At 37.4% G+C, this 70,853-nt stretch overlaps 23 non-coding genes and 1 pseudogene across 23 annotated transcripts; 1 reads left to right on the top strand and 23 right to left on the bottom strand.

Moving 5' to 3' along the window:
- Positions 1-8,329: 8,329 nt before the first annotated feature.
- TRNAN-AUU (transfer RNA asparagine (anticodon AUU)) lies at positions 8,330-8,403 on the bottom strand. The gene has a single exon. It is a non-coding gene; the product is annotated as a tRNA-Asn (tRNA).
- Positions 8,404-24,640: 16,237 nt separating this feature from the next.
- TRNAN-AUU (transfer RNA asparagine (anticodon AUU)) lies at positions 24,641-24,714 on the bottom strand. Its single transcript has one exon. It is a non-coding gene; the product is annotated as a tRNA-Asn (tRNA).
- Positions 24,715-34,434: 9,720 nt separating this feature from the next.
- On the bottom strand, positions 34,435-34,597 carry LOC134982087 (U1 spliceosomal RNA). Its single transcript, XR_010190918.1, has one exon. It is a non-coding gene; the product is annotated as a U1 spliceosomal RNA (small nuclear RNA).
- Positions 34,598-34,749: 152 nt separating this feature from the next.
- Positions 34,750-34,913, bottom strand: LOC134982108 (U1 spliceosomal RNA). The gene has a single exon (XR_010190933.1). It is a non-coding gene; the product is annotated as a U1 spliceosomal RNA (small nuclear RNA).
- A 671-nt stretch (positions 34,914-35,584) lies between these two features.
- LOC134982064 (U1 spliceosomal RNA) lies at positions 35,585-35,747 on the bottom strand. Its single transcript, XR_010190898.1, has one exon. It is a non-coding gene; the product is annotated as a U1 spliceosomal RNA (small nuclear RNA).
- A 152-nt stretch (positions 35,748-35,899) lies between these two features.
- LOC134982107 (U1 spliceosomal RNA) lies at positions 35,900-36,063 on the bottom strand. Its single transcript, XR_010190932.1, has one exon. It is a non-coding gene; the product is annotated as a U1 spliceosomal RNA (small nuclear RNA).
- A 671-nt stretch (positions 36,064-36,734) lies between these two features.
- Positions 36,735-36,897, bottom strand: LOC134982079 (U1 spliceosomal RNA). Its single transcript, XR_010190911.1, has one exon. It is a non-coding gene; the product is annotated as a U1 spliceosomal RNA (small nuclear RNA).
- A 152-nt stretch (positions 36,898-37,049) lies between these two features.
- On the bottom strand, positions 37,050-37,213 carry LOC134982120 (U1 spliceosomal RNA). Its single transcript, XR_010190944.1, has one exon. It is a non-coding gene; the product is annotated as a U1 spliceosomal RNA (small nuclear RNA).
- A 671-nt stretch (positions 37,214-37,884) lies between these two features.
- LOC134982091 (U1 spliceosomal RNA) lies at positions 37,885-38,047 on the bottom strand. Its single transcript, XR_010190922.1, has one exon. It is a non-coding gene; the product is annotated as a U1 spliceosomal RNA (small nuclear RNA).
- Positions 38,048-38,199: 152 nt separating this feature from the next.
- On the bottom strand, positions 38,200-38,363 carry LOC134982105 (U1 spliceosomal RNA). The gene has a single exon (XR_010190931.1). It is a non-coding gene; the product is annotated as a U1 spliceosomal RNA (small nuclear RNA).
- A 673-nt stretch (positions 38,364-39,036) lies between these two features.
- On the bottom strand, positions 39,037-39,199 carry LOC134982083 (U1 spliceosomal RNA). Its single transcript, XR_010190915.1, has one exon. It is a non-coding gene; the product is annotated as a U1 spliceosomal RNA (small nuclear RNA).
- Positions 39,200-39,351: 152 nt separating this feature from the next.
- LOC134982116 (U1 spliceosomal RNA) lies at positions 39,352-39,515 on the bottom strand. Its single transcript, XR_010190941.1, has one exon. It is a non-coding gene; the product is annotated as a U1 spliceosomal RNA (small nuclear RNA).
- A 692-nt stretch (positions 39,516-40,207) lies between these two features.
- Positions 40,208-40,349, bottom strand: LOC134982100 (U1 spliceosomal RNA; annotated as a pseudogene).
- Positions 40,350-40,501: 152 nt separating this feature from the next.
- Positions 40,502-40,665, bottom strand: LOC134982054 (U1 spliceosomal RNA). The gene has a single exon (XR_010190889.1). It is a non-coding gene; the product is annotated as a U1 spliceosomal RNA (small nuclear RNA).
- A 671-nt stretch (positions 40,666-41,336) lies between these two features.
- Positions 41,337-41,499, bottom strand: LOC134982069 (U1 spliceosomal RNA). Its single transcript, XR_010190903.1, has one exon. It is a non-coding gene; the product is annotated as a U1 spliceosomal RNA (small nuclear RNA).
- A 152-nt stretch (positions 41,500-41,651) lies between these two features.
- Positions 41,652-41,815, bottom strand: LOC134982056 (U1 spliceosomal RNA). Its single transcript, XR_010190891.1, has one exon. It is a non-coding gene; the product is annotated as a U1 spliceosomal RNA (small nuclear RNA).
- A 671-nt stretch (positions 41,816-42,486) lies between these two features.
- Positions 42,487-42,649, bottom strand: LOC134982074 (U1 spliceosomal RNA). The gene has a single exon (XR_010190907.1). It is a non-coding gene; the product is annotated as a U1 spliceosomal RNA (small nuclear RNA).
- A 152-nt stretch (positions 42,650-42,801) lies between these two features.
- On the bottom strand, positions 42,802-42,965 carry LOC134982104 (U1 spliceosomal RNA). The gene has a single exon (XR_010190930.1). It is a non-coding gene; the product is annotated as a U1 spliceosomal RNA (small nuclear RNA).
- A 671-nt stretch (positions 42,966-43,636) lies between these two features.
- On the bottom strand, positions 43,637-43,799 carry LOC134982093 (U1 spliceosomal RNA). The gene has a single exon (XR_010190924.1). It is a non-coding gene; the product is annotated as a U1 spliceosomal RNA (small nuclear RNA).
- Positions 43,800-43,951: 152 nt separating this feature from the next.
- On the bottom strand, positions 43,952-44,115 carry LOC134982125 (U1 spliceosomal RNA). Its single transcript, XR_010190949.1, has one exon. It is a non-coding gene; the product is annotated as a U1 spliceosomal RNA (small nuclear RNA).
- Positions 44,116-44,761: 646 nt separating this feature from the next.
- LOC134982090 (U1 spliceosomal RNA) lies at positions 44,762-44,924 on the bottom strand. The gene has a single exon (XR_010190921.1). It is a non-coding gene; the product is annotated as a U1 spliceosomal RNA (small nuclear RNA).
- Positions 44,925-45,076: 152 nt separating this feature from the next.
- On the bottom strand, positions 45,077-45,240 carry LOC134982122 (U1 spliceosomal RNA). The gene has a single exon (XR_010190946.1). It is a non-coding gene; the product is annotated as a U1 spliceosomal RNA (small nuclear RNA).
- Positions 45,241-45,911: 671 nt separating this feature from the next.
- On the bottom strand, positions 45,912-46,074 carry LOC134982066 (U1 spliceosomal RNA). Its single transcript, XR_010190900.1, has one exon. It is a non-coding gene; the product is annotated as a U1 spliceosomal RNA (small nuclear RNA).
- Positions 46,075-51,225: 5,151 nt separating this feature from the next.
- Positions 51,226-51,299, top strand: TRNAN-AUU (transfer RNA asparagine (anticodon AUU)). Its single transcript has one exon. It is a non-coding gene; the product is annotated as a tRNA-Asn (tRNA).
- Positions 51,300-70,853: the final 19,554 nt, after the last annotated feature.

The raw sequence follows: 70,853 nt of genomic DNA, 5'->3' as shown, positions 1-70,853 counted from the left end.
GCTGTTTTTTATAAAATCACTGAATCAAATCTAACTCTGATTACATCAGAGAAGGCCATGTACCCTACACCCTAAGAGGGGGTTTGAAATTTTGACTTGTCTACTTAAATATCACCAAAATCTGACCACAAGTTTAATTACGTCCCTGGGTGGGATTGAACCACCAACCTTTTGGTTAATAACCGAACACACTAACCGATTGCGCCACAGAGACACTTTGCAAAAAGTGCATACTGACAAAGGCTAATAAGCATACATCTAGAACGTTTCCTAGAAAAACATTAAAAAATCAATAATCTGGAGAGTTTTTGTAAGATGTTTCTTCCATCAACCAACGAATAAACACATTGGTACTTTCCCATGATGAGTGAGTGCTTCAGGATCTCTTGCACTTACATGTGCAGCAGAGTACTGCAATGGAAGCATGCTGGACCCATAACCCAGAGGTAGGCAGATTGAAACTATCCTTTGCTATATGCATTTTTTTTGTTAATTTAAGTAATCAAAACTGGGATTGATATTTTTGCTCTTTTATTTTTACTTAAAGTACAATAACTTTTACCATTTTAATTTGTTTTAATAGTATATTGACAGTATAGTTTTCTTTCAAAAATCCACTTAATTTTCTTTACCCTGTTATTAAAATGGTAATTGACAAAAAAAACTACATTGTCACCAGAAGAGCAATACAAAATGTACAAGTGATATATTAAAATCATCTTTCCAGCTTGAATTTCAATGATGCATTGGGGCAACAATTTTGTGAGAAACATCTTCACCCTTAAATAAAGATTTTTGTAATTCCTTACCTGTGTGCTAATTAGATATCACCTTGTTTTCACATTAAACAGACTTCCACATGAGAAAGCAGCAAGGATGCAGTGGCGTTAATGTTTCCTGGTGTCAACCTGTATTATTTCAGTAGACATTGAAATGAGGATGCATCTTGCTGCCTTTCCAATGAAGCAAGTTTAATTTAGTAATAGGTGAAAAACCATCCTTACAAAGGTGTTAATCAGAGACTTGGCTTTGTGGACACTTTTCAGAGAACAAATTTGTTAGCATAAAAATAAAGCCAGAAAATGAAGAGCTGTTTAATCACTCAATTGGATTTTTTTTGCCAGCATATTTTTTTTCTCTGCAACCCACTGCTAAATTGTGCTTCCTAGCTGTTTTTTTATAAAATCACTGAATCAAATCTAACTCTGATTACATCAGAGAAGGCCAGGTACCCTACACAATAAGAGGGGGTTTGAAATTTTGACTTGTCTACTTAAATATCACCAAAATCTGATCACAAGGTCAAATACGTTCCTGGGTGGGATTGAACCACCAACCTTTTGGTTAATAGCCGTACACACTAACTGATTGCGCCACAGAGACACTTTGCAAAAGTACATACTGACAAATGCTAATAAGCATTCATCTAAAACGTTTCCTAGAAAAACTTAAAAAAGTCAATAATCTGGAGAGTTTTTGTAAGATGTTTCTTCTATCAACCAACGAAGAAACACATTGATACTTTCCCATGATGAGTGAGTGCTTCAGGATCTCTTGCACTTACATGTGCAGCAGAGTACAGCAATGGAAGCATGCTGGGCCCATAACCCAGAGGTAGGCAGATTGAAACTATCCTCTGCTATATGCATTTTTTTTTGTTAATTAAAGTAATCCAAAACTGGGATTGATATTTTGGCTCTTTTATTTTTACTTAAAGTACAATAACTTTTACCATTTTAATTTGTTTTAATAGTATATTGACAGTATTGTTTTCTTTCAAAAATCCACTTCATTTTCTTTACCCTATTATTAAAATGGTAATTGACAAAAACAAACTACATTGTCACCAGAAGAGCAATACAAAATGTACAAGTGATATATTAAAATCATCTTTCCAGCTTGAATTTCAATGATGCATTGGGGCAACGATTTTGTGAGAAACATCTTCACCCTTAAATAAAGATTTTCTTAATTCCTTACCTGTGTGCTAATTAGATATCACCTTGTTTTCACATTAAACAGACTTCCACATGAGAAAGCAGCAAGGATGCAGTGGCGTTAATGTTTCCTGGTGTCAACCTGTATTATTTCAGTAGACATTGAAATGAGGATGCATCTTGCTGCCTTTCCAATGAAGCAAGTTTAATTTAGTAATAGGTGAAAAACCATCCCTACAAAGGTGTTAATCAGAGACTTTGCTTTGTGGACACTTTTCAGAGAACAAATTTGTTAGCATAAAAATAAAGCCAGAAAATGAAGAGCTGTTTAAACACTCAATTGGATTTTTCTGCCAGCATATTTCTTTTTCTCTGCAACCCACTGCTAAATTGTGCTTCCTAGCTGTTTTTATAAAATCACTGAATCAAATCTAACTCTGATTACATCAGAGAAGGCCAGGTACCCTACACCATAACAGGGGGTTTGAAATTTTGACTTGTCTACTTAAAGATCACCAAAATCTGATAACAATGTCAATTACGTACCTGGGTGGGATTGAACCACCAACCTTTTGGTTAATAGCCGTACACACTAACTGATTGCGCACAGAGACACATTGCAAAAGTATATACTGACAAGGGCTAATAAGCATTCATCTAAAACGTTTCCTAGAAAAACTTTAAAAAGTCAATAATCAGGAGAGTTTTTGTAAGATGTTTCTTCCATCAACCAACGAAGAAACACATTGGTACTTTCCCATGATGAGTGAGTGCTTCAGGATCTCTTGCACTTACATGTGCAGCAGAGTACTGCAATGGAAGCATGCTGGGCCCATAACCCAGAGGTAGGCAGATTGAAACTATCCTCTGCTATATGCATTTTTTTTTGTTAATTAAAGTAATCCAAAACTGGGATTGATATTTTGGCTCTTTTATTTTTACTTAAAGTACAATAACTTTTACCATTTTAATTTGTTTTAATAGTATATTGACAGTATTGTTTTCTTTCAAAAATCCACTTAATTTTCTTTACCCTATTATTAAAATGGTAATTGACAAAAACAAACTACATTGTCACCAGAAGAGCAATACAAAATGTACAAGTGATATATTAAAATCATCTTTCCAGCTTGAATTTCAATGATGCATTGGGGCAACGATTTTGTGAGAAACATCTTCACCCTTAAATAAAGATTTTCTTAATTCCTTACCTGTGTGCTAATTAGATATCACCTTGTTTTCGCATTAAACAGACTTCCACATGAGAAAGCAGCAAGGATGCAGTGGCGTTAATGTTTCCTGGTGTCAACTTGTATTATTTCAGTAGACATTGAAATGAGGATGCATCTTGCTGCCTTTCCAATGAAGCAAGTTTAATTTAGTAATAGGTGAAAAACCATCCCTACAAAGGTGTTAATCAGAGACTTGGCTTTGTGGACACTTTTCAGAGAACAAATTTGTTAGCATAAAAATAAAGCCAGAAAATGAAGAGCTGTTTAATCACTCAATTGGATTTTTTTTGCCAGCATATTTTTTTTCTCTACAACCCACTGCTAAATTGTGCTTCCTAGCTGTTTTTTTATAAAATCACTGAATCAAATCTAACTCTGATTACATCAGAGAAGGCCAGGTACCCTACACAATAAGAGGGGGTTTGAAATTTTGACTTGTCTACTTAAATATCACCAAAATCTGATCACAAGGTCAAATACGTTCCTGGGTGGGATTGAACCACCAACCTTTTGGTTAATAGCCTTACACACTAACCAATTGCACCACAGAGACACTTTGCAAAAAGTACATACTGACAAAGGCTAATAAGCATTCATCAAGAACGTTTCCTAGAAAAACTTTAAAAAGTCAATAATCTGGAGAGTTTTTGTAAGATGTTTCTTCCATCAACCAATGAAGAAACACATTGGTACTTTCCCATGATGAGTGAGTGCTTCAGGATCTCTTGCACTTACATGTGCAGCAGAGTACTGCAATGGAAGCATGCTGGGCCCATAACCCAGAGATAGGCAGATTGAAACTATCCTTTGCTATATGCATTTTTTTTTGTTAATTAAAGTAATCCAAAACTGGGATTGATATTTTGGCTCTTTTATTTTTACTTAAAGTACAATAACTTTTACCATTTTAATTTGTTTTAATAGTATATTGACAGTATTGTTTTCTTTCAAAAATCCACTTCATTTTCTTTACCCTATTATTAAAATGGTAATTGACAAAAACAAACTACATTGTCACCAGAAGAGCAATACAAAATGTACAAGTGATATATTAAAATCATCTTTCCAGCTTGAATTTCAATGATGCATTGGGGCAACGATTTTGTGAGAAACATCTTCACCCTTAAATAAAGATTTTCTTAATTCCTTACCTGTGTGCTAATTAGATATCACCTTGTTTTCACATTAAACAGACTTCCACATGAGAAAGCAGCAAGGATGCAGTGGCGTTAATGTTTCCTGGTGTCAACCTGTATTATTTCAGTAGACATTGAAATGAGGATGCATCTTGCTGCCTTTCCAATGAAGCAAGTTTAATTTAGTAATAGGTGAAAAACCATCCCTACAAAGGTGTTAATCAGAGACTTTGCTTTGTGGACACTTTTCAGAGAACAAATTTGTTAGCATAAAAATAAAGCCAGAAAATGAAGAGCTGTTTAAACACTCAATTGGATTTTTCTGCCAGCATATTTCTTTTTCTCTGCAACCCACTGCTAAATTGTGCTTCCTAGCTGTTTTTATAAAATCACTGAATCAAATCTAACTCTGATTACATCAGAGAAGGCCAGGTACCCTACACCATAACAGGGGGTTTGAAATTTTGACTTGTCTACTTAAAGATCACCAAAATCTGATAACAATGTCAATTACGTACCTGGGTGGGATTGAACCACCAACCTTTTGGTTAATAGCCGTACACACTAACTGATTGCGCACAGAGACACATTGCAAAAGTATATACTGACAAGGGCTAATAAGCATTCATCTAAAACGTTTCCTAGAAAAACTTTAAAAAGTCAATAATCAGGAGAGTTTTTGTAAGATGTTTCTTCCATCAACCAACGAAGAAACACATTGGTACTTTCCCATGATGAGTGAGTGCTTCAGGATCTCTTGCACTTACATGTGCAGCAGAGTACTGCAATGGAAGCATGCTGGGCCCATAACCCAGAGGTAGGCAGATTGAAACTATCCTCTGCTATATGCATTTTTTTTTGTTAATTAAAGTAATCCAAAACTGGGATTGATATTTTGGCTCTTTTATTTTTACTTAAAGTACAATAACTTTTACCATTTTAATTTGTTTTAATAGTATATTGACAGTATTGTTTTCTTTCAAAAATCCACTTAATTTTCTTTACCCTATTATTAAAATGGTAATTGACAAAAACAAACTACATTGTCACCAGAAGAGCAATACAAAATGTACAAGTGATATATTAAAATCATCTTTCCAGCTTGAATTTCAATGATGCATTGGGGCAACGATTTTGTGAGAAACATCTTCACCCTTAAATAAAGATTTTCTTAATTCCTTACCTGTGTGCTAATTAGATATCACCTTGTTTTCGCATTAAACAGACTTCCACATGAGAAAGCAGCAAGGATGCAGTGGCGTTAATGTTTCCTGGTGTCAACTTGTATTATTTCAGTAGACATTGAAATGAGGATGCATCTTGCTGCCTTTCCAATGAAGCAAGTTTAATTTAGTAATAGGTGAAAAACCATCCCTACAAAGGTGTTAATCAGAGACTTGGCTTTGTGGACACTTTTCAGAGAACAAATTTGTTAGCATAAAAATAAAGCCAGAAAATGAAGAGCTGTTTAATCACTCAATTGGATTTTTTTTGCCAGCATATTTTTTTTCTCTACAACCCACTGCTAAATTGTGCTTCCTAGCTGTTTTTTTATAAAATCACTGAATCAAATCTAACTCTGATTACATCAGAGAAGGCCAGGTACCCTACACAATAAGAGGGGGTTTGAAATTTTGACTTGTCTACTTAAATATCACCAAAATCTGATCACAAGGTCAAATACGTTCCTGGGTGGGATTGAACCACCAACCTTTTGGTTAATAGCCTTACACACTAACCAATTGCACCACAGAGACACTTTGCAAAAAGTACATACTGACAAAGGCTAATAAGCATTCATCAAGAACGTTTCCTAGAAAAACTTTAAAAAGTCAATAATCTGGAGAGTTTTTGTAAGATGTTTCTTCCATCAACCAATGAAGAAACACATTGGTACTTTCCCATGATGAGTGAGTGCTTCAGGATCTCTTGCACTTACATGTGCAGCAGAGTACTGCAATGGAAGCATGCTGGGCCCATAACCCAGAGATAGGCAGATTGAAACTATCCTTTGCTATATGCATTTTTTTTGTTAATTAAAGTAATCCAAAACTGGGATTGATATTTTTGCTCTTTTATTTTTACTTAAAGTACAATAACTTTTACCATTTTAATTTGTTTTAATAGTATATTGACAGTATTGTTTTCTTTCAAAAATCCACTTCATTTTCTTTACCCTATTATTAAAATGGTAATTGACAAAAACAAACTACATTGTCACCAGAAGAGCAATACAAAATGTACAAGTGATATATTAAAATCATCTTTCCAGCTTGAATTTCAATGATGCATTGGGGCAACGATTTTGTGAGAAACATCTTCACCCTTAAATAAAGATTTTCTTAATTCCTTACCTGTGTGCTAATTAGATATCACCTTGTTTTCACATTAAACAGACTTCCACATGAGAAAGCAGCAAGGATGCAGTGGCGTTAATGTTTCCTGGTGTCAACCTGTATTATTTCAGTAGACATTGAAATGAGGATGCATCTTGCTGCCTTTCCAATGAAGCAAGTTTAATTTAGTAATAGGTGAAAAACCATCCCTACAAAGGTGTTAATCAGAGACTTTGCTTTGTGGACACTTTTCAGAGAACAAATTTGTTAGCATAAAAATAAAGCCAGAAAATGAAGAGCTGTTTAATCACTCAATTGGATTTTTCTGCCAGCATATTTCTTTTTCTCTGCAACCCACTGCTAAATTGTGCTTCCTAGCTGTTTTTATAAAATCACTGAATCAAATCTAACTCTGATTACATCAGAGAAGGCCAGGTACCCTACACCATAAGAGGGGGTTTGAAATTTTGACTTGTCTACTTAAAGATCACCAAAATCTGATAACAAGGTCAATTACGTACCTGGGTGGGTTTGAACCACCAACCTTTTGGTTAATAGCCGTACACACTAACTAATTGCGCCACAGAGACACATTGCAAAAGTATATACTGACAAGGGCTAATAAGCATTCATCTAAAACGTTTCCTAGAAAAACTTTAAAAAGTCAATAATCTGGAGAGTTTTTGTAAGATGTTTCTTCCATCAACCAACGAAGAAACACATTGGTACTTTCCCATGATGAGTGAGTGCTTCAGGATCTCTTGCACTTACATGTGCAGCAGAGTACAGCAATGGAAGCATGCTGGGCCCATAACCCAGAGGTAGGCAGATTGAAACTATCCTTTGCTATATGCATTTTTTTTTTTGTTAATTAAAGTAATCCAAAACTGGGATTGATATTTTGGCTCTTTTATTTTTACTTAAAGTACAATAACTTTTACCATTTTAATTTGTTTTAATAGTATATTGACAGTATTGTTTTCTTTCAAAAATCCACTTAATTTTCTTTACCCTATTATTAAAATGGTAATTGACAAAAACAAACTACATTGTCACCAGAAGAGCAATACAAAATGTACAAGTGATATATTAAAATCATCTTTCCAGCTTGAATTTCAATGATGCATTGGGGCAACGATTTTGTGAGAAACATCTTCACCCTTAAATAAAGATTTTCTTAATTCCTTACCTGTGTGCTAATTAGATATCACCTTGTTTTCGCATTAAACAGACTTCCACATGAGAAAGCAGCAAGGATGCAGTGGCGTTAATGTTTCCTGGTGTCAACTTGTATTATTTCAGTAGACATTGAAATGAGGATGCATCTTGCTGCCTTTCCAATGAAGCAAGTTTAATTTAGTAATAGGTGAAAAACCATCCCTACAAAGGTGTTAATCAGAGACTTGGCTTTGTGGACACTTTTCAGAGAACAAATTTGTTAGCATAAAAATAAAGCCAGAAAATGAAGAGCTGTTTAATCACTCAATTGGATTTTTTTTGCCAGCATATTTTTTTTCTCTGCAACCCACTGCTAAATTGTGCTTCCTAGCTGTTTTTTATAAAATCACTGAATCAAATCTAACTCTGATTACATCAGAGAAGGCCAGGTACCCTACACAATAAGAGGGGGTTTGAAATTTTGACTTGTCTACTTAAATATCACCAAAATCTGATCACAAGGTCAATTACGTCCCTGGGTGGGATTGAACCACCAACCTTTTGGTTAATAGCCAAACACACTAACCGATTGCGCCACAGAGACACTTTGCAAAAAGTACATACTGACAAAGGCTAATAAGCATACATCTAGAACATTTCCTAGAAAAACATTAAAAAATCAATAATCTGGAGAGTTTTTGTAAGATGTTTCTTCCATCAACCAACGAATAAACACATTGGTACTTTCCCATGATGAGTGAGTGCTTCAGGATCTCTTGCACTTACATGTGCAGCAGAGTACAGCAATGGAAGCATGCTGGGCCCATAACCCAGAGGTAGGCAGATTGAAACTATCCTCTGCTATATGCATTTTTTTGTTTGTTAATTAAAGTAATCCAAAACTGGGATTGATATTTTGGCTCTTTTATTTTTACTTAAAGTACAATAACTTTTACCATTTTAATTTGTTTTAATAGTATATTGACAGTATTGTTTTCTTTCAAAAATCCACTTCATTTTCTTTACCCTATTATTAAAATGGTAATTGACAAAAACAAACTACATTGTCACCAGAAGAGCAATACAAAATGTACAAGTGATATATTAAAATCATCTTTCCAGCTTGAATTTCAATGATGCATTGGGGCAACGATTTTGTGAGAAACATCTTCACCCTTAAATAAAGATTTTCTTAATTCCTTACCTGTGTGCTAATTAGATATCACCTTGTTTTCACATTAAACAGACTTCCACATGTGAAAGCAGCAAGGATGCAGTGGCGTTAATGTTTCCTGGTGTCAACCTGTAATATTTCAGTAGACATTGAAATGAGGATGCATCTTGCTGCCTTTCCAATGAAGCAAGTTTAATTTAGTAATAGGTGAAAAACCATCCCTACAAAGGTGTTAATCAGAGACTTTGCTTTGTGGACACTTTTCAGAGAACAAATTTGTTAGCATAAAAATAAAGCCAGAAAATGAAGAGCTGTTTAATCACTCAATTGGATTTTTCTGCCAGCATATTTCTTTTTCTCTGCAACCCACTGCTAAATTGTGCTTCCTAGCTGTTTTTATAAAATCACTGAATCAAATCTAACTCTGATTACATCAGAGAAGGCCAGGTACCCTACACCATAACAGGGGGTTTGAAATTTTGACTTGTCTACTTAAAGATCACCAAAATCTGATAACAAGGTCAATTACGTACCTGGGTGGGATTGAACCACCAACCTTTTGGTTAATAGCCGTACACACTAACTAATTGCGCCACAGAGACACATTGCAAAAGTATATACCGACAAGGGCTAATAAGCATTCATCTAAAACGTTTCCTAGAAAAACTTTAAAAAGTCAATAATCTGGAGAGTTTTTGTAAGATGTTTCTTCCATCAACCAACGAAGAAACACATTGGTACTTTCCCATGATGAGTGAGTGCTTCAGGATCTCTTGCACTTACATGTGCAGCAGAGTACTGCAATGGAAGCATGCTGGGCCCATAACCCAGAGGTAGGCAGATTGAAACTATCCTCTGCTATATGCATTTTTTTTTGTTAATTAAAGTAATCCAAAACTGGGATTGATATTTTGGCTCTTTTATTTTTACTTAAAGTACAATAACTTTTACCATTTTAATTTGTTTTAATAGTATATTGACAGTATTGTTTTCTTTCAAAAATCCACTTCATTTTCTTTACCCTATTATTAAAATGGTAATTGACAAAAACAAACTACATTGTCACCAGAAGAGCAATACAAAATGTACAAGTGATATATTAAAATCATCTTTCCAGCTTGAATTTCAATGATGCATTGGGGCAACGATTTTGTGAGAAACATCTTCACCCTTAAATAAAGATTTTCTTAATTCCTTACCTGTGTGCTAATTAGATATCACCTTGTTTTCACATTAAACAGACTTCCACATGAGAAAGCAGCAAGGATGCAGTGGCGTTAATGTTTCCTGGTGTCAACCTGTATTATTTCAGTAGACATTGAAATGAGGATGCATCTTGCTGCCTTTCCAATGAAGCAAGTTTAATTTAGTAATAGGTGAAAAACCATCCTTACAAAGGTGTTAATCAGAGACTTGGCTTTGTGGACACCTTTCAGAGAACAAATTTGTTAGCATAAAAATAAAGCCAGAAAATAAAGAGCTGTTTAATCACTCAATTGGATTTTTCTGCCAGCATATTTTTTTTCTCTGCAACCCACTGCTAAATTGTGCTTCCTAGCTGTTTTTATAAAATCACTGAATCAAATCTAACTCTGATTACATCAGAGAAGGCCAGGTACCCTACACCATAACAGGGGGTTTGAAATTTTGACTTGTCTACTTAAAGATCACCAAAATCTGATAACAAGGTCAATTAGGTCCCTGGGTGGGATTGAACCACCAACCTTTTGGTTAATAGCCGTACATACTAACTGATTGCGCCACAGAGACACTTTGCGAAAGTACATACTGACAAAGGCTAATAAGCATTCATCTAAAACGTTTCCTAGAAAAAATTAATAAAGTCAATAATCTGGAGAGTTTTTGTAAGATGTTTCTTCTATCAACCAACGAAGAAACACATTGGTACTTTCCCATGATGAGTGAGTGCTTCAGGATCTCTTGCACTTACATGTGCAGCAGAGTACAGCAATGGAAGCATGCTGGGCCCATAACCCAGAGGTAGGCAGATTGAAACTATCCTCTGCTATATGCATTTTTTTGTTTGTTAATTAAAGTAATCCAAAACTGGGATTGATATTTTGTCTCTTTTATTTTTACTTAAAGTGCAATAACTTTTACCATTTTAATTTGTTTTAATAGTATATTGACAGTATTGTTTTCTTTCAAAAATCCACTTCATTTTCTTTACCCTATTATTAAAATGGTAATTGACAAAAACAAACTACATTGTCACCAGAAGAGCAATACAAAATGTACAAATGATATATTAAATTCATCTTTCCAGCTTGAATTTCAATGATGCATTGGGTCAACAATTTTGTGAGAAACATCTTCACCCTTAAATAAAGATTTTCTTAATTCCTTACCTGTGTGCTAATTAGATATCACCTTGTTTTCACATTAAACAGACTTCCACATGAGAAAGCAGCAAGGATGCAGTGGCGTTAATGTTTCCTGGTGTCAACTTGTATTATTTCAGTAGACATTGAAATGAGGATGCATCTTGCTGCCTTTCCAATGATGCAAGTTTAATTTAGTAATAGGTGAAAAACCATCCTTACAAAGGTGTTAATCAGAGACTTGGCTTTGTGGACACTTTTCAGAGAACAAATTTGTTAGCATAAAAATAAATCCAGAAAATGAAGAGCTGTTTAATCACTCAATTGGATTTTTCTGCCAGCATATTTTTTTTCTCTGCAACCCACTACTAAATTGTGCTTCCTAGCTGTTTTTTATAAAATCACTGAATCAAATCTAACTCTGATTACATCAGAGAAGGCCAGGTACCCTACACAATAAGAGGGGGTTTGAAATTTTGACTTGTCTACTTAAATATCACCAAAATCTGATCACAAGGTCAATTACGTCCCTGGGTGGGATTGAACCACCAACCTTTTGGTTAATAGCCGAACACACTAACCGATTGCGCCACAGAGACACTTTGCAAAAAGTACATACTGACAAAGGCTAATAAGCATACATCTAGAACATTTCCTAGAAAAACATTAAAAAATCAATAATCTGGAGAGTTTTTGTAAGATGTTTCTTCCATCAACCAACGAATAAACACATTGGTACTTTCCCATGATGAGTGAGTGCTTCAGGATCTCTTGCACTTACATGTGCAGCAGAGTACTGCAATGGAAGCATGCTGGACCCATAACCCAAAGGTAGGCAGATTGAAACTATCCTCTGCTATATGCATTTTTTTTTTGTTAATTAAAGTAATCCAAAACTGGGATTGATATTTTGGCTCTTTTATTTTTACTTAAAGTACAATAACTTTTACCATTTTAATTTGTTTTAATAGTATATTGACAGTATTGTTTTCTTTCAAAAATCCACTTCATTTTCTTTACCCTATTATTAAAATGGTAATTGACAAAAACAAACTACATTGTCACCAGAAGAGCAATACAAAATGTACAAGTGATATATTAAAATCATCTTTCCAGCTTGAATTTCAATGATGCATTGGGGCAACGATTTTGTGAGAAACATCTTCACCCTTAAATAAAGATTTTCTTAATTCCTTACCTGTGTGCTAATTAGATATCACCTTGTTTTCACATTAAACAGACTTCCACATGTGAAAGCAGCAAGGATGCAGTGGCGTTAATGTTTCCTGGTGTCAACCTGTAATATTTCAGTAGACATTGAAATGAGGATGCATCTTGCTGCCTTTCCAATGAAGCAAGTTTAATTTAGTAATAGGTGAAAAACCATCCCTACAAAGGTGTTAATCAGAGACTTTGCTTTGTGGACACTTTTCAGAGAACAAATTTGTTAGCATAAAAATAAAGCCAGAAAATGAAGAGCTGTTTAATCACTCAATTGGATTTTTCTGCCAGCATATTTCTTTTTCTCTGCAACCCACTGCTAAATTGTGCTTCCTAGCTGTTTTTATAAAATCACTGAATCAAATCTAACTCTGATTACATCAGAGAAGGCCAGGTACCCTACACCATAACAGGGGGTTTGAAATTTTGACTTGTCTACTTAAAGATCACCAAAATCTGATAACAAGGTCAATTACGTACCTGGGTGGGATTGAACCACCAACCTTTTGGTTAATAGCCGTACACACTAACTAATTGCGCCACAGAGACACATTGCAAAAGTATATACCGACAAGGGCTAATAAGCATTCATCTAAAACGTTTCCTAGAAAAACTTTAAAAAGTCAATAATCTGGAGAGTTTTTGTAAGATGTTTCTTCCATCAACCAACGAAGAAACACATTGGTACTTTCCCATGATGAGTGAGTGCTTCAGGATCTCTTGCACTTACATGTGCAGCAGAGTACTGCAATGGAAGCATGCTGGGCCCATAACCCAGAGGTAGGCAGATTGAAACTATCCTCTGCTATATGCATTTTTTTTTTGTTAATTAAAGTAATCCAAAACTGGGATTGATATTTTGGCTCTTTTATTTTTACTTAAAGTACAATAACTTTTACCATTTTAATTTGTTTTAATAGTATATTGACAGTATTGTTTTCTTTCAAAAATCCACTTCATTTTCTTTACCCTATTATTAAAATGGTAATTGACAAAAACAAACTACATTGTCACCAGAAGAGCAATACAAAATGTACAAGTGATATATTAAAATCATCTTTCCAGCTTGAATTTCAATGATGCATTGGGGCAACGATTTTGTGAGAAACATCTTCACCCTAAAATAAAGATTTTCTTAATTCCTTACCTGTGTGCTAATTAGATATCACCTTGTTTTCGCATTAAACAGACTTCCACATGAGAAAGCAGCAAGGATGCAGTGGCGTTAATGTTTCCTGGTGTCAACTTGTATTATTTCAGTAGACATTGAAATGAGGATGCATCTTGCTGCCTTTCCAATGAAGCAAGTTTAATTTAGTAATAGGTGAAAAACCATCCCTACAAAGGTGTTAATCAGAGACTTGGCTTTGTGGACACTTTTCAGAGAACAAATTTGTTAGCATAAAAATAAAGCCAGAAAATGAAGAGCTGTTTAATCACTCAATTGGATTTTTTTTGCCAGCATATTTTTTTTCTCTGCAACCCACTGCTAAATTGTGCTTCCTAGCTGTTTTTTTATAAAATCACTGAATCAAATCTAACTCTGATTACATCAGAGAAGGCCAGGTACCCTACACAATAAGAGGGGGTTTGAAATTTTGACTTGTCTACTTAAATATCACCAAAATCTGATCACAAGGTCAATTACGTTCCTGGGTGGGATTAAACCACCAACCTTTTGGTTAATAGCCTTACACACTAACCAATTGCACCACAGAGACACTTTGCAGAAAGTACATACTGACAAAGGCTAATAAGCATTCATCAAGAACGTTTCCTAGAAAAACTTTAAAAAGTCAATAATCTGGAGAGTTTTTGTAAGATGTTTCTTCCATCAACCAATGAAGAAACACATTGGTACTTTCCCATGATGAGTGAGTGCTTCAGGATCTCTTGCACTTACATGTGCAGCAGAGTACTGCAATGGAAGCATGCTGGGCCCATAACCCAGAGATAGGCAGATTGAAACTATCCTTTGCTATATGCATTTTTTTTGTTAATTAAAGTAATCCAAAACTGGGATTGATATTTTTGCTCTTTTATTTTTACTTAAAGTACAATAACTTTTACCATTTTAATTTGTTTTAATAGTATATTGACAGTATTGTTTTCTTTCAAAAATCCACTTCATTTTCTTTACCCTATTATTAAAATGGTAATTGACAAAAACAAACTACATTGTCACCAGAAGAGCAATACAAAATGTACAAGTGATATATTAAAATCATCTTTCCAGCTTGAATTTCAATGATGCATTGGGGCAACGATTTTGTGAGAAACATCTTCACCCTTAAATAAAGATTTTCTTAATTCCTTACCTGTGTGCTAATTAGATATCACCTTGTTTTCACATTAAACAGACTTCCACATGAGAAAGCAGCAAGGATGCAGTGGCGTTAATGTTTCCTGGTGTCAACCTGTATTATTTCAGTAGACATTGAAATGAGGATGCATCTTGCTGCCTTTCCAATGAAGCAAGTTTAATTTAGTAATAGGTGAAAAACCATCCCTACAAAGGTGTTAATCAGAGACTTTGCTTTGTGGACACTTTTCAGAGAACAAATTTGTTAGCATAAAAATAAAGCGAGAAAATGAAGAGCTGTTTAATCACTCAATTGGATTTTTCTGCCAGCATATTTCTTTTTCTCTGCAACCCACTGCTAAATTGTGCTTCCTAGCTGTTTTTATAAAATCACTGAATCAAATCTAACTCTGATTACATCAGAGAAGTCCAGGTACCCTACACCATAACAGGGGGTTTGAAATTTTGACTTGTCTACTTAAAGATCACCAAAATCTGATAACAAGGTCAATTACGTACCTGGGTGGGTTTGAACCACCAACCTTTTGGTTAATAGCCGTACACACTAACTAATTGCGCCACAGAGACACATTGCAAAAGTATATACTGACAAGGGCTAATAAGCATTCATCTAAAACGTTTCCTAGAAAAACTTTAAAAAGTCAATAATCTGGAGAGTTTTTGTAAGATGTTTCTTCCATCAACCAACGAAGAAACACATTGGTACTTTCCCATGATGAGTGAGTGCTTCAGGATCTCTTGCACTTACATGTGCAGCAGAGTACAGCAATGGAAGCATGCTGGGCCCATAACCCAGAGGTAGGCAGATTGAAACTATCCTTTGCTATATGCTTTTTTTTTGTTAATTAAAGTAATCCAAAACTGGGATTGATATTTTGGCTCTTTTATTTTTACTTAAAGTACAATAACTTTTACCATTTTAATTTGTTTTAATAGTATATTGACAGTATTGTTTTCTTTCAAAAATCCACTTAATTTTCTTTACCCTATTATTAAAATGGTAATTGACAAAAACAAACTACATTGTCACCAGAAGAGCAATACAAAATGTACAAGTGATATATTAAAATCATCTTTCCAGCTTGAATTTCAATGATGCATTGGGGCAACGATTTTGTGAGAAACATCTTCACCCTTAAATAAAGATTTTCTTAATTCCTTACCTGTGTGCTAATTAGATATCACCTTGTTTTCGCATTAAACAGACTTCCACATGAGAAAGCAGCAAGGATGCAGTGGCGTTAATGTTTCCTGGTGTCAACTTGTATTATTTCAGTAGACATTGAAATGAGGATGCATCTTGCTGCCTTTCCAATGAAGCAAGTTTAATTTAGTAATAGGTGAAAAACCATCCCTACAAAGGTGTTAATCAGAGACTTGGCTTTGTGGACACTTTTCAGAGAACAAATTTGTTAGCATAAAAATAAAGCCAGAAAATGAAGAGCTGTTTAATCACTCAATTGGATTTTTTTTGCCAGCATATTTTTTTTCTCTGCAACCCACTGCTAAATTGTGCTTCCTAGCTGTTTTTTATAAAATTACTGAATCAAATCTAACTCTGATTACATCAGAGAAGGCCATGTACCCTACACCATAAGAGGGGGTTTGAAATTTTGACTTGTCTACTTAAATATCACCAAAATCTGACCACAAGTTTAATTACGTCCCTGGGTGGGATTGAACCACCAACCTTTTGGTTAATAGCCGAACACACTAACCGATTGCGCCACAGAGACACTTTGCAAAAAGTGCATACTGACAAAGGCTAATAAGCATACATCTAGAACGTTTCCTAGAAAAACATTAAAAAATCAATAATCTGGAGAGTTTTTGTAAGATGTTTCTTCCATCAACCAACGAATAAACACATTGGTACTTTCCCATGATGAGTGAGTGCTTCAGGATCTCTTGCACTTACATGTGCAGCAGAGTACTGCAATGGAAGCATGCTGGACCCATAACCCAGAGGTAGGCAGATTGAAACTATCCTTTGCTATATGCATTTTTTTTGTTAATTTAAGTAATCAAAACTGGGATTGATATTTTTGCTCTTTTATTTTTACTTAAAGTACAATAACTTTTACCATTTTAATTTGTTTTAATAGTATATTGACAGTATAGTTTTCTTTCAAAAATCCACTTAATTTTCTTTACCCTGTTATTAAAATGGTAATTGACAAAAAAAACTACATTGTCACCAGAAGAGCAATACAAAATGTACAAGTGATATATTAAAATCATCTTTCCAGCTTGAATTTCAATGATGCATTGGGGCAACAATTTTGTGAGAAACATCTTCACCCTTAAATAAAGATTTTCGTAATTCCTTACCTGTGTGCTAATTAGATATCACCTTGTTTTCACATTAAACAGACTTCCACATGAGAAAGCAGCAAGGATGCAGTGGCGTTAATGTTTCCTGGTGTCAACCTGTATTATTTCAGTAGACATTGAAATGAGGATGCATCTTGCTGCCTTTCCAATGAAGCAAGTTTAATTTAGTAATAGGTGAAAAACCATCCCTACAAAGGTGTTAATCAGAGACTTGGCTTTGTGGACACTTTTCAGAGAACAAATTTGTTAGCATAAAAAATAAAGCAAGAAAATTAAGAGCTGTTTAATCACTCAATTGGATTTTTCTGCCAGCATATTTCTTTTTCTCTGCAACCCACTGCTAAATTGTGCTTCCTAGCTGTTTTTATAAAATCACTGAATCAAATCTAACTCTGATTACATCAGAGAAGGCCAGGTACCCTACACCATAACAGGGGGTTTGAAATTTTGACTTGTCTACTTAAAGATCACCAAAATCTGAAAACAATGTCAATTACGTACCTGGGTGGGATTGAACCACCAACCTTTTGGTTAATAGCCGTACACACTAACTGATTGCGCCACAGAGACACATTGCAAAAGTATATACTGACAAGGGCTAATAAGCATTCATCTAAAACGTTTCCTAGAAAAACTTTAAAAAGTCAATAATCTGGAGAGTTTTTGTAAGATGTTTCTTCCATCAACCAACAAAGAAACACATTGGTACTTTCCCATGATGAGTGAGTGCTTCAGGATCTCTTGCACTTACATGTGCAGCAGAGTACTGCAATGGAAGCATGCTGGGCCCATAACCCAGAGGTAGGCAGATTGAAACTATCCTCTGCTATATGCATTTTTTTTTGTTAATTAAAGTAATCCAAAACTGGGATTGATATTTTGGCTCTTTTATTTTTACTTAAAGTACAATAACTTTTACCATTTTAATTTGTTTTAATAGTATATTGACAGTATTGTTTTCTTTCAAAAATCCACTTAATTTTCTTTACCCTATTATTAAAATGGTAATTGACAAAAACAAACTACATTGTCACCAGAAGAGCAATACAAAATGTACAAGTGATATATTAAAATCATCTTTCCAGCTTGAATTTCAATGATGCATTGGGGCAACGATTTTGTGAGAAACATCTTCACCCTTAAATAAAGATTTTCTTAATTCCTTACCTGTGTGCTAATTAGATATCACCTTGTTTTCGCATTAAACAGACTTCCACATGAGAAAGCAGCAAGGATGCAGTGGCGTTAATGTTTCCTGGTGTCAACTTGTATTATTTCAGTAGACATTGAAATGAGGATGCATCTTGCTGCCTTTCCAATGAAGCAAGTTTAATTTAGTAATAGGTGAAAAACCATCCCTACAAAGGTGTTAATCAGAGACTTGGCTTTGTGGACACTTTTCAGAGAACAAATTTGTTAGCATAAAAATAAAGCCAGAAAATGAAGAGCTGTTTAATCACTCAATTGGATTTTTTTTGCCAGCATATTTTTTTTCTCTGCAACCCACTGCTAAATTGTGCTTCCTAGCTGTTTTTTTATAAAATCACTGAATCAAATCTAACTCTGATTACATCAGAGAAGGCCAGGTACCCTACACAATAAGAGGGGGTTTGAAATTTTGACTTGTCTACTTAAATATCACCAAAATCTGATCACAAGGTCAAATACGTTCCTGGGTGGGATTGAACCACCAACCTTTTGGTTAATAGCCTTACACACTAACCAATTGCACCACAGAGACACTTTGCAAAAAGTACATACTGACAAAGGCTAATAAGCATTCATCAAGAACGTTTCCTAGAAAAACTTTAAAAAGTCAATAATCTGGAGAGTTTTTGTAAGATGTTTCTTCCATCAACCAATGAAGAAACACATTGGTACTTTCCCATGATGAGTGAGTGCTTCAGGATCTCTTGCACTTACATGTGCAGCAGAGTACAGCAATGGAAGCATGCTGGGCCCATAACCCAGAGGTAGGCAGATTGAAACTATCCTTTGCTATATGCATTTTTTTTTTTGTTAATTAATGTAATCCAAAACTGGGATTGATATTTTGGCTCTTTTATTTTTACTTAAAGTACAATAACTTTTACCATTTTAATTTGTTTTAATAGTATATTGACAGTATTGTTTTCTTTCAAAAATCCACTTAATTTTCTTTACCCTATTATTAAAATGGTAATTGACAAAAACAAACTACATTGTCACCAGAAGAGCAATACAAAATGTACAAGTGATATATTAAAATCATCTTTCCAGCTTGAATTTCAATGATGCATTGGGGCAACGATTTTGTGAGAAACATCTTCACCCTTAAATAAAGATTTTCTTAATTCCTTACCTGTGTGCTAATTAGATATCACCTTGTTTTCGCATTAAACAGACTTCCACATGAGAAAGCAGCAAGGATGCAGTGGCGTTAATGTTTCCTGGTGTCAACTTGTATTATTTCAGTAGACATTGAAATGAGGATGCATCTTGCTGCCTTTCCAATGAAGCAAGTTTAATTTAGTAATAGGTGAAAAACCATCCCTACAAAGGTGTTAATCAGAGACTTGGCTTTGTGGACACTTTTCAGAGAACAAATTTGTTAGCATAAAAATAAAGCCAGAAAATGAAGAGCTGTTTAATCACTCAATTGGATTTTTTTTGCCAGCATATTTTTTTTCTCTGCAACCCACTGCTAAATTGTGCTTCCTAGCTGTTTTTTATATAATCACTGAATCAAATCTAACTCTGATTACATCAGAGAAGGCCATGTACCCTACACCATAAGAGGGGGTTTGAAATTTTGACTTGTCTACTTAAATATCACCAAAATCTGACCACAAGTTTAATTACGTCCCTGGGTGGGATTGAACCACCAACCTTTTGGTTAATAGCCGAACTCACTAACCGATTGCGCCACAGAGACACTTTGCAAAAAGTGCATACTGACAAAGGCTAATAAGCATACATCTAGAACGTTTCCTAGAAAAACATTAAAAAATCAATAATCTGGAGAGTTTTTGTAAGATGTTTCTTCCATCAACCAACGAATAAACACATTGGTACTTTCCCATGATGAGTGAGTGCTTCAGGATCTCTTGCACTTACATGTGCAGCAGAGTACTGCAATGGAAGCATGCTGGACCCATAACCCAGAGGTAGGCAGATTGAAACTATCCTTTGCTATATGCATTTTTTTTGTTAATTTAAGTAATCAAAACTGGGATTGATATTTTTGCTCTTTTATTTTTACTTAAAGTACAATAACTTTTACCATTTTAATTTGTTTTAATAGTATATTGACAGTATAGTTTTCTTTCAAAAATCCACTTAATTTTCTTTACCCTGTTATTAAAATGGTAATTGACAAAAAAAACTACATTGTCACCAGAAGAGCAATACAAAATGTACAAGTGATATATTAAAATCATCTTTCCAGCTTGAATTTCAATGATGCATTGGGGCAACAATTTTGTGAGAAACATCTTCACCCTTAAATAAAGATTTTCGTAATTCCTTACCTGTGTGCTAATTAGATATCACCTTGTTTTCACATTAAACAGACTTCCACATGAGAAAGCAGCAAGGATGCAGTGGCGTTAATGTTTCCTGGTGTCAACCTGTATTATTTCAGTAGACATTGAAATGAGGATGCATCTTGCTGCCTTTCCAATGAAGCAAGTTTAATTTAGTAATAGGTGAAAAACCATCCCTACAAAGGTGTTAATCAGAGACTTGGCTTTGTGGACACTTTTCAGAGAACAAATTTGTTAGCATAAAAAATAAAGCAAGAAAATTAAGAGCTGTTTAATCACTCAATTGGATTTTTCTGCCAGCATATTTCTTTTTCTCTGCAACCCACTGCTAAATTGTGCTTCCTAGCTGTTTTTATAAAATCACTGAATCAAATCTAACTCTGATTACATCAGAGAAGGCCAGGTACCCTACACCATAACAGGGGGTTTGAAATTTTGACTTGTCTACTTAAAGATCACCAAAATCTGATAACAATGTCAATTACGTACCTGGGTGGGATTGAACCACCAACCTTTTGGTTAATAGCCGTACACACTAACTGATTGCGCCACAGAGACACATTGCAAAAGTATATACTGACAAGGGCTAATAAGCATTCATCTAAAACGTTTCCTAGAAAAACTTTAAAAAGTCAATAATCTGGAGAGTTTTTGTAAGATGTTTCTTCCATCAACCAACAAAGAAACACATTGGTACTTTCCCATGATGAGTGAGTGCTTCAGGATCTCTTGCACTTACATGTGCAGCAGAGTACTGCAATGGAAGCATGCTGGGCCCATAACCCAGAGGTAGGCAGATTGAAACTATCCTCTGCTATATGCATTTTTTTTTGTTAATTAAAGTAATCCAAAACTGGGATTGATATTTTGGCTCTTTTATTTTTACTTAAAGTACAATAACTTTTACCATTTTAATTTGTTTTAATAGTATATTGACAGTATTGTTTTCTTTCAAAAATCCACTTAATTTTCTTTACCCTATTATTAAAATGGTAATTGACAAAAACAAACTACATTGTCACCAGAAGAGCAATACAAAATGTACAAGTGATATATTAAAATCATCTTTCCAGCTTGAATTTCAATGATGCATTGGGGCAACGATTTTGTGAGAAACATCTTCACCCTTAAATAAAGATTTTCTTAATTCCTTACCTGTGTGCTAATTAGATATCACCTTGTTTTCGCATTAAACAGACTTCCACATGAGAAAGCAGCAAGGATGCAGTGGCGTTAATGTTTCCTGGTGTCAACTTGTATTATTTCAGTAGACATTGAAATGAGGATGCATCTTGCTGCCTTTCCAATGAAGCAAGTTTAATTTAGTAATAGGTGAAAAACCATCCCTACAAAGGTGTTAATCAGAGACTTGGCTTTGTGGACACTTTTCAGAGAACAAATTTGTTAGCATAAAAATAAAGCCAGAAAATGAAGAGCTGTTTAATCACTCAATTGGATTTTTTTTGCCAGCATATTTTTTTTCTCTGCAACCCACTGCTAAATTGTGCTTCCTAGCTGTTTTTTTATAAAATCACTGAATCAAATCTAACTCTGATTACATCAGAGAAGGCCAGGTACCCTACACAATAAGAGGGGGTTTGAAATTTTGACTTGTCTACTTAAATATCACCAAAATCTGATCACAAGGTCAAATACGTTCCTGGGTGGGATTGAACCACCAACCTTTTGGTTAATAGCCTTACACACTAACCAATTGCACCACAGAGACACTTTGCAAAAAGTACATACTGACAAAGGCTAATAAGCATTCATCAAGAACGTTTCCTAGAAAAACTTTAAAAAGTCAATAATCTGGAGAGTTTTTGTAAGATGTTTCTTCCATCAACCAATGAAGAAACACATTGGTACTTTCCCATGATGAGTGAGTGCTTCAGGATCTCTTGCACTTACATGTGCAGCAGAGTACAGCAATGGAAGCATGCTGGGCCCATAACCCAGAGGTAGGCAGATTGAAACTATCCTTTGCTATATGCATTTTTTTTTTTGTTAATTAATGTAATCCAAAACTGGGATTGATATTTTGGCTCTTTTATTTTTACTTAAAGTACAATAACTTTTACCATTTTAATTTGTTTTAATAGTATATTGACAGTATTGTTTTCTTTCAAAAATCCACTTAATTTTCTTTACCCTATTATTAAAATGGTAATTGACAAAAACAAACTACATTGTCACCAGAAGAGCAATACAAAATGTACAAGTGATATATTAAAATCATCTTTCCAGCTTGAATTTCAATGATGCATTGGGGCAACGATTTTGTGAGAAACATCTTCACCCTTAAATAAAGATTTTCTTAATTCCTTACCTGTGTGCTAATTAGATATCACCTTGTTTTCGCATTAAACAGACTTCCACATGAGAAAGCAGCAAGGATGCAGTGGCGTTAATGTTTCCTGGTGTCAACTTGTATTATTTCAGTAGACATTGAAATGAGGATGCATCTTGCTGCCTTTCCAATGAAGCAAGTTTAATTTAGTAATAGGTGAAAAACCATCCCTACAAAGGTGTTAATCAGAGACTTGGCTTTGTGGACACTTTTCAGAGAACAAATTTGTTAGCATAAAAATAAAGCCAGAAAATGAAGAGCTGTTTAATCACTCAATTGGATTTTTTTTGCCAGCATATTTTTTTTCTCTGCAACCCACTGCTAAATTGTGCTTCCTAGCTGTTTTTTATATAATCACTGAATCAAATCTAACTCTGATTACATCAGAGAAGGCCATGTACCCTACACCATAAGAGGGGGTTTGAAATTTTGACTTGTCTACTTAAATATCACCAAAATCTGACCACAAGTTTAATTACGTCCCTGGGTGGGATTGAACCACCAACCTTTTGGTTAATAGCCGAACTCACAAACCGATTGCGCCACAGAGACACTTTGCAAAAAGTGCATACTGACAAAGGCTAATAAGCATACATCTAGAACGTTTCCTAGAAAAACATTAAAAAATCAATAATCTGGAGAGTTTTTGTAAGATGTTTCTTCCATCAACCAACGAATAAACACATTGGTACTTTCCCATGATGAGTGAGTGCTTCAGGATCTCTTGCACTTACATGTGCAGCAGAGTACTGCAATGGAAGCATGCTGGACCCATAACCCAGAGGTAGGCAGATTGAAACTATCCTTTGCTATATGCATTTTTTTTGTTAATTTAAGTAATCAAAACTGGGATTGATATTTTTGCTCTTTTATTTTTACTTAAAGTACAATAACTTTTACCATTTTAATTTGTTTTAATAGTATATTGACAGTATAGTTTTCTTTCAAAAATCCACTTAATTTTCTTTACCCTGTTATTAAAATGGTAATTGACAAAAAAAACTACATTGTCACCAGAAGAGCAATACAAAATGTACAAGTGATATATTAAAATCATCTTTCCAGCTTGAATTTCAATGATGCATTGGGGCAACAATTTTGTGAGAAACATCTTCACCCTTAAATAAAGATTTTCTTAATTCCTTACCGTGGCGTTAATGTTTCCTGGTGTCAACTTGTATTATTTCAGTAGACATTGAAATGAGGATGCATCTTGCTGCCTTTCCAATGAAGCAAGTTTAATTTAGTAATAGGTGAAAAACCATCCTTACAAAGGTGTTAATCAGAGACTTGGCTTTGTGGACACTTTTCAGAGAACAAATTTGTTAGCATAAAAATAAAGCCAGAAAATGAAGAGCTGTTTAATCACTCAATTGGATTTTTCTGCCAGCATTTTTTTTTCTCTGCAACCCACTGCTAAATTGTGCTTCCTAGCTGTTTTTTATAAAATCACTGAATCAAATCTAACTCTGATTACATCAGAGAAGGCCAGGTACCCTACACAATAAGAGGGGGTTTGAAATTTTGACTTGTCTACTTAAATATCACCAAAATCTGATCACAAGGTCAATTACGTCCCTGGGTGGGATTGAACCACCAACCTTTTGGTTAATAGCCAAACACACTAACCGATTGCGCCACAGAGACACTTTGCAAAAAGTACATACTGACAAAGGCTAATAAGCATACATCTAGAACATTTCCTAGAAAAACATTAAAAAATCAATAATCTGGAGAGTTTTTGTAAGATGTTTCTTCCATCAACCAACGAATAAACACATTGGTACTTTCCCATGATGAGTGAGTGCTTCAGGATCTCTTGCACTTACATGTGCAGCAGAGTACAGCAATGGAAGCATGCTGGGCCCATAACCCAGAGGTAGGCAGATTGAAACTATCCTCTGCTATATGCATTTTTTTGTTTGTTAATTAAAGTAATCCAAAACTGGGATTGATATTTTGGCTCTTTTATTTTTACTTAAAGTACAATAACTTTTACCATTTTTATTTGTTTTAATAGTATATTGACAGTATTGTTTTCTTTCAAAAATCCACTTAATTTTCTTTACCCTATTATTAAAATGGTAATTGACAAAAACAAACTACATTGTCACCAGAAGAGCAATACAAAATGTACAAGTGATATATTAAAATCATCTTTCCAGCTTGAATTTCAATGATGCATTGGGGCAACGATTTTGTGAGAAACATCTTCACCCTTAAATAAAGATTTTCTTAATTCCTTACCTGTGTGCTAATTAGATATCACCTTGTTTTCACATTAAACAGACTTCCACATGAGAAAGCAGCAAGGATGCAGTGGCGTTAATGTTTCCTGGTGTCAACCTGTATTATTTCAGTAGACATTGAAATGAGGATGCATCTTGCTGCCTTTCCAATGAAGCAAGTTTAATTTAGTAATAGGTGAAAAACCATCCTTACAAAGGTGTTAATCAGAGACTTGGCTTTGTGGACACCTTTCAGAGAACAAATTTGTTAGCATAAAAATAAAGCCAGAAAATAAAGAGCTGTTTAATCACTCAATTGGATTTTTCTGCCAGCATATTTTTTTTCTCTGCAACCCACTGCTAAATTGTGCTTCCTAGCTGTTTTTATAAAATCACTGAATCAAATCTAACTCTGATTACATCAGAGAAGGCCAGGTACCCTACACCATAACAGGGGGTTTGAAATTTTGACTTGTCTACTTAAAGATCACCAAAATCTGATAACAAGGTCAATTAGGTCCCTGGGTGGGATTGAACCACCAACCTTTTGGTTAATAGCCGTACATACTAACTGATTGCGCCACAGAGACACTTTGCAAAAGTACATACTGACAAAGGCTAATAAGCATTCATCTAAAACGTTTCCTAGAAAAAATTAATAAAGTCAATAATCTGGAGAGTTTTTGTAAGATGTTTCTTCTATCAACCAACGAAGAAACACATTGGTACTTTCCCATGATGAGTGAGTGCTTCAGGATCTCTTGCACTTACATGTGCAGCAGAGTACAGCAATGGAAGCATGCTGGGCCCATAACCCAGAGGTAGGCAGATTGAAACTATCCTCTGCTATATGCATTTTTTTTTTGTTAATTAAAGTAATCCAAAACTGGGATTGATATTTTGGCTCTTTTATTTTTACTTAAAGTACAATAACTTTTACCATTTTAATTTGTTTTAATAGTATATTGACAGTATTGTTTTCTTTCAAAAATCCACTTCATTTTCTTTACCCTATTATTAAAATGGTAATTGACAAAAACAAACTACATTGTCACCAGAAGAGCAATACAAAATGTACAAGTGATATATTAAAATCATCTTTCCAGCTTGAATTTCAATGATGCATTGGGGCAACGATTTTGTGAGAAACATCTTCACCCTTAAATAAAGATTTTCTTAATTCCTTACCTGTGTGCTAATTAGATATCACCTTGTTTTCACATTAAACAGACTTCCACATGTGAAAGCAGCAAGGATGCAGTGGCGTTAATGTTTCCTGGTGTCAACCTGTAATATTTCAGTAGACATTGAAATGAGGATGCATCTTGCTGCCTTTCCAATGAAGCAAGTTTAATTTAGTAATAGGTGAAAAACCATCCCTACAAAGGTGTTAATCAGAGACTTTGCTTTGTGGACACTTTTCAGAGAACAATTTTGTTAGCATAAAAATAAAGCCAGAAAATGAAGAGCTGTTTAATCACTCAATTGGATTTTTCTGCCAGCATATTTCTTTTTCTCTGCAACCCACTGCTAAATTGTGCTTCCTAGCTGTTTTTATAAAATCACTGAATCAAATCTAACTCTGATTACATCAGAGAAGGCCAGGTACCCTACACCATAACAGGGGGTTTGAAATTTTGACTTGTCTACTTAAAGATCACCAAAATCTGATAACAAGGTCAATTACGTACCTGGGTGGGATTGAACCACCAACCTTTTGGTTAATAGCCGTACACACTAACTAATTGCGCCACAGAGACACATTGCAAAAGTATATACCGACAAGGGCTAATAAGCATTCATCTAAAACGTTTCCTAGAAAAACTTTAAAAAGTCAATAATCTGGAGAGTTTTTGTAAGATGTTTCTTCCATCAACCAACGAAGAAACACATTGGTACTTTCCCATGATGAGTGAGTGCTTCAGGATCTCTTGCACTTACATGTGCAGCAGAGTACTGCAATGGAAGCATGCTGGGCCCATAACCCAGAGGTAGGCAGATTGAAACTATCCTCTGCTATATGCATTTTTTTTTTGTTAATTAAAGTAATCCAAAACTGGGATTGATATTTTGGCTCTTTTATTTTTACTTAAAGTACAATAACTTTTACCATTTTAATTTGTTTTAATAGTATATTGACAGTATTGTTTTCTTTCAAAAATCCACTTCATTTTCTTTACCCTATTATTAAAATGGTAATTGACAAAAACAAACTACATTGTCACCAGAAGAGCAATACAAAATGTACAAGTGATATATTAAAATCATCTTTCCAGCTTGAATTTCAATGATGCATTGGGGCAACGATTTTGTGAGAAACATCTTCACCCTAAAATAAAGATTTTCTTAATTCCTTACCTGTGTGCTAATTAGATATCACCTTGTTTTCGCATTAAACAGACTTCCACATGAGAAAGCAGCAAGGATGCAGTGGCGTTAATGTTTCCTGGTGTCAACTTGTATTATTTCAGTAGACATTGAAATGAGGATGCATCTTGCTGCCTTTCCAATGAAGCAAGTTTAATTTAGTAATAGGTGAAAAACCTTCCCTACAAAGGTGTTAATCAGAGACTTGGCTTTGTGGACACTTTTCAGAGAACAAATTTGTTAGCATAAAAATAAAGCCAGAAAATGAAGAGCTGTTTAATCACTCAATTGGATTTTTTTTGCCAGCATATTTTTTTTCTCTGCAACCCACTGCTAAATTGTGCTTCCTAGCTGTTTTTTTATAAAATCACTGAATCAAATCTAACTCTGATTACATCAGAGAAGGCCAGGTACCCTACACAATAAGAGGGGGTTTGAAATTTTGACTTGTCTACTTAAATATCACCAAAATCTGATCACAAGGTCAATTACGTTCCTGGGTGGGATTAAACCACCAACCTTTTGGTTAATAGCCTTACACACTAACCAATTGCACCACAGAGACACTTTGCAAAAAGTACATACTGACAAAGGCTAATAAGCATTCATCAAGAACGTTTCCTAGAAAAACTTTAAAAAGTCAATAATCTGGAGAGTTTTTGTAAGATGTTTCTTCCATCAACCAATGAAGAAACACATTGGTACTTTCCCATGATGAGTGAGTGCTTCAGGATCTCTTGCACTTACATGTGCAGCAGAGTACTGCAATGGAAGCATGCTGGGCCCATAACCCAGAGATAGGCAGATTGAAACTATCCTTTGCTATATGCATTTTTTTTGTTAATTAAAGTAATCCAAAACTGGGATTAATATTTTTGCTCTTTTATTTTTACTTAAAGTACAATAACTTTTACCATTTTAATTTGTTTTAATAGTATATTGACAGTATTGTTTTCTTTCAAAAATCCACTTAATTTTCTTTACCCTATTATTAAAATGGTAATTGACAAAAACAAACTACATTGTCACCAGAAGAGCAATACAAAATGTACAAGTGATATATTAAAATCATCTTTCCAGCTTGAATTTCAATGATGCATTGGGGCAACGATTTTGTGAGAAACATCTTCACCCTTAAATAAAGATTTTCGTAATTCCTTACCTGTGTGCTAATTAGATATCACCTTGTTTTCACATTAAACAGACTTCCACATGAGAAAGCAGCAAGGATGCAGTGGCGTTAATGTTTCCTGGTGTCAACCTGTATTATTTCAGTAGACATTGAAATGAGGATGCATCTTGCTGCCTTTCCAATGAAGCAAGTTTAATTTAGTAATAGGTGAAAAACCATCCCTACAAAGGTGTTAATCAGAGACTTGGCTTTGTGGACACTTTTCAGAGAACAAATTTGTTAGCATAAAAATAAACCAGAAAATGAAGAGCTGTTTAATCACTCAATTGGATTTTTTTGCCAGCATATTTTTTTTCTCTGCAACCCACTGCTAAATTGTGCTTCCTAGCTGTTTTTTTATAAAATCACTGAATCAAATCTAACTCAGATAACATCAGAGAAGGCCAGGTACCCTACACAATAAGAGGGGGTTTGAAATTTTGACTTGTCTACTTAAATATCACCAAAATCTGATCACAAGGTCAATTACGTCCCTGGGTGGGATTGAACCACCAACCTTTTGGTTAATAGCCTTACACACTAACCAATTGCACCACAGAGACACTTTGCGAAAGTACATACTGACAAAGGCTAATAAGCATTCATCTAGAACGTTTCCTAGAAAAACTTTAAAAAGTCAATAATCTGGAGAGTTTTTGTAAGATGTTTCTTCCATCAACCAATGAAGAAACACATTGGTACTTTCCCATGATGAGTGAGTGCTTCAGGATCTCTTGCACTTACATGTGCAGCAGAGTACTGCAATGGAAGCATGCTGGGCCCATAACCCAGAGGTAGGCAGATTGAAACTATCCTTTGCTATATGCATTTTTTTTTGTTAATTAAAGTAATCCAAAACTGGGATTGATATTTTTGCTCTTTTATTTTTACTTAAAAGTACAATAACTTTTACCATTTTAATTTGTTTTGATAGTATATTGACAGTATTGTTTTCTTTCAAAAATCCACTTAATTTTCTTTACCCTATTATTAAAATGGTAATTGACAAAAACAAACTACATTGTCACCAGAAGTGCAATACAAAATGTACAAGTGATATATTAAAATCATCTTTCCAGCTTGAATTTCAATGATGCATTGGGGCAACGATTTTGTGAGAAACATCTTCACCCTTAAATAAAGATTTTCTTAATTCCTTACCTGTGTGCTAATTAGATATCACCTTGTTTTCACATTAAACAGACTTCCACATGAGAAAGCAGCAAGGATGCAGTGGCGTTAATGTTTCCTGGTGTCAACCTGTATTATTTCAGTAGACATTGAAATGAGGATGCATCTTGCTGCCTTTCCAATGAAGCAAGTTTAATTTAGTAATAGGTGAAAAACCATCCCTACAAAGGTGTTAATCAGAGACTTGGCTTTGTGGACACTTTTCAGAGAACAAATTTGTTAGCATAAAAATAAAGCCAGAAAATGAAGAGCTGTTTAATCACTCAATTGGATTTTTTTGCCAGCATATTTCTTTTTCTCTGCAACCCACTGCTAAATTGTGCTTCCTAGCTGTTTTTATAAAATCACTGAATCAAATCTAACTCTGATTACATCAGAGAAGGCCAGGTACCCTACACCATAACAGGGGGTTTGAAATTTTGACTTGTCTACTTAAAGATCACCAAAATCTGATCACAAGGTCAATTACGTCCCTGGGTGTGATTGAATTACCAACCTTTTGGTTAGTAGCCGTACACACTAACTGATTGCGCCACAGAGACACTTTGCAGAAGTAAATACTGACAAAGGCTAATAAGCATTCATCTAAAACGTTTCCTAGAAAAACTTTAAAAAGTCAATAATCTGGAGAGTTTTTGTAAGATGTTTCTTCCATCAACCAACGAAGAAACACATTGGTACTTTCCCATGATGAGTGAGTGCTTCAGGATCTCTTGCACTTACATGTGCAGCAGAGTACAGCAATGGAAGCATGCTGGGCCCATAACCCAGAGGTAGGCAGATTGAAACTATCCTCTGCTATATGCATTTTTTTTTGTTAATTAAAGTAATCCAAAACTGGGATTGATATTTTGCCTCTTTTATTTTTACTTAAAGTACAATAACTTTTACCAATTAATTTGTTTTAATAGTATATTGACAGTATTGTTTTCTTTCAAAAATCCACTTAATTTCTTTACCCTATTATTAAAATGGTAATTGACAAAAACAAACTACATTGTCACCAGAAGAGCAATACAAAATGTACAAGTGATACATTAAAATCATCTTTCCAGCTTGAATTTCAATGATGCATTGGGGCAACGATTTTGTGAGAAACATCTTCACCCTTAAATAAAGATTTTCTTAATTCCTTGCTTGTGTGCTAATTAGATATCACCTTGTTTTCACATTAAACAGACTTCCACATGAGAAAGCAGCAAGGATGCAGTGGCGTTAATGTTTCCTGGTGTCAACTTGTATTATTTCAGTAGACATTGAAATGAGGATGCATCTTGCTGCCTTTCCAATGAAGCAAGTTTAATTTAGTAATATGTGAAAAACCATCCCTACAAAGGTGTTAAACAGAGACTTGGCTTTGTGGACACTTTTCAGAGAACAAATTTGTTAGCATAAAAATAAAGCCAGAAATGAAGAGCTGTTTAATCACTCAATTGGATTTTTTTGCCAGCATATTTCTTTTTCTCTGCAACCCACTGCTAAATTGTGCTTCCTATCTGTTTTTATAAAATCACTGAATCAAATCTAACTCTGATTACATCAGAGAAGGCCAGGTACCCACACCATAACAGGGGGTTTGAAATTTTGACTTGTCTACTTAAATATCACCAAAATCTGATCACAAGGTCAATTACATCCCTGGGTGGGATTGAACCACCTACCTTTTGGTTAATAGCTGAACACACTAACCGATTGCGCCACAGAGACACTTTGCAAAAAGGTCATACTGACAAAGGCTAATAAGCATTCATCTAGAACGTTTCCTAGAAAAACTTTAAAAAGTCAATAATCTGGAGAGTTTTTGTAAGATGTTTCTTCCATCAACCAACGAAGAAACACATTGGTACTTTCCCATGATGAGTGAGTGCTTCAGGATCTCTTGCACTTACATGTGCAGCAGAGTACAGCAATGGAAGCATGCTGGGCCGATAACCCAGAGGTAGGCAGATTGAAACTATCCTCTGCTATATGCATTTTTTTGTAATTAAAGTAATCCAAAATTGGGATTGATATTTTAGCTCTTTTATTTTTACTTAAAGTACAATAACTTTTACCATTTTAATTTGTTTAATAGTATATTGACAGTATTGTTTTCTTTCAAAAATCCACTTAATTTTCTTTACCCTATTATTAAAATGGTAATTGACAAAAACAAACTACATTGTCACCAGAAGAGCAATACAAAATGTACAAGTGATATATTAAAATCATCTTTCCAGCTTGAATTTCAATGATGCATTGGGGCAACGATTTTGTGAGAAACATCTTCACCCTTAAATAATGATTTTCTTAATTCCTTACCTGTGTGCTAATTAGATATCACCTTGTTTTCACATTAAACAGACTTCCACATGAGAAAGCAGCAAGGATGCAGTGGCGTTAATGTTTCCTGGTGTCAACCTGTATTATTTCAGTAGATATTGAAATGACGATGCATCTTGCTGCCTTTCCAATGAAGCAAGTTTAATTTAGTAATAGGTGAAAAACCATCCCTACAAAGGTGTTAAACAGAGACTTGGCTTTGTGGACACTTTTCAGAGAACAAATTTGTTAGCATAAAAATAAAGCCAGAAAATGAAGAGCTGTTTAATCACTCAATTGGATTTTTTTGCCAGCATATTTCTTTTTCTCTGCAACCCACTGCTAAATTGTGCTTCCTATCTGTTTTTATAAAATCACTGAATCAAATCTAACTCTGATTACATCAGAGAGGGCCAGGTACCCACACCATAACAGGGGGTTTGAAATTTTGACTTGTCTACTTAAATATCACCAAAATCTGATCACAAGGTCAATTACATCCCTGGGTGGGATTGAACCACCTACCTTTTGGTTAATAGCTGAACACACTAACCGATTGCGCCACAGAGACACTTTGCAAAAAGTTCATACTGACAAAGGCTAATAAGCATTCATCTAGAACGTTTCCTAGAAAAACTTTAAAAAGTCAATAATCTGGAGAGTTTTTGTAAGATGTTTCTTCCATCAACCAACGAAGAAACACATTGGTACTTTCCCATGATGAGTGAGTGCTTCAGGATCTCTTGCACTTACATGTGCAGCAGAGTACTGCAATGGAAGCATGCTGGGCCGATAACCCAGAGGTAGGCAGATTGAAACTATCCTCTGCTATATGCATTTTTTTTTAATTAAAGTAATCCAAAATTGGGATTGATATTTTAGCTCTTTTATTTTTACTTAAAGTACAATAACTTTTACCATTTTAATTTGTTTAATAGTATATTGACAGTATTGTTTTCTTTCAAAAATCCACTTAATTTTCTTTACCCTATTATTAAAATGGTAATTGACAAAAACAAACTACATTGTCACCAGAAGAGCAATACAAAATGTACAAGTGATATATTAAAATCATCTTTCCAGCTTGAATTTCAATGATGCATTGGGGCAACGATTTTGTGAGAAACATCTTCACCCTTAAATAAAGATTTTCTTAATTCCTTACCTGTGTGCTAATTAGATATCACCTTGTTTTCACATTAAACAGACTTCCACATGAGAAAGCAGCAAGGATGCAGTGGCGTTAATGTTTCCTGGTGTCAACCTGTATTATTTCAGTAGATATTGAAATGACGATGCATCTTGCTGCCTTTCCAATGAAGCAAGTTTAATTTAGTAATAGGTGAAAAACCATCCCTACAAAGGTGTTAATCAGATACTTGGCTTTGTGGACACTTTTCAGAGAACAAATTTGTTAGCATAAAAATAAAGCCAGAAAATGAAGAGCTGTTTAATCACTCAATTGGATTTTTTTGCCAGCATATTTCTTTTTCTCTGCAACCCACTGCTAAATTGTGCTTCCTAGCTGTTTTTTTTATAAAATCACTTAATCAAATCTAACTCTGAATACATCAGAGAAGGCCAGGTACCCTACACCACAAGAGGGGGTTTGAAATTTTGACTTGTCTACTTAAAGATCACCAAAATCTGATAACAAGGTAAATTACGTCCCTGGATGGGATTGAACCACCAACCTTTTGGATAATAACCGAACACACTAACTGATTGCGCCACAGTGACACTTTGCAAACGTACATTCTGACAAACGCTAATAAGCATTCATCTAGAACGTTTCCTAGAAAAACTTTAAAAAGTCAATAATCTGGAGAGTTTTTGTAAGATGTTTCTTCCATCAATCAACGAAGAACATTCAAGCTGATTTCTTGCAGCAGCTGGGCACTGTAACAGCTCCAGAGCTGCTCTGTAAGGCAACTAAAAGGGTGTGGGCCCTGCAGCACTACCTGTAGTTCGCATTGTGCGTTGGAAGGCACAAAGTAAGCAGACGGGAGAAGTCAGGATAGTGCGCAAGGGCATAGAAGGGAGCGGCTCAAGAAAAGAGAAGTGGAAACAGACAGCAAACTAGGCTGGAGAAAGACCTGAGACAAAGAGATCTGAATTATACGAGAGCCGACCAGGGGAAACACAAATTATGCAGTCGAGTTTCCCACATTTGGGGAAATCGCTGGAGCAGCACACACAGAGTGCAATGGGTGAGCCTTGCCCTGGGAGAAGCACCTTCATGATCATAGTATCTCACCTGGCAGGTAAGTAGGAGTTGGGCAAGAGCTAGGGAGGGTCGCTGCTCGGGCAACCCCCTGTCAAGTGAAGGAGATCCAACTGAGGCAGCACAAGAGAACTCTCGAAAGAAGAACAAGGCTAGAGGAAGATCTGAGACACAGAAATCTGGCTTTTACCAGAGCTGACCAGAGGAAAGCACAAACACAGTCCCCCACTACCACAAATAATGCAGTCGAGTTTCCCACATTTGGGGAAATCACAGGGGTCAGCATACCCAGAATGCAATGAATGAACCTCACCCTGGGAGAACAATCTTCATGACCATGGTATCTCCTATGCAAAATAAGTATGATTTGGGATAGGGCTGGGGAGGGCCGCTGCTCAGGCACATCTCTGTCAAGTAAAGGAGATTCAACTGAGGCAGCACAAGGGAACTCTCATCTGGGGACAACAACTGCAGGTAGAACACATATTTTCAGATGAACATGGGAGGGCAGAAGGCTGCCTAATACTGAAGCACCCCCAAACAACAAACCAAATGCAACAACTAGTACAAGCATTCCTGGGGGAAGGCCTGCAGCAGATGGATTTGCATATGGTGATGTCATCCAAGCAGTGGGTCAAAGTTGGCTTCAACCCTCGTCTGCATATGAAAAGAAAAAAGGGATGTGCAGGGCATGGCATCCTTTTGTGGCGCTTGGATGACCCTTAATTCGCATTAAACATCTCCACCCTCCTTCGGTGTGGGGCTCATGTTGGCTATGCCCCAGCCCCTGAAGCATTCAAGATGATTTCTTGCAGCAGCTGGGCACTGTAACAGCTCCAGAGCTGTTCTGTAAAGCATGTAAAAGGGTGTGGGCCCTGCAGCACTACCTGTAGTATGCACTGTGCGTTGGAAGGCACAAAGTAAGCAGACGGGAGAGGTCAGGATAGTGCGCAAGGGCATAGAAGGGAGCGGCTCAAGAAAAGAGAAGTGGAAACAGACAGCAAACTAGGCTGGAGAAAGACCTGAGACAAAGAGATCTGAATTATACGAGAGCCGACCAGAGGAAACACAAATTATGCAGTCAAGTTTCCCACATTTGGGGAAATCGCAGGAGCAGCACACCCAGAGTGCAATGGGTGAGCCTTTCCCTGGGAGAAGCACCTTCCTGATCATAGTATCTCACCTGGCAGGTAAGTAGGAGTTGGGCTAGAGCTAGGGAGGGTCGCTGCTCGGGCACCCCCCTGTCAAGTGAAGGAGATCCAACTGAGGCAGCACAAGGGAACTCTCGAAAGAAGAACAAGGCTAGAGGAAGATCTGAGACAAAGAAATCTGACTTTTACCAGAGCTGAGCAGAGGAAAGCACAAACACAGTCCCCCACTACCACAAATAATGCAGTCGAGTTTCCCACATTTGGGGAAATCACAGGGGTCAGCATACCCAGAATGCAATGAATGAACCTCACCCTGGGAGAACAATCTTCATGACCATGGTATCTCCTATGCAAAATAAGTATGATTTGGGATAGGGCTGGGGAGGGCCGCTGCTCAGGCACATCTCTGTCAAGTAAAGGAGATTCAACTGAGGCAGCACAAGGGAACTCTCATCTGGGGACAACAACTGCAGGGAGAACACATATTTTCAGATGAACATGGGAGGGCAGAAGGCTGCCTAATACTGAAGCACCCCCAAACAACAAACCAAATGCAACAACTAGTGCAAGCATTCCTGGGGGAAGGCCTGCAGCAGATTGATTTGCATATGGTAATGCCATCCAAGCAGTGGGTCAAAGTTGGCTTCAACCCTCGTCTGCATATGAAAAGAGAAAAGGGGCGTGCAGGGCATGGCGGCCTTTTGCGGCGCTTGGGTGACCCTTAGTTCGCATTAAACACCCCCACCCTCCTTCGGTGTGGGGCTCATGTTGGCAATGCCCCAGCCCCTGAAGCATTCAAGCTGATTTCTTGCAGCAGCTGGGCACTGTAACAGCTCCAGAGCTGCTCTGTGAGGCAAGTAAAAGGGTGTGGGCCCTGCAGCACTACCTGTAGTTTGCATTGTGTGTTGGAAGGCACAAAGTAAGCAGACGGGAGAAGTCAGGATAGTGCGCAAGGGCATAGAAGGGAGCGGCTCAAGAAAAGAGAAGTGGAAACAGACAGCAAACTAGGCTGGAGAGAGACCTGAGACAAAGAGATCTGAATTATACGAGAGCCGACCAGAGGAAACACAAATTATGCAGTCAAGTTTCCCACATTTGGGGAAATCACAGGGGCAGCACACCCAGAGTGCAATGGGTGAGCCTTGCCCTGGGAGAAGCACCTACATGATCATAGTATCTCACCTGGCAGGTAAGTAGGAGTTGGGCTAGAGCTGCGAAGGGTCGCTGCTCGGGTACCCCCCTGTCAAGTGAAGGAGATCCAACTGAGGCTGCACAAGGGAACTCTCGAAAGAGGAACAAGGCTAGAGGAAGATCTGAGACAAAGAAATCTGATTTTTACCAGAGTTGACCAGAAGAAAGCACAAACACAGTCCCCCACTACCACAAATAATGCAGTTGAGTTTCCCACATTTGGGGAAATCACAGGGGTCAGCATACCCAGAATGCAATGAATGAACCTCACCCTGGGAGAACAATCTTCATGACCATGGTATCTCCTATGCAAAATAAGTATGATTTGGGATAGGGCTGGGGAGGGCCGCTGCTCAGGCACATCTCTGTCAAGTAAAGGAGATTCAACTGAGGCAGCACAAGGGAACTCTCATCTGGGGACAACAACTGCAGGGAGAACACATATTTTCAGATGAACATGGGAGGGCAGAAGGCTGCCTAATACTGAAGCACCCCCAAACAACAAACCAAATGCAACAACTAGTGCAAGCATTCCTGGGGGAAGGCCTGCAGCAGATGGATTTGCATATGGTGATGTCATCCAAGCAGTGGGTCAAAGTTGGCTTCAACCCTCGTCTGCATATGAAAAGAAAAAAGGGATGTGCCGGGCATGGCGTCCTTTTGTGGCGCTTGGATGACCCCTAATTCGCATTAAACATCTCCACCCTCCTTCGGTGTGGGGCTCATGTTGGCTATGCCCCAGCCCCTGAAGCATTCAAGATGATTTCTTGCAGCAGCTGGGCACTGTAGCAGCTCCAGAGCTGCTCTGTAAAGCATGTAAAAGGGTGTGGGCCCTGCAGCACTACCTGTAGTATGCATTGTGCGTTGGAAGGCACAAAGTAAGCAGACGGGAGAGGTCAGGATAGTGCGCAAGGGCATAGAAGGGAGCGGCTCAAGAAAAGAGAAGTGGAAACAGACAGCAAACTAGGCTGGAGAAAGACCTGAGACAAAGAGATCTGAATTATATGAGAGCCGACCAGAGGAAACACAAATTATGCAGTCAAGTGTCCCACATTTGGGGAAATCGCAGGAGCAGCACACCCAGAGTGCAATGGGTGAGCCTTGCCCTGGGAGAAGCACCTTCCTGATCATAGTATCTCACCTGGCAGGTAAATAGGAGTTGGGCTAGAGCTGGGGAGGGTCGCTGCTCGTGCACCCCCCTGTCAAGTGAAGGAGATCCAACTGAGGCAGCACAAGGGAACTCTCGAAAGAAGAACAAGGCTAGAGGAAGATCTGAGACAAAGAAATCTGACTTTTACCAGAGCTGACCAGAGGAAAGCACAAACACAGTCCCCCACTACCACAAATAATGCAGTCGAGTTTCCCACATTTGGGGAAATCACAGGGGTCAGCATACCCAGAATGCAATGAATGAACCTCACCCTGGGAGAACAATCTTCATGACCATGGTATCTCCTATGCAAAATAAGTATGATTTGGGATAGGGCTGGGGAGGGCCGCTGCTCAGGCACATCTCTGTCAAGTAAAGGAGATTCAACTGAGGCAGCACAAGGGAACTCTCATCTGGGGACAACAACTGCAGGGAGAACACATATTTTCAGATGAACATGGGAGGGCAGAAGGCTGCCTAATACTGAAGCACCCCCAAACAACAAACCAAATGCAACAACTAGTGCAAGCATTCCTGGGGGAAGGCCTGCAGCAGATTGATTTGCATATGGTAATGCCATCCAAGCAGTGGGTCAAAGTTGGCTTCAACCCTCGTCTGCATATCAAAAAAGAGAAAAGGGGCGTGCAGGGCATGGCGGCCTTTTGCGGCGCTTGGATGACCCCTAGTTTGCATTAAACACCTCCACCCTCCTTCGGTGTGGGGCTCATGTTGGCTATGCCCCAGCCCCTGAAGCATTCAAGCTGATTTCTTGCAGCAGCTGGGCACTGTAACAGCTCAAGAGCTGCTCTGTAAGGCAAGTAAAAGGGTGTGGGCCCTGCAGCACTACCTGTAGTTTGCATTGTGCATTGGAAGGCACAAAGTAAGCAGACGGGAGAAGTCAGGATAGTGCGCAAGGGCATAGAAGGGAGCGGCTCAAGAAAAGAGAAGTGGAAACAGACAGCAAACTAGGTTGGAGAGAGACCTGAGACAAAGAGATCTGAATTATACGAGAGCCGACCAGGGGAAACACAAATTATGCAGTCAAGTGTCCCACATTTGGGGAAATTGCAGGAGCAGCACACCCAGAGTGCAATGGGTGAGCCTTGCCCTGGGAGTAGCACCTTCATGATCATAGTATCTCACCTGGCAGGTAAGTAGGAGTTGGGCTAGAGCTGGGGAGGGTCGCTGCTCGGGCACCCCCCTGTCAAGTGAAGGAGATCCAACTGAGGCAGCACAAGGGAACTCTTGAAAGAGGAACAAGGCTAGAGGAAGATCTAAGACAAAGAAATCTGACTTTTACCAGAGCTGACCAGAGGAAAGCACAAACACAGTCCCCCTCTACCACAAATAATGCAGTCGAGTTTCCCACATTTGGGGAAATCACAGGGGTCAGCATACCCAGAATGCAATGAATGAACCTCACCCTGGGAGAACAATCTTCATGACCATGGTATCTCCTATGCAAAATAAGTATGATTTGGGATAGGGCTGGGGAGGGCCGCTGCTCAGGCACATCTCTGTCAAGTAAAGGAGATTCAACTGAGGCAGCACAAGGGAACTCTCATCTGGGGACAACAACTGCAGGGAGAACACATATTTTCAGATGAACATGGGAGGGCAGAAGGCTGCCTAATACTGAAGCACCCCCAAACAACAAACCAAATGCAACAACTAGTACAAGCATTCCTGGGGGAAGGCCTGCAGCAGATGGATTTGTATAGGGTGATGTCATCCAAGCAGTGGGTCAAAGTTGGCTTCAACCCTCATCTGCATATGAAAAGAGAAAAGGGGCGTGCAGGGCATGGCGGCCTTTTGCGGCGCTTGGATGACCCCTAGTTCGCATTAAACACCTCCACCCTCATTCGGTGTGGGGCTCATGTTGGCTATGCCCCAGCCCCTGAAGCATTCAAGCTGATTTCTTGCAGCAGCTGGGCACTGTAACAGCTCCAGAGCTGCTCTGTAAGGCAAGTAAAAGGGTGTGGGCCCTGCAGCACTACCTGTAGTTCGCATTGTGCGTTGGAAGGCACAAAGTAAGCAGACGGGAGAAGTCAGGATAGTGCGCAAGGGCATAGAAGGGAGCGGCTCAAGAAAAGAGAAGTGGAAACAGACAGCAAACTAGGCTGGAGAGAGACCTGAGACAAAGAGATCTGAATTATATGAGAGCCGACCAGGGGAAACACAAATTATGCAGTCAAGTTTCCCACATTTGGGGAAATCAAAGGGGCAGCACACCCAGAGTGCAATAGGTGAGCCTTGCCCTGGGAGAAGCACCTACATGATCATAGTATCTCACCTGGCAGGTAAGTAGGAGTTGGGCTAGAGCTGGGGAGGGTCGCTGCTTGGGCACCCCCCTGTCAAGTGAAGGAGATCCAACTGAGGCAGCACAAGGGAACTCTCGAAAGAAGAACAAGGCTAGAGGAAGATCTGAGACAAAGAAATCTGACTTTTACCAGAGCTGACCAGAGGAAAGCACAAACACAGTCCCCCACTACCACAAATAATGCAGTCGAGTTTCCCACATTTGGGGAAATCACAGGGGTCATCATACCCAGAATGCAATGAATGAACCTCACCCTGGGAGAACAATCTTCATGACCATGATATCTCCTATGCAAAATAAGTATGATTTGGGATAGGGCTGGGGAGGGCCGCTGCTCAGGCACATCTCTGTCAAGTAAAGGCGATTCAACTGAGGCAGCACAAGGGAACTCTCATCTGGGGACAACAACTGCAGGGAGAACACATATTTTCAGATGAACATCGGAGGGCAGAAGGCTGCCTAATACTGAAGCACCCCCAAACAACAAACCAAATGCAATAACTAGTGCAAGCATTCCTGGGGGAAGGCCTGCAGCAGATGGATTTGCATATGGTGATGTCATCCAAGCAGTGGGTCAAAGTTGGCTTCAACCCTCGTCTGCATATGAAAAGAAAAAAGGGATGTGCAGGGCATGGCGGCCTTTTGCGGCGCTTGCATGACCCCTAATTCGCATTAAACACCTCCACCCTCCTTCGGTGTGGGGCTCATGTTGGCTATGCCCCAGCACCTGAAGCATTCAAGCTGATTTCTTGCAGCAGCTGGGCACTGTAACAGCTCCAGAGCTGCTCTGTAAGGCAACTAAAAGGGTGTGGGCCCTGCAGCACTACCTGTAGTTCGCATTGTGCGTTGGAAGGCACAAAGTAAGCAGACGGGAGAAGTCAGGATAGTGCGCAAGGGCATAGAAGGGAGCGGTTCAAGAAAAGAGAAGTGGAAACAGACAGCAAACTAGGCTGGAGAGAGACCTGAGACAAAGAGATCTGAATTATACGAGAGCCGACCAGAGGAAACACAAATTATGCAGTCAAGTGTCCCACATTTGGGGAAATCGCAGGAGCAGCACACCCAGAGTGCAATGGGTGAGCCTTGCCCTGGGAGAAGCACCTTCCTGATCATAGTATCTCACCTGGCAGGTAAGTAGGAGTTGAGCTAGAGCTGGGGAGGGTCGCTGCTCGGGCACCCCCCTGTCAAGTGAAGGAGATCCAACTGAGGCAGCACAAGGGAACTCTCGAAAGAAGAACAAGGCTAGAGGAAGATCTGAGACAAAGAAATCTGACTTTTGCCAGAGCTGACCAGAGGAAAGCACAAACACAGTCCCCCTCTACCACAAATAATGCAGTCGAGTTTCCCACATTTGGGGAAATCACAGGGGTCATCATACCCAGAATGCAATGAATGAACCTCACCCTGGGAGAACAATCTTCATGACCATGATATCTCCTATGCAAAATAAGTATGATTTGGGATAGGGCTGGGGAGGGCCGCTGCTCAGGCACATCTCTGTCAAGTAAAGGCGATTCAACTGAGGCAGCACAAGGGAACTCTCATCTTGGGACAACAACTGCAGGGAGAACACATATTTTCAGATGAACATGGGAGGGCAGAAGGCTGCCTAATACTGAAGCACCCCCAAACAACAAACCAAATGCAACAACTAGTACAAGCATTCCTGGGGGAAGGCCTGCAGCAGATGGATTTGCATATGGTGATGTCATCCAAGCAGTGGGTCAAAGTTGGCTTCAACCCTCGTCTGCATATGAAAAGAAAAAAGGGATGTGCAGGGCATGGCGGCCTTTTGCGGCGCTTGCATGACCCCTAATTCGCATTAAACACCCCCACCCTCCTTCGGTGTGGGGCTCATGTTGGCTATGCCCCAGCCCCTGAAGCATTCAAGATGATTTATTGCAGCAGCTGGGCACTGTAACAGCTCCAGAGCTGTTCTGTAAAGCATGTAAAAGGGTGTGGGCCCTGCAGCACTACCTGTAGTATGCATTGTGCGTTGGAAGGCACAAAGTAAGCAGACGGGAGAGGTCAGGATAGTGCGCAAGGGCATAGAAGGGAGCGGCTCAAGAAAAGAGAAGTGGAAACAGACAGCAAACTAGGCTGGAGAAAGACCTGAGACAAAGAGATCTGAATTATACGAGAGCCGACCAGAGGAAACACAAATTATGCAGTCAAGTTTCCCACATTTGGGGAAATCGCAGGAGCAGCACACCCAGAGTGCAATGGGTGAGCCTTGCCCTGGGAGAAGCACCTACATGATCATAGTATCTCACCTGGCAGGTAAGTAGGAGTTGGGCTAGAGCTGGGGAGGGTCACTGCTCGGGCACCCCCCTGTCAAGTGAAGGAGATCCAACTGAGGCAGCACAAGGGAACTCTCGAAAGAAGAACAAGGCTAGAGGAAGATCTGAGACAAAGAAATCTGACTTTTACCAGAGCTGAGCAGAGGAAAGCACAAACACAGTCCCCCACTACCACAAATAATGCAGTCGAGTTTCCCACATTTGGGGAAATCACAGGGGTCAGCATACCCAGAATGCAATGAATGAACCTCACCCTGGGAGAACAATCTTCATGACCATGGTATCTCCTATGCAAAATAAGTATGATTTGGGATAGGGCTGGGGAGGGCCGCTGCTCAGGCACATCTCTGTCAAGTAAAGGAGATTCAACTGAGGCAGCACAAGGGAACTCTCATCTGGGGACAACAACTGCAGGGAGAACACATATTTTCAGATGAACATGGGAGGGCAGAAGGCTGCCTAATACTGAAGCACCCCCAAACAACAAACCAAATGCAACAACTAGTGCAAGCATTCCTGGGGGAAGGCCTGCAGCAGATTGATTTGCATATGGTAATGCCATCCAAGCAGTGGGTCAAAGTTGGCTTCAACCCTCGTCTGCATATGAAAAGAGAAAATGGGCGTGCAGGGCATGGCGGCCTTTTGCGGCGCTTGGGTGACCCTTAGTTCGCATTAAACACCCCCACCCTCCTTCGGTGTGGGGCTCATGTTGGCAATGCCCCAGCCCCTGAAGCATTCAAGCTGATTTCTTGCAGCAGCTGGGTACTGTAACAGCTCCAGAGCTGCTCTGTGAGGCAAGTAAAAGGGTGTGGGCCCTGCAGCACTACCTGTAGTTTGCATTGTGTGTTGGAAGGCACAAAGTAAGCAGACGGGAGAAGTCAGGATAGTGCGCAAGGGCATAGAAGGGAGCGGCTCAAGAAAAGAGAAGTGGAAACAGACAGCAAACTAGGCTGGAGAGAGACCTGAGACAAAGAGATCTGAATTATACGAGAGACGACCAGGGGAAACACAAATTATGCAGTCAAGTTTCCCACATTTGGGGAAATCACAGGGGCAGCACACCCAGAGTGCAATGGGTGAGCCTTGCCCTGGGAGAAGCACCTACATGATCATAGTATCTCACCTGGCAGGTAAGTAGGAGTTGGGCTAGAGCTGGGGAGGGTCGCTGCTCGGGTACCCCCCTGTCAAGTGAAGGAGATCCAACTGAGGCAGCACAAGGGAACTCTCGAAAGAGGAACAAGGCTAGAGGAAGATCTGAGACAAAGAAATCTGATTTTTACCAGAGTTGACCAGAAGAAAGCACAAACACAGTCCCCCACTACCACAAATAATGCAGTCGAGTTTCCCACATTTGGGGAAATCACAGGGGTCAGCATACCCAGAATGCAATGAATGAACCTCACCCTGGGAGAACAATCTTCATGACCATGGTATCTCCTATGCAAAATAAGTATGATTTGGGATAGGGCTGGGGAGGGCCGCTGCTCAAGCACATCTCTGTCAAGTAAAGGAGATTCAACTGAGGCAGCACAAGGGAACTCTCATCTGGGGACAACAACTGCAGGGAGAACACATATTTTCAGACGAACATGGGAGGGCAGAAGGCTGCCTAATACTGAAGCACCCCCAAACAACAAACCAAATGCAACAACTAGTGCAAGCATTCCTGGGGGAAGGCCTGCAGCAGATGGATTTGTATATGGTGATGTCATCCAAGCAGTGGGTCAAAGTTGGCTTCAACCCTCGTCTGCATATGAAAAGAAAAAAGGGATGTGCAGGGCATGGTGTCCTTTTGTGGCGCTTGGATGACCCCTCCTTCGGTGTGGGGCTCATGTTGGCTATGCCCCAGCCCCTGAAGCATTCAAGATGATTTCTTGCAGCAGCTGGGAACTGTAACAGCTCCAGAGTTGCTCTGTAAAGCATGTAAAAGGGTGTGGGCCCTGCAGCACTACCTGTAGTATGCATTGTGCGTTGGAAGGCACAAAGTAAGCAGACGGGAGAGGTCAGGATAGTGCGCAACTGCATAGAAGGGAGCGGCTCAAGAAAAGAGAAGTGGAAACAGACAGCAAACTAGGCTGGAGAAAGACCTGAGACAAAGAGATCTGAATTATATGAGAGCCGACCAGAGGAAACACAAATTATGCAGTCAAGTGTCCCACATTTGGGGAAATCGCAGGAGCAGCACACCCAGAGTGCAATGGGTGAGCCTTGCCCTGGGAGAAGCACCTTCCTGATCATAGTATCTCACCTGGCAGGTAAATAGGAGTTGGGCTAGAGCTGGGGAGGGTCGCTGCTCGTGCACCCCCCTGTCAAGTGAAGGAGATCCAACTGAGGCAGCACAAGGGAACTCTCGAAAGAAGAACAAGGTTAGAGGAAGATCTGAGACAAAGAAATCTGACTTTTACCAGAGCTGACCAGAGGAAAGCACAAACACAGTCCCCCACTACCACAAATAATGCAGTCGAGTTTCCCACATTTGGGGAAATCACAGGGGTGAGCATACCCAGAATGCAATGAATGAACCTCACCCTGGGAGAACAATCTTCATGACCATGGTATCTCCTATGCAAAATAAGTATGATTTGAGATAGGGCTGGGGAGGGCCGCTGCTCAGGCACATCTCTGTCAAGTAAAGGAGATTCAACTGAGGCAGCACAAGGGAACTCTCATCTGGGGACAACAACTGCAGGGAGAACACATATTTTCAGATGAACATGGGAGGGCAGAAGGCTGCCTAATACTGAAGCACCCCCAAACAACAAACCAAATGCAACAACTAGTACAAGCATTCCTGGGGGAAGGCCTGCAGCAGATTGATTTGCATATGGTAATGCCATCCAAGCAGTGGGTCAAAGTTGGCTTCAACCCTCGTCTGCATATGAAAAGAGAAAAGGGGCGTGCAGGGCATGGCGGCCTTTTGCGGCGCTTGGATGACCCCTAGTTCACATTAAACACCTCCACCCTCCTTCGGTGTGGGGCTCATGTTGGCTATGCCCCAGCCCCTGAAGCATTCAAGCTGATTTCTTGCAGCAGCTGGGCACTGTAACAGCCCCAGAGCTGCTCTGTAAGGCAAGTAAAAGGGTGTGGGCCCTGCAGTACTACCTGTAGTTTGCATTGTGCATTGGAAAGCACAAAGTAAGCAGACGGGAGAAGTCAGGATAGTGCGCAAGGGCATAGAAGGGAGCGGCTCAAGAAAAGAGAAGTGGAAACAGACAGCAAACTAGGCTGGAGAGAGACCTGAGACAAAGAGATCTGAATTATACGAGAGCCGACCAGGGGAAACACAAATTATGCAGTCAAGTTTCCCACATTTGGGGAAATCGCAGGAGCAGCACACCCAGAGTGCAATGGGTGAGCCTTGCCCTGGGAGAAGCACCTTCATGATCATAGTATCTCACCTGGCAGGTAAGTAGGAGTTGGGCTAGAGCTGGGGAGGGTTGCTGCTCGGGTACCCCCCTGTCAAGTGAAGGAGATCCAACTGAGGCAGCACAAGGGAACTCTCATCTGGGGACAACAACTGCAGGGAGAACACATATTTTCAGATGAACATGGGAGGGCAGAAGGCTGCCTAATACTGAAGCACCCCCAAACAACAAACCAAATGCAACAACTAGTGCAAGCATTCCTGGGGGAAGGCCTGCAGCAGATGGATTTGCATATGGTGATGTCATCACATCAACCCTCGTCTGCATATGAAAAGAGAAAAGGGGCGTGCAGGGCATGGCGGCCTTTTGCGGCGCTTGGATGACCCCTAGTTCGCATTAAACACCTCCACCCTCCTTCGGTGTGGGGCTCATGTTGGCTATGCCCTAGCCGCTTAAGCATTCAAGCTGATTTCTTGCAGCAGCCGGGCACTGTAACAGCTCCAGAGCTGCTCTATAAGGCAAGTAAAAGGGTCTATGTGGCGCAATCAGTTAGTATGTACGGCTATTAACCAAAAGGTTGGTGGTTCAATCCCACCCAGGGACCTAATCGACCTTGTTATCAGATTTAGGTGATCTTTAAGTAGACAAGTCAAATTTCATACCCCCTGTTATGGTGTAGGGTACCTGGCCTTCTCTGATGTAATCAGAGTTAGATTTGATTCAGTGATTTTATAAAAACATGTAGGAAGCACTATTTAGCAGTGGGTTGCAGAGAAAAAGAAATATGCTGGCAAAAAAATCAAATTGCGTGATTAAACAGCTCTTCATTTTCTGGCTTTATTTTTATGCTAACAAATTTGTTCTCTGAAAAGTGTCCACAAAGCCAAGTCTCTGATTAACACCTTTGTAGGGATGGTTTTTCACCTATTACTAAATTAAACTTGCTTCATTGGAAAGGAAGCAAGATGCATCCTCATTTCAATGTCTACTGAAATAATACAGGTTGACACCAGGAAACATTAACACCACTGCATCCTTGCTGCTTTCTCATGTGGAAGTCTGTTTAATGTGAAAACAAGGTGATATCTAATTAGCACACAGGTAAGAAATTACAAAAATCTTTATTTAAGGGTGAAGATGTTTCTCACAAAATTGTTGCCCCAATGCATCATTGAAATTCAAGCTGGAAAGATGATTTTAATATATCACTTGTACATTTTGTATTGCTCTTCTGGTGACAATGTAGTTTTTTTTGTCAATTACCATTTTAATAATAGGGTAAAGAAAATTAAGTGGATTTTTGAAAGAAAAGTATACTGTCAATATACTATTAAAACAAATTAAAATGGTAAAAGTTATTGTACTTTAAGTAAAAATAAAAGAGCAAAAATATCAATCCCAGTTTTGATTACTTAAATTAACAAAAAAAAATGCATATAGCAAAGGATAGTTTCAATCTGCCTACCTCTGGGTTATGGGTCCAGCATGCTTCCATTGCAGTACTCTGCTGCACATGTAAGTGCAAGAGATCCTGAAGCACTCACTCATCATGGGAAAGTACCAATGTGTTTATTCATTGGTTGATGGAAGAAACATCTTACAAAAACTCTCCAGATTATTGATTTTTTAATGTTTTTCTAGGAAACGTTCTAGATGTATGCTTATTAGCCTTTGTCAGTATGTACTGTTTGCAAAGTGTCTCTGTGGCGCAATCGGTTAGTGTGTTCGGCTATTAACCAAAAGGTTGGTGGTTCAATCCCACCCAGGGACGTAATTGACCTTGTGATCAGATTTTGGTGATATTTAAGTAGACAAGTCAAAATTTCAAACCCCCTCTTATTGTGTAGGGTACCAGGCCTTCTCTGATGTAATCAGAGTTAGATTTGATTCAGTGATTTTATAAAAAACAGCTAGGAAGCACAATTTAGCAGTGGGTTGCAGAGAAAAAAAATATGCTGGCAGAAAAATCCAATTGAGTGATTAAACAGCTCTTCATTTTCTGGCTTTATTTTTATGCTAACAAATTTGTTCTCTGAAAAGTGTCCACAAAGCCAAGTCTCTGATTAACACCTTTGTAAGGATGGTTTTTCACCTATTACTAAATTAAACTTGCTTCATTGGAAAGGCAGCAAGATGCATCCTCATTTCAATGTCTACTGAAATAATACAAGTTGACACCAGGAAACATTAACGCCACTGCATCCTTGCTGCTTTCTCATGTGGAAGTCTGTTTAATGTGAAAACAAGGTGATATCTAATTAGCACACAGGTAAGGAATTAAGAAAATCTTTATTTAAGGGTGAAGATGTTTCTCACAAAATTGTTGACCCAATGCATCATTGAAATTCAAGCTGGAAAGATGAATTTAATATATCACTTGTACATTTTGTATTGCTCTTCTGGTGACAATGTAGTTTGTTTTTGTCAATTACCATTTTAATAATAGGGTAAAGAAAATGAAGTGGATTTTTGAAAGAAAACAATACTGTCAATATACTATTAAAACAAATTAAAATGGTAAACGTTATTGTACTTTAAGTAAAAATAAAAGAGACAAAATATCAATCCCAGTTTTGGATTACTTTAATTAACAAAAAAAATGCATATAGCAGAGGATAGTTTCAATCTGCCTACCTCTGGGTTATGGGCCCAGCATGCTTCCATTGCAGTACTCTGCTGCACATGTAAGTGCAAGAGATCCTGAAGCACTCACTCATCATGGGAAAGTACCAATGTGTTTCTTCGTTGGTTGATGGAAGAAACATCTTACAAAAACTCTCCAGTTTATTGACTTTTTAAAGTTTTGCTAGGAAACGTTTTAGATGAATGCTTATTAGCCTTTGTCAGTATGGACTTTTGCAAAGTGTCTCTGTGGCGCAATCAGTTAGTATGTACGGCTATTAACCAAAAGGTTGGTGGTTCAATCCCACCCAGGGACCTAATTGACCTTGTTATCAGATTTTGGTGATCTTTAAGTAGACAAGTCAAAATTTCAAACCCCCTGTTATGGTGTAGGGTACTTGGCCTTCTCTGATGTAATTAGAGTTAGATTTGATTCAGTGATTTTATAAAAACAGCTAGGAAGCACAATTTAGCAGTGGGTTGCAGAGAAAAAAAATATGCTGGCAGAAAAATCCAATTGAGTGATTAAACAGCTCTTTATTTTCTGGCTTTATTTTTATGCTAACAAATTTGTTCTCTGAAAAGTGTCCACAAAGCCAAGTCTCTGATTAACACCTTTGTAAGGATGGTTTTTCACCTATTACTAAATTAAACTTGCTTCATTGGAAAGGCAGCAAGATGCATCCTCATTTCAATGTCTACTGAAATAATACAGGTTGACACCAGGAAACATTAACGCCACTGCATCCTTGCTGCTTTCTCATGTGGAAGTCTGTTTAATATGAAAACAAGGTGATATCTAATTAGCACACAGGTAAGGAATTAAGAAAATCTTTATTTAAGGGTGAAGATGTTTCTCACAAAATCGTTGCCCCAATGCATCATTGAAATTCAAGCTGGAAAGATGATTTTAATATATCACTTGTACATTTTGTATTGCTCTTCTGGTGACAATGTAGTTTGTTTTTGTCAATTACCATTTTAATAATAGGGTAAAGAAAATGAAGTGGATTTTTGAAAGAAAACAATACTGTCAATATACTATTAAAACAAATTAAAATGGTAAAAGTTATTGTACTTTAAGTAAAAATAAAAGAGCCAAAATATCAATCCCAGTTTTGGATTACTTTAATTAACAAAAAAAAATGCATATAGCAGAGGATAGTTTCAATCTGCCTACCTCTGGGTTATGGGCCCAGCATGCTTCCATTGCAGTACTCTGCTGCACATGTAAGTGCAAGAGATCCTGAAGCACTCACTCATCATGGGAAAGTACCAATGTGTTTCTTCGTTGGTTGATGGAAGAAACATCTTACAAAAACTCTCCAGATTATTGACTTTTTAAAGTTTTTCTAGGAAACGTTTTAGATGAATGCTTATTAGCCTTTTTCAGTATGAACTTTTGCAAAGTGTCTCTGTGGCGCAATCAGTTAGTATGTATGGCTATTAACCAAAAGGTTGGTGGTTCAATCCCACCCAGGGACCTAATTGACCTTGTTATCAGATTTCGGTGATCTTTAAGTAGACAAGTCAAATTTCATACCCCCTGTTATGGTGTAGGGTACCTGGCCTTCTCTGATGTAATCAGAGTTAGATTTGATTCAGTGATTTTATAAAAACATATAGGAAGCACAATTTAGCAGTGGGTTGCAGAGAAAAAGAAATATGCTGGCAAAAAAATCAAATTGCGTGATTAAACAGCTCTTCATTTTCTGGCTTTATTTTTATGCTAACAAATTTGTTCTCTGAAAAGTGTCCACAAAGCCAAGTCTCTGATTAACACCTTTGTAGGGATGGTTTTTCACCTATTACTAAATTAAACTTGCTTCATTGGAAAGGCAGCAAGATGCATCCTCATTTCAATGTCTACTGAAATAATACAGGTTGACACCAGGAAACATTAACGCCACTGCATCCTTGCTGCTTTCTCATGTGGAAGTCTGTTTAATGTGAAAACAAGGTGATATCTAATTAGCACACAGGTAAGAAATTACGAAAATCTTTATTTAAGGGTGAAGATGTTTCTCACAAAATTGTTGCCCCAATGCATCATTGAAATTCAAGCTGGAAAGATGATTTTAATATATCACTTGTACATTTTGTATTGCTCTTCTGGTGACAATGTAGTTTTTTTTGTCAATTACCATTTTAATAATAGGGTAAAGAAAATTAAGTGGATTTTTGAAAGAAAACTATACTGTCAATATACTATTAAAACAAATTAAAATGGTAAAAGTTATTGTACTTTAAGTAAAAATAAAAGAGCAAAAATATCAATCCCAGTTTTGATTACTTAAATTAACAAAAAAAATGCATATAGCAAAGGATAGTTTCAATCTGCCTACCTCTGGGTTATGGGTCCAGCATGCTTCCATTGCAGTACTCTGCTGCACATGTAAGTGCAAGAGATCCTGAAGCACTCACTCATCATGGGAAAGTACCAATGTGTTTATTCGTTGGTTGATGGAAGAAACATCTTACAAAAACTCTCCAGATTATTGATTTTTTAATGTTTTTCTAGGAAACGTTCTAGATGTATGCTTATTAGCCTTTGTCAGTATGTACTTTTTGCAAAGTGTCTCTGTGGCGCAATCGGTTAGTGTGTTTGGCTATTAACCAAAAGGTTGGTGGTTCAATCCCACCCAGGGACGTAATTAACCTTGTGATCAGATTTTGGTGATCTTTAAGTAGACAAGTCAAAATTTCAAACCCCCTGTTATGGTGTAGGGTACCTGGCCTTCTCTGATGTAATCAGAGTTAGATTTGATTCAGTGATTTTATAAAAACAGCTATGAAGCACAATTTAGCAGTGGGTTGCAGAGAAAAAAAATATGCTGGCAGAAAAATCCAATTGAGTGATTAAACAGCTCTTTATTTTCTGGCTTTATTTTTATGCTAACAAATTTGTTCTCTGAAAAGTGTCCACAAAGCCAAGTCTCTGATTAACACCTTTGTAAGGATTTTTTTTCACCTATTACTAAATTAAACTTGCTTCATTGGAAAGGCAGCAAGATGCATCCTCATTTCAATGTCTACTGAAATAATACAAGTTGACACCAGGAAACATTAACGCCACTGCATCCTTGCTGCTTTCTCATGTGGAAGTCTGTTTAATGTGAAAACAAGGTGATATATAATTAGCACACAGGTAAGGAATTAAGAAAATCTTTATTTAAGGGTGAAGATGTTTCTCACAAAATTGTTGACCCAATGCATCATTGAAATTCAAGCTGGAAAGATGATTTTAATATATCACTTGTACATTTTGTATTGCTCTTCTGGTGACAATGTAGTTTGTTTTTGTCAATTACCATTTTAATAATAGGGTAAAGAAAATGAAGTGGATTTATGAAAGAAAACAATACTGTCAATATACTATTAAAACAAATTAAAATGGTAAAAGTTATTGTACTTTAAGTAAAAATAAAAGAGACAAAATATCAATCCCAGTTTTGGATTACTTTAATTAACAAAAAAAAAATGCATATAGCAGAGGATAGTTTCAATCTGCCTACCTCTGGGTTATGGGCCCAGCATGCTTCCATTGCTGTACTCTGCTGAACATGTAAGTTCAAGAGATCCTGAAGCACTCACTCATCATGGGAAAGTACCAATGTGTTTCTTCGTTGGTTGATGGAAGAAACATCTTACAAAAACTCTCCAGATTATTGACTTTTTAAAGTTTTTCTAGGAAACGTTTTAGTTAAATGCTTATTAGCCTTTGTCAGTATGGACTTTTGCCAAGTGTCTCTGTGGCGCAATCAGTTAGTATGTACGGCTATTAACCAAAGGGTTGGTGGTTCAATCCCACCCTGGGACCTAATTGACCTTGTTATCAGATTTTGGTGATCTTTAAGTAGACAAGTCAAAATTTCAAACCCCCTGTTATGGTGTAGGGTACCTGGCCTTCTCTGATGTAATCAGAGTTAGATTTGATTCAGTGATTTTATAAAAACAGCTAGGAAGCACAATTTAGCAGTGGGTTGCAGAGAAAAAAAATATGCTGGCAGAAAAATCCAATTGAGTGATTAAACAGCTCTTTATTTTCTGGCTTTATTTTTATGCTAACAAATTTGTTCTCTGAAAAGTGTCCACAAAGCCAAGTCTCTGATTAACACCTTTGTAAGGATGGTTTTTCACCTATTACTAAATTAAACTTGCTTCATTGGAAAGGCAGCAAGATGCATCCTCATTTCAATGTCTACTGAAATAATACAGGTTGACACCAGGAAACATTAACGCCACTGCATCCTTGCTGCTTTCTCATGTGGAAGTCTGTTTAATGTGAAAACAAGGTGATATCTAATTAGCACACAGGTAAGGAATTAACAAAATCTTTATTTAAGGGTGAAGATGTTTCTCACAAAATCGTTGCCCCAATGCATCATTGAAATTCAAGCTGGAAAGATGATTTTAATATATCACTTGTACATTTTGTATTGCTCTTCTGGTGACAATGTAGTTTGTTTTTGTCAATTACCATTTTAATAATAGGGTAAAGAAAATTAAGTGGATTTTTGAAAGAAAACAATACTGTCAATATACTATTAAAACAAATTAAAATGGTAAAAGTTATTGTACTTTAAGTAAAAATAAAAGAGCCAAAATATCAATCCCAGTTTTGGATTACTTTAATTAACAAACAAAAAAATGCATATAGCAGAGGATAGTTTCAATCTGCCTACCTCTGGGTTATGGGCCCAGCATGCTTCCATTGCTGTACTCTGCTGCACATGTAAGTGCAAGAGATCCTGAAGCACTCACTCATCATGGGAAAGTACCAATGTGTTTCTTCGTTGGTTGATGGAAGAAACATCTTACAAAAACTCTCCAGATTATTGACTTTTTTAAGTTTTTCTAGGAAACGTTTTAGATGAATGCTTATTAGCATTTGTCAGTATGTACTTTTGCAAAGTGTCTCTGTGGCGCAATCAGTTAGTGTGTACGGCTATTAACCAAAAGGTTGGTGGTTCAATCCCACCCAGGGACGTAATTGACCTTGTTATCAGATTTTGGTGATCTTTAAGTAGACAAGTCAAATTTCATACCCCCTGTTATGGTGTAGGGTACCTGGCCTTCTCTGATGTAATCAGAGTTAGATTTGATTCAGTGATTTTATAAAAACATCTAGGAAGCACAATTTAGCAGTGGGTTGCAGAGAAAAAGAAATATGCTGGCAAAAAAATCAAATTGCGTGATTAAACAGCTCTTCATTTTCTGGCTTTATTTTTATGCTAACAAATTTGTTCTCTGAAAAGTGTCCACAAAGCCAAGTCTCTGATTAATACCTTTGTAAGGATGGTTTTTCACCTATTACTAAATTAAACTTGCTTCATTGGAAAGGCAGCAAGATGCATCCTCATTTCAATGTCTACTGAAATAATACAGGTTGACACCAGGAAACATTAACGCCACTGCATCCTTGCTGCTTTCTCATGTGGAAGTCTGTTTAATGTGAAAACAAGGTGATATCTAATTAGCACACAGGTAAGGAATTAAGAAAATCTTTATTTAAGGGTGAAGATGTTTCTCACAAAATCGTTGCCCCAATGCATCATTGAAATTCAAGCTGGAAAGATGATTTTAATATATCACTTGTACATTTTGTATTGCTCTTCTGGTGACAATGTAGTTTGTTTTTGTCAATTACCATTTTAATAATAGGGTAAAGAAAATGAAGTGGATTTTTGAAAGAAAACAATACTGTCAATATACTATTAAAACAAATTAAAATGGTAAAAGTTATTGTACTTTAAGTAAAAATAAAAGAGACAAAATATCAATCCCAGTTTTGGATTACTTTAATTAACAAACAAAAAAATGCATATAGCAGAGGATAGTTTCAATCTGCCTACCTCTGGGTTATGGGCCCAGCATGCTTCCAGTGCTGTACTCTGCTGCACATGTAAGTGCAAGAGATCCTGAAGCACTCACTCATCATGGGAAAGTACCAATGTGTTTCTTCGTTGGTTGATAGAAGAAACATCTTACAAAAACTCTCCAGATTATTGACTTTTTTAAGTTTTTCTAGGAAACGTTTTAGATGAATGCTTATTAGCATTTGTCAGTATGTACTTTTGCAAAGTGTCTCTGTGGCGCAATCAGTTAGTGTGTACGGCTATTAACCAAAAGGTTGGTGGTTCAATCCCACCCAGGGACGTAATTGACCTTGTTATCAGATTTTGGTGATCTTTAAGTAGACAAGTCAAATTTCATACCCCCTGTTATGGTGTAGGGTACCTGGCCTTCTCTGATGTAATCAGAGTTAGATTTGATTCAGTGATTTTATAAAAACATCTAGGAAGCACAATTTAGCAGTGGGTTGCAGAGAAAAAGAAATATGCTGGCAAAAAAACCAAATTGCGTGATTAAACAGCTCTTCATTTTCTAGCTTTATTTTTATGCTAACAAATTTGTTCTCTGAAAAGTGTCCACAAAGCCAAGTCTCTGATTAACACCTTTGTAGGGATGGTTTTTCACCTATTACTAAATTAAACTTGCTTCATTGGAAAGGCAGCAAGATGTATCCTCATTTCAATGTCTACTGAAATAATACAGGTTGACACCAGGAAACATTAACGCCACTGCATCCTTGCTGCTTTCTCATGTGGAAGTCTGTTTAATGTGAAAACAAGGTGATATCTAATTAGCACACAGGTAAGGAATTAAGAAAATCTTTATTTAAGGGTGAAGATGTTTCTCACAAAATCGTTGCCCCAATGCATCATTGAAATTCAAGCTGGAAAGATGATTTTAATATATCACTTGTACATTTTGTATTGCTCTTCTGGTGACAATGTAGTTTGTTTTTGTCAATTACCATTTTAATAATAGGGTAAAGAAAATGAAGTGGATTTTTGAAAGAAAACAATACTGTCAATATACTATTAAAACAAATTAAAATGGTAAAAGTTATTGTACTTTAAGTAAAAATAAAAGAGCCAAAATATCAATCCCAGTTTTGGATTACTTTAATTAACAAACAAAAAAATGCATATAGCAGAGGATAGTTTCAATCTGCCTACCTCTGGGTTATGGGCCCAGCATGCTTCCATTGCTGTACTCTGCTGCACATGTAAGTGCAAGAGATCCTGAAGCACTCACTCATCATGGGAAAGTACCAATGTGTTTCTTCGTTGGTTGATGGAAGAAACATCTTACAAAAACTCTCCAGATTATTGACTTTTTTAAGTTTTTCTAGGAAACGTTTTAGATGAATGCTTATTAGCATTTGTCAGTATGTACTTTTGCAAAGTGTCTCTGTGGCGCAATCAGTTAGTTTGTACGGCTATTAACCAAAAGGTTGGTGGTTCAATCCCACCCAGGGACGTAATTGACCTTGTTATCAGATTTTGGTGATCTTTAAGTAGACAAGTCAAATTTCATACCCCCTGTTATGGTGTAGGGTACCTGGCCTTCTCTGATGTAATCAGAGTTAGATTTGATTCAGTGATTTTATAAAAACATCTAGGAAGCACAATTTAGCAGTGGGTTGCAGAGAAAAAGAAATATGCTGGCAAAAAAATCAAATTGCGTGATTAAACAGCTCTTCATTTTCTGGCTTTATTTTTATGCTAACAAATTTGTTCTCTGAAAAGTGTCCACAAAGCCAAGTCTCTGATTAACACCTTTGTAAGGATGGTTTTTCACCTATTACTAAATTAAACTTGCTTCATTGGAAAGGCAGCAAGATGCATCCTCATTTCAATGTCTACTGAAATAATACAGGTTGACACCAGGAAACATTAACGCCACTGCATCCTTGCTGCTTTCTCATGTGGAAGTCTGTTTAATGTGAAAACAAGGTGATATCTAATTAGCACACAGGTAAGGAATTAAGAAAATCTTTATTTAAGGGTGAAGATGTTTCTCACAAAATCGTTGCCCCAATGCATCAGTGAAATTCAAGCTGGAAAGATGATTTTAATATATCACTTGTACATTTTGTATTGCTCTTCTGGTGACAATGTAGTTTGTTTTTGTCAATTACCATTTTAATAATAGGGTAAAGAAAATGAAGTGGATTTTTGAAAGAAAACAATACTGTCAATATACTATTAAAACAAATTAAAATGGTAAAAGTTATTGTACTTTAAGTAAAAATAAAAGAGACAAAATATCAATCCCAGTTTTGGATTACTTTAATTAACAAACAAAAAAATGCATATAGCAGAGGATAGTTTCAATCTGCCTACCTCTGGGTTATGGGCCCAGCATGCTTCCATTGCTGTACTCTGCTGCACATGTAAGTGCAAGAGATCCTGAAGCACTCACTCATCATGGGAAAGTACCAATGTGTTTCTTCGTTGGTTGATAGAAGAAACATCTTACAAAAACTCTCCAGATTATTGACTTTTTTAAGTTTTTCTAGGAAACGTTTTAGATGAATGCTTATTAGCATTTGTCAGTATGTACTTTTTGCAAAGTGTCTCTGTGGCGCAATCAGTTAGTGTGTACGGCTATTAACCAAAAGGTTGGTGGTTCAATCCCACCCAGGGACGTAATTGACATTGTTATCAGATTTTGGTGATCTTTAAGTAGACAAGTCAAATTTCATACCCCCTGTTATGGTGTAGGGTACCTGGCCTTCTCTGATGTAATCAGAGTTAGATTTGATTCAGTGATTTTATAAAAACATCTAGGAAGCACAATTTAGCAGTGGGTTGCAGAGAAAAAGAAATATGCTGGCAAAAAAACCAAATTGCGTGATTAAACAGCTCTTCATTTTCTAGCTTTATTTTTATGCTAACAAATTTGTTCTCTGAAAAGTGTCCACAAAGCCAAGTCTCTGATTAACACCTTTGTAGGGATGGTTTTTCACCTATTACTAAATTAAACTTGCTTCATTGGAAAGGCAGCAAGATGTATCCTCATTTCAATGTCTACTGAAATAATACAGGTTGACACCAGGAAACATTAACGCCACTGCATCCTTGCTGCTTTCTCATGTGGAAGTCTGTTTAATGTGAAAACAAGGTGATATCTAATTAGCACACAGGTAAGGAATTAAGAAAATCTTTATTTAAGGGTGAAGATGTTTCTCACAAAATCGTTGCCCCAATGCATCATTGAAATTCAAGCTGGAAAGATGATTTTAATATATCACTTGTACATTTTGTATTGCTCTTCTGGTGACAATGTAGTTTGTTTTTGTCAATTACCATTTTAATAATAGGGTAAAGAAAATGAAGTGGATTTTTGAAAGAAAACAATACTGTCAATATACTATTAAAACAAATTAAAATGGTAAAAGTTATTGTACTTTAAGTAAAAATAAAAGAGCCAAAATATCAATCCCAGTTTTGGATTACTTTAATTAACAAACAAAAAAATGCATATAGCAGAGGATAGTTTCAATCTGCCTACCTCTGGGTTATGGGCCCAGCATGCTTCCATTGCTGTACTCTGCTGCACATGTAAGTGCAAGAGATCCTGAAGCACTCACTCATCATGGGAAAGTACCAATGTGTTTCTTCGTTGGTTGATGGAAGAAACATCTTACAAAAACTCTCCAGATTATTGACTTTTTTAAGTTTTTCTAGGAAACGTTTTAGATGAATGCTTATTAGCATTTGTCAGTATGTACTTTTGCAAAGTGTCTCTGTGGCGCAATCAGTTAGTTTGTACGGCTATTAACCAAAAGGTTGGTGGTTCAATCCCACCCAGGGACGTAATTGACCTTGTTATCAGATTTTGGTGATCTTTAAGTAGACAAGTCAAATTTCATACCCCCTGTTATGGTGTAGGGTACCTGGCCTTCTCTGATGTAATCAGAGTTAGATTTGATTCAGTGATTTTATAAAAACATCTAGGAAGCACAATTTAGCAGTGGGTTGCAGAGAAAAAGAAATATGCTGGCAAAAAAATCAAATTGCGTGATTAAACAGCTCTTCATTTTCTGGCTTTATTTTTATGCTAACAAATTTGTTCTCTGAAAAGTGTCCACAAAGCCAAGTCTCTGATTAACACCTTTGTAAGGATGGTTTTTCACCTATTACTAAATTAAACTTGCTTCATTGGAAAGGCAGCAAGATGCATCCTCATTTCAATGTCTACTGAAATAATACAGGTTGACACCAGGAAACATTAACGCCACTGCATCCTTGCTGCTTTCTCATGTGGAAGTCTGTTTAATGTGAAAACAAGGTGATATCTAATTAGCACACAGGTAAGGAATTAAGAAAATCTTTATTTAAGGGTGAAGATGTTTCTCACAAAATCGTTGCCCCAATGCATCAGTGAAATTCAAGCTGGAAAGATGATTTTAATATATCACTTGTACATTTTGTATTGCTCTTCTGGTGACAATGTAGTTTGTTTTTGTCAATTACCATTTTAATAATAGGGTAAAGAAAATGAAGTGGATTTTTGAAAGAAAACAATACTGTCAATATACTATTAAAACAAATTAAAATGGTAAAAGTTATTGTACTTTAAGTAAAAATAAAAGAGACAAAATATCAATCCCAGTTTTGGATTACTTTAATTAACAAACAAAAAAATGCATATAGCAGAGGATAGTTTCAATCTGCCTACCTCTGGGTTATGGGCCCAGCATGCTTCCATTGCTGTACTCTGCTGCACATGTAAGTGCAAGAGATCCTGAAGCACTCACTCATCATGGGAAAGTACCAATGTGTTTCTTCGTTGGTTGATAGAAGAAACATCTTACAAAAACTCTCCAGATTATTGACTTTTTTAAGTTTTTCTAGGAAACGTTTTAGATGAATGCTTATTAGCATTTGTCAGTATGTACTTTTTGCAAAGTGTCTCTGTGGCGCAATCAGTTAGTGTGTACGGCTATTAACCAAAAGGTTGGTGGTTCAATCCCACCCAGGGACGTAATTGACATTGTTATCAGATTTTGGTGATCTTTAAGTAGACAAGTCAAATTTCATACCCCCTGTTATGGTGTAGGGTACCTGGCCTTCTCTGATGTAATCAGAGTTAGATTTGATTCAGTGATTTTATAAAAACATCTAGGAAGCACAATTTAGCAGTGGGTTGCAGAGAAAAAGAAATATGCTGGCAAAAAAACCAAATTGCGTGATTAAACAGCTCTTCATTTTCTAGCTTTATTTTTATGCTAACAAATTTGTTCTCTGAAAAGTGTCCACAAAGCCAAGTCTCTGATTAACACCTTTGTAGGGATGGTTTTTCACCTATTACTAAATTAAACTTGCTTCATTGGAAAGGCAGCAAGATGTATCCTCATTTCAATGTCTACTGAAATAATACAGGTTGACACCAGGAAACATTAACGCCACTGCATCCTTGCTGCTTTCTCATGTGGAAGTCTGTTTAATGTGAAAACAAGGTGATATCTAATTAGCACACAGGTAAGGAATTAAGAAAATCTTTATTTAAGGGTGAAGATGTTTCTCACAAAATCGTTGCCCCAATGCATCATTGAAATTCAAGCTGGAAAGATGATTTTAATATATCACTTGTACATTTTGTATTGCTCTTCTGGTGACAATGTAGTTTGTTTTTGTCAATTACCATTTTAATAATAGGGTAAAGAAAATTAAGTGGATTTTTGAAAGAAAACAATACTGTCAATATACTATTAAAACAAATTAAAATGGTAAAAGTTATTGTACTTTAAGTAAAAATAAAAGAGCCAAAATATCAATCCCAGTTTTGGATTACTTTAATTAACAAACAAAAAAATGCATATAGCAGAGGATAGTTTCAATCTGCCTACCTCTGGGTTATGGGCCCAGCATGCTTCCATTGCTGTACTCTGCTGCACATGTAAGTGCAAGAGATCCTGAAGCACTCACTCATCATGGGAAAGTACCAATGTGTTTCTTCGTTGGTTGATGGAAGAAACATCTTACAAAAACTCTCCAGATTATTGACTTTTTTAAGTTTTTCTAGAAACGTTTTAGATGAATGCTTATTAGCATTTGTCAGTATGTACTTTTGCAAAGTGTCTCTGTGGCGCAATCAGTTAGTGTGTACGGCTATTAACCAAAAGGTTGGTGGTTCAATCCCACCCAGGGACGTAATTGACCTTGTTATCAGATTTTGGTGATCTTTAAGTAGACAAGTCAAATTTCATACCCCCTGTTATGGTGTAGGGTACCTGGCCTTCTCTGATGTAATCAGAGTTAGATTTGATTCAGTGATTTTATAAAAACATCTAGGAAGCACAATTTAGCAGTGGGTTGCAGAGAAAAAGAAATATGCTGGCAAAAAAATCAAATTGCGTGATTAAACAGCTCTTCATTTTCTGGCTTTATTTTTATGCTAACAAATTTGTTCTCTGAAAAGTGTCCACAAAGCCAAGCCTCTGATTAACACCTTTGTAAGGATGGTTTTTCACCTATTACTAAATTAAACTTGCTTCATTGGAAAGGCAGCAAGATGCATCCTCATTTCAATGTCTACTGAAATAATACAGGTTGACACCAGGAAACATTAACGCCACTGCATCCTTGCTGCTTTCTCATGTGGAAGTCTGTTTAATGTGAAAACAAGGTGATATCTAATTAGCACACAGGTAAGGAATTAAGAAAATCTTTATTTAAGGGTGAAGATGTTTCTCACAAAATCGTTGCCCCAATGCATCATTGAAATTCAAGCTGGAAAGATGATTTTAATATATCACTTGTACATTTTGTATTGCTCTTCTGGTGACAATGTAGTTTGTTTTTGTCAATTACCATTTTAATAATAGGGTAAAGAAAATGAAGTGGATTTTTGAAAGAAAACAATACTGTCAATATACTATTAAAACAAATTAAAATGGTAAAAGTTATTGTACTTTAAGTAAAAATAAAAGAGACAAAATATCAATCCCAGTTTTGGATTACTTTAATTAACAAACAAAAAAATGCATATAGCAGAGGATAGTTTCAATCTGCCTACCTCTGGGTTATGGGCCCAGCATGCTTCCATTGCTGTACTCTGCTGCACATGTAAGTGCAAGAGATCCTGAAGCACTCACTCATCATGGGAAAGTACCAATGTGTTTCTTCGTTGGTTGATAGAAGAAACATCTTACAAAAACTCTCCAGATTATTGACTTTTTTAAGTTTTTCTAGGAAACGTTTTAGATGAATGCTTATTAGCATTTGTCAGTATGTACTTTTTGCAAAGTGTCTCTGTGGCGCAATCAGTTAGTGTGTACGGCTATTAACCAAAAGGTTGGTGGTTCAATCCCACCCAGGGACGTAATTGACATTGTTATCAGATTTTGGTGATCTTTAAGTAGACAAGTCAAATTTCATACCCCCTGTTATGGTGTAGGGTACCTGGCCTTCTCTGATGTAATCAGAGTTAGATTTGATTCAGTGATTTTATAAAAACATCTAGGAAGCACAATTTAGCAGTGGGTTGCAGAGAAAAAGAAATATGCTGGCAAAAAAATCAAATTGCGTGATTAAACAGCTCTTCATTTTCTGGCTTTATTTTTATGCTAACAAATTTGTTCTCTGAAAAGTGTCCACAAAGCCAAGTCTCTGATTAACACCTTTGTAAGGATGGTTTTTCACCTATTACTAAATTAAACTTGCTTCATTGGAAAGGCAGCAAGATGCATCCTCATTTCAATGTCTACTGAAATAATACAGGTTGACACCAGGAAACATTAACGCCACTGCATCCTTGCTGCTTTCTCATGTGGAAGTCTGTTTAATGTGAAAACAAGGTGATATCTAATTAGCACACAGGTAAGGAATTAAGAAAATCTTTATTTAAGGGTGAAGATGTTTCTCACAAAATCGTTGCCCCAATGCATCATTGAAATTCAAGCTGGAAAGATGATTTTAATATATCACTTGTACATTTTGTATTGCTCTTCTGGTGACAATGTAGTTTGTTTTTGTCAATTACCATTTTAATAATAGGGTAAAGAAAATGAAGTGGATTTTTGAAAGAAAACAATACTGTCAATATACTATTAAAACAAATTAAAATGGTAAAAGTTATTGTACTTTAAGTAAAAATAAAAGAGACAAAATATCAATCCCAGTTTTGGATTACTTTAATTAACAAACAAAAAAATGCATATAGCAGAGGATAGTTTCAATCTGCCTACCTCTGGGTTATGGGCCCAGCATGCTTCCATTGCTGTACTCTGCTGCACATGTAAGTGCAAGAGATCCTGAAGCACTCACTCATCATGGGAAAGTACCAATGTGTTTCTTCGTTGGTTGATAGAAGAAACATCTTACAAAAACTCTCCAGATTATTGACTTTTTTAAGTTTTTCTAGGAAACGTTTTAGATGAATGCTTATTAGCATTTGTCAGTATGTACTTTTTGCAAAGTGTCTCTGTGGCGCAATCAGTTAGTGTGTACGGCTATTAACCAAAAGGTTGGTGGTTCAATCCCACCCAGGGACGTAATTGACATTGTTATCAGATTTTGGTGATCTTTAAGTAGACAAGTCAAATTTCATACCCCCTGTTATGGTGTAGGGTACCTGGCCTTCTCTGATGTAATCAGAGTTAGATTTGATTCAGTGATTTTATAAAAACATCTAGGAAGCACAATTTAGCAGTGGGTTGCAGAGAAAAAGAAATATGCTGGCAAAAAAACCAAATTGCGTGATTAAACAGCTCTTCATTTTCTAGCTTTATTTTTATGCTAACAAATTTGTTCTCTGAAAAGTGTCCACAAAGCCAAGTCTCTGATTAACACCTTTGTAGGGATGGTTTTTCACCTATTACTAAATTAAACTTGCTTCATTGGAAAGGCAGCAAGATGTATCCTCATTTCAATGTCTACTGAAATAATACAGGTTGACACCAGGAAACATTAACGCCACTGCATCCTTGCTGCTTTCTCATGTGGAAGTCTGTTTAATGTGAAAACAAGGTGATATCTAATTAGCACACAGGTAAGGAATTAAGAAAATCTTTATTTAAGGGTGAAGATGTTTCTCACAAAATCGTTGCCCCAATGCATCATTGAAATTCAAGCTGGAAAGATGATTTTAATATATCACTTGTACATTTTGTATTGCTCTTCTGGTGACAATGTAGTTTGTTTTTGTCAATTACCATTTTAATAATAGGGTAAAGAAAATTAAGTGGATTTTTGAAAGAAAACAATACTGTTAATATACTATTAAAACAAATTAAAATGGTAAAAGTTATTGTACTTTAAGTAAAAATAAAAGAGCCAAAATATCAATCCCAGTTTTGGATTACTTTAATTAACAAACAAAAAAATGCATATAGCAGAGGATAGTTTCAATCTGCCTACCTCTGGGTTATGGGCCCAGCATGCTTCCATTGCTGTACTCTGCTGCACATGTAAGTGCAAGAGATCCTGAAGCACTCACTCATCATGGGAAAGTACCAATGTGTTTCTTCGTTGGTTGATGGAAGAAACATCTTACAAAAACTCTCCAGATTATTGACTTTTTTAAGTTTTTCTAGGAAACGTTTTAGATGAATGCTTATTAGCATTTGTCAGTATGTACTTTTGCAAAGTGTCTCTGTGGCGCAATCAGTTAGTGTGTACGGCTATTAACCAAAAGGTTTGTGGTTCAATCCCACCCAGGGACGTAATTGACCTTGTTATCAGATTTTGGTGATCTTTAAGTAGACAAGTCAAATTTCATACCCCCTGTTATGGTGTAGGGTACCTGGCCTTCTCTGATGTAATCAGAGTTAGATTTGATTCAGTGATTTTATAAAAACATCTAGGAAGCACAATTTAGCAGTGGGTTGCAGAGAAAAAGAAATATGCTGGCAAAAAAATCAAATTGCGTGATTAAACAGCTCTTCATTTTCTGGCTTTATTTTTATGCTAACAAATTTGTTCTCTGAAAAGTGTCCACAAAGCCAAGTCTCTGATTAACACCTTTGTAAGGATGGTTTTTCACCTATTACTAAATTAAACTTGCTTCATTGGAAAGGCAGCAAGATGCATCCTCATTTCAATGTCTACTGAAATAATACAGGTTGACACCAGGAAACATTAACGCCACTGCATCCTTGCTGCTTTCTCATGTGGAAGTCTGTTTAATGTGAAAACAAGGTGATATCTAATTAGCACACAGGTAAGGAATTAAGAAAATCTTTATTTAAGGGTGAAGATGTTTCTCACAAAATCGTTGCCCCAATGCATCATTGAAATTCAAGCTGGAAAGATGATTTTAATATATCACTTGTACATTTTGTATTGCTCTTCTGGTGACAATGTAGTTTGTTTTTGTCAATTACCATTTTAATAATAGGGTAAAGAAAATGAAGTGGATTTTTGAAAGAAAACAATACTGTCAATATACTATTAAAACAAATTAAAATGGTAAAAGTTATTGTACTTTAAGTAAAAATAAAAGAGACAAAATATCAATCCCAGTTTTGGATTACTTTAATTAACAAACAAAAAAATGCATATAGCAGAGGATAGTTTCAATCTGCCTACCTCTGGGTTATGGGCCCAGCATGCTTCCATTGCTGTACTCTGCTGCACATGTAAGTGCAAGAGATCCTGAAGCACTCACTCATCATGGGAAAGTACCAATGTGTTTCTTCGTTGGTTGATAGAAGAAACATCTTACAAAAACTCTCCAGATTATTGACTTTTTTAAGTTTTTCTAGGAAACGTTTTAGATGAATGCTTATTAGCATTTGTCAGTATGTACTTTTTGCAAAGTGTCTCTGTGGCGCAATCAGTTAGTGTGTACGGCTATTAACCAAAAGGTTGGTGGTTCAATCCCACCCAGGGACGTAATTGACATTGTTATCAGATTTTGGTGATCTTTAAGTAGACAAGTCAAATTTCATACCCCCTGTTATGGTGTAGGGTACCTGGCCTTCTCTGATGTAATCAGAGTTAGATTTGATTCAGTGATTTTATAAAAACATCTAGGAAGCACAATTTAGCAGTGGGTTGCAGAGAAAAAGAAATATGCTGGCAAAAAAACCAAATTGCGTGATTAAACAGCTCTTCATTTTCTAGCTTTATTTTTATGCTAACAAATTTGTTCTCTGAAAAGTGTCCACAAAGCCAAGTCTCTGATTAACACCTTTGTAGGGATGGTTTTTCACCTATTACTAAATTAAACTTGCTTCATTGGAAAGGCAGCAAGATGTATCCTCATTTCAATGTCTACTGAAATAATACAGGTTGACACCAGGAAACATTAACGCCACTGCATCCTTGCTGCTTTCTCATGTGGAAGTCTGTTTAATGTGAAAACAAGGTGATATCTAATTAGCACACAGGTAAGGAATTAAGAAAATCTTTATTTAAGGGTGAAGATGTTTCTCACAAAATCGTTGCCCCAATGCATCATTGAAATTCAAGCTGGAAAGATGATTTTAATATATCACTTGTACATTTTGTATTGCTCTTCTGGTGACAATGTAGTTTGTTTTTGTCAATTACCATTTTAATAATAGGGTAAAGAAAATTAAGTGGATTTTTGAAAGAAAACAATACTGTTAATATACTATTAAAACAAATTAAAATGGTAAAAGTTATTGTACTTTAAGTAAAAATAAAAGAGCCAAAATATCAATCCCAGTTTTGGATTACTTTAATTAACAAACAAAAAAATGCATATAGCAGAGGATAGTTTCAATCTGCCTACCTCTGGGTTATGGGCCCAGCATGCTTCCATTGCTGTACTCTGCTGCACATGTAAGTGCAAGAGATCCTGAAGCACTCACTCATCATGGGAAAGTACCAATGTGTTTCTTCGTTGGTTGATGGAAGAAACATCTTACAAAAACTCTCCAGATTATTGACTTTTTTAAGTTTTTCTAGGAAACGTTTTAGATGAATGCTTATTAGCATTTGTCAGTATGTACTTTTGCAAAGTGTCTCTGTGGCGCAATCAGTTAGTGTGTACGGCTATTAACCAAAAGGTTTGTGGTTCAATCCCACCCAGGGACGTAATTGACCTTGTTATCAGATTTTGGTGATCTTTAAGTAGACAAGTCAAATTTCATACCCCCTGTTATGGTGTAGGGTACCTGGCCTTCTCTGATGTAATCAGAGTTAGATTTGATTCAGTGATTTTATAAAAACATCTAGGAAGCACAATTTAGCAGTGGGTTGCAGAGAAAAAGAAATATGCTGGCAAAAAAATCAAATTGCGTGATTAAACAGCTCTTCATTTTCTGGCTTTATTTTTATGCTAACAAATTTGTTCTCTGAAAAGTGTCCACAAAGCCAAGTCTCTGATTAACACCTTTGTAAGGATGGTTTTTCACCTATTACTAAATTAAACTTGCTTCATTGGAAAGGCAGCAAGATGCATCCTCATTTCAATGTCTACTGAAATAATACAGGTTGACACCAGGAAACATTAACGCCACTGCATCCTTGCTGCTTTCTCATGTGGAAGTCTGTTTAATGTGAAAACAAGGTGATATCTAATTAGCACACAGGTAAGGAATTAAGAAAATCTTTATTTAAGGGTGAAGATGTTTCTCACAAAATCGTTGCCCCAATGCATCATTGAAATTCAAGCTGGAAAGATGATTTTAATATATCACTTGTACATTTTGTATTGCTCTTCTGGTGACAATGTAGTTTGTTTTTGTCAATTACCATTTTAATAATAGGGTAAAGAAAATGAAGTGGATTTTTGAAAGAAAACAATACTGTCAATATACTATTAAAACAAATTAAAATGGTAAAAGTTATTGTACTTTAAGTAAAAATAAAAGAGACAAAATATCAATCCCAGTTTTGGATTACTTTAATTAACAAACAAAAAAATGCATATAGCAGAGGATAGTTTCAATCTGCCTACCTCTGGGTTATGGGCCCAGCATGCTTCCATTGCTGTACTCTGCTGCACATGTAAGTGCAAGAGATCCTGAAGCACTCACTCATCATGGGAAAGTACCAATGTGTTTCTTCGTTGGTTGATAGAAGAAACATCTTACAAAAACTCTCCAGATTATTGACTTTTTTAAGTTTTTCTAGGAAACGTTTTAGATGAATGCTTATTAGCATTTGTCAGTATGTACTTTTTGCAAAGTGTCTCTGTGGCGCAATCAGTTAGTGTGTACGGCTATTAACCAAAAGGTTGGTGGTTCAATCCCACCCAGGGACGTAATTGACATTGTTATCAGATTTTGGTGATCTTTAAGTAGACAAGTCAAATTTCATACCCCCTGTTATGGTGTAGGGTACCTGGCCTTCTCTGATGTAATCAGAGTTAGATTTGATTCAGTGATTTTATAAAAACATCTAGGAAGCACAATTTAGCAGTGGGTTGCAGAGAAAAAGAAATATGCTGGCAAAAAAACCAAATTGCGTGATTAAACAGCTCTTCATTTTCTAGCTTTATTTTTATGCTAACAAATTTGTTCTCTGAAAAGTGTCCACAAAGCCAAGTCTCTGATTAACACCTTTGTAGGGATGGTTTTTCACCTATTACTAAATTAAACTTGCTTCATTGGAAAGGCAGCAAGATGTATCCTCATTTCAATGTCTACTGAAATAATACAGGTTGACACCAGGAAACATTAACGCCACTGCATCCTTGCTGCTTTCTCATGTGGAAGTCTGTTTAATGTGAAAACAAGGTGATATCTAATTAGCACACAGGTAAGGAATTAAGAAAATCTTTATTTAAGGGTGAAGATGTTTCTCACAAAATCGTTGCCCCAATGCATCATTGAAATTCAAGCTGGAAAGATGATTTTAATATATCACTTGTACATTTTGTATTGCTCTTCTGGTGACAATGTAGTTTGTTTTTGTCAATTACCATTTTAATAATAGGGTAAAGAAAATTAAGTGGATTTTTGAAAGAAAACAATACTGTTAATATACTATTAAAACAAATTAAAATGGTAAAAGTTATTGTACTTTAAGTAAAAATAAAAGAGCCAAAATATCAATCCCAGTTTTGGATTACTTTAATTAACAAACAAAAAAATGCATATAGCAGAGGATAGTTTCAATCTGCCTACCTCTGGGTTATGGGCCCAGCATGCTTCCATTGCTGTACTCTGCTGCACATGTAAGTGCAAGAGATCCTGAAGCACTCACTCATCATGGGAAAGTACCAATGTGTTTCTTCGTTGGTTGATGGAAGAAACATCTTACAAAAACTCTCCAGATTATTGACTTTTTTAAGTTTTTCTAGGAAACGTTTTAGATGAATGCTTATTAGCATTTGTCAGTATGTACTTTTGCAAAGTGTCTCTGTGGCGCAATCAGTTAGTGTGTACGGCTATTAACCAAAAAGTTTGTGGTTCAATCCCACCCAGGGACGTAATTGACCTTGTTATCACATTTTGGTGATCTTTAAGTAGACAAGTCAAATTTCATACCCCCTGTTATGGTGTAGGGTACCTGGCCTTCTCTGATGTAATCAGAGTTAGATTTGATTCAGTGATTTTATAAAAACATCTAGGAAGCACAATTTAGCAGTGGGTTGCAGAGAAAAAGAAATATGCTGGCAAAAAAATCAAATTGCGTGATTAAACAGCTCTTCATTTTCTGGCTTTATTTTTATGCTAACAAATTTGTTCTCTGAAAAGTGTCCACAAAGCCAAGTCTCTGATTAACACCTTTGTAAGGATGGTTTTTCACCTATTACTAAATTAAACTTGCTTCATTGGAAAGGCAGCAAGATGCATCCTCATTTCAATGTCTACTGAAATAATACAGGTTGACACCAGGAAACATTAACGCCACTGCATCCTTGCTGCTTTCTCATGTGGAAGTCTGTTTAATGTGAAAACAAGGTGATATCTAATTAGCACACAGGTAAGGAATTAAGAAAATCTTTATTTAAGGGTGAAGATGTTTCTCACAAAATCGTTGCCCCAATGCATCATTGAAATTCAAGCTGGAAAGATGATTTTAATATATCACTTGTACATTTTGTATTGCTCTTCTGGTGACAATGTAGTTTGTTTTTGTCAATTACCATTTTAATAATAGGGTAAAGAAAATGAAGTGGATTTTTGAAAGAAAACAATACTGTCAATATACTATTAAAACAAATTAAAATGGTAAAAGTTATTGTACTTTAAGTAAAAATAAAAGAGACAAAATATCAATCCCAGTTTTGGATTACTTTAATTAACAAACAAAAAAATGCATATAGCAGAGGATAGTTTCAATCTGCCTACCTCTGGGTTATGGGCCCAGCATGCTTCCATTGCTGTACTCTGCTGCACATGTAAGTGCAAGAGATCCTGAAGCACTCACTCATCATGGGAAAGTACCAATGTGTTTCTTCGTTGGTTGATAGAAGAAACATCTTACAAAAACTCTCCAGATTATTGACTTTTTTAAGTTTTTCTAGGAAACGTTTTAGATGAATGCTTATTAGCATTTGTCAGTATGTACTTTTTGCAAAGTGTCTCTGTGGCGCAATCAGTTAGTGTGTACGGCTATTAACCAAAAGGTTGGTGGTTCAATCCCACCCAGGGACGTAATTGACATTGTTATCAGATTTTGGTGATCTTTAAGTAGACAAGTCAAATTTCATACCCCCTGTTATGGTGTAGGGTACCTGGCCTTCTCTGATGTAATCAGAGTTAGATTTGATTCAGTGATTTTATAAAAACATCTAGGAAGCACAATGTAGCAGTGGGTTGCAGAGAAAAAGAAATATGCTGGCAAAAAAACCAAATTGCGTGATTAAACAGCTCATCATTTTCTAGCTTTATTTTTATGCTAACAAATTTGTTCTCTGAAAAGTGTCCACAAAGCCAAGTCTCTGATTAACACCTTTGTAGGGATGGTTTTTCACCTATTACTAAATTAAACTTGCTTCATTGGAAAGGCAGCAAGATGTATCCTCATTTCAATGTCTACTGAAATAATACAGGTTGACACCAGGAAACATTAACGCCACTGCATCCTTGCTGCTTTCTCATGTGGAAGTCTGTTTAATGTGAAAACAAGGTGATATCTAATTAGCACACAGGTAAGGAATTAAGAAAATCTTTATTTAAGGGTGAAGATGTTTCTCACAAAATCGTTGCCCCAATGCATCATTGAAATTCAAGCTGGAAAGATGATTTTAATATATCACTTGTACATTTTGTATTGCTCTTCTGGTGACAATGTAGTTTGTTTTTGTCAATTACCATTTTAATAATAGGGTAAAGAAAATGAAGTGGATTTTTGAAAGAAAACAATACTGTCAATATACTATTAAAACAAATTAAAATGGTAAAAGTTATTGTACTTTAAGTAAAAATAAAAGAGACAAAATATCAATCCCAGTTTTGGATTACTTTAATTAACAAAAAAAAA

The sequence above is a fragment of the Pseudophryne corroboree genome (genome assembly GCF_028390025.1).
Source record: "Pseudophryne corroboree isolate aPseCor3 chromosome 11 unlocalized genomic scaffold, aPseCor3.hap2 SUPER_11_unloc_2, whole genome shotgun sequence".
Lineage (NCBI taxonomy): Eukaryota > Metazoa > Chordata > Amphibia > Anura > Myobatrachidae > Pseudophryne > Pseudophryne corroboree.
The sequence above is the reverse complement of the archived record's forward strand: the minus strand, read 5'-3'. Positions and strand labels throughout refer to the sequence as shown.